Here is a 72,089-nt window from a genome sequence, read left to right on the forward strand (position 1 = left end):
AAACATTGTATGTATTTGTTTCCATAAATGGATCCATTTATGGAAACAAATACATACAATGTTTCAACCGCTGTATGGAAGGACAGTCCCAGAACTGTCATTAATAGTCTATTTCTGACAGTTCCATGACATTCCCTCCATACAGCGGTTGAAACAGCTGTATGGAGTGAATGTCCCAGAACTGTCAGAAATAGACTATTTCTGACAGTTCTGGGACATTCACTCCATACAGCTGTTTCAACCGCTGTATGGAGGGAATGTCATGGAACTGTCAGAAATAGACTATTAATGACAGTTCTGGGACTGTCCTTCCATACAGCGGTTGAAACATTGTATGTATTTGTTTCCATAAATGGATCCATTTATGGAAACAAATACATACAATGTTTCAACCGCTGTATGGAAGGACAGTCCCAGAACTGTCAGAAATAGTCTATTTCTGACAGTTCTGGGACATTCACTCCATACAGCTGTTTCAACCGCTGTATGGAGGGAATGTCATAGAACTGTCAGAAATAGACTATTAATGACAGTTCTGGGACTGTCCTTCCATACAGCGGTTGAAACATTGTATCTATTTGTTTCCATAAATGGATCCATTTATGGAAACAATGGATCCATTTATGGAAACAAATACATACAATGTTTCAACCGCTGTATGGAAGGACAGTCCCAGAACTGTCATTAATAGTCTATTTCTGACAGTTCCATGACATTCCCTCCATACAGCGGTTGAAACAGCTGTATGGAGTGAATGTCCCAGAACTGTCAGAAATAGACTATTTCTGACAGTTCTGGGACAATCACTCCATACAGCTGTTTCAACCGCTGTATGGAGGGAATGTCATGGAACTGTCAGAAATAGACTATTAATGACAGTTCTGGGACTGTCCTTCCATACAGCGGTTGAAACATTGTATGTATTTGTTTCCATAAATGGATCCATTTATGGAAACAAATACATACAATGTTGCAACCGCTGTATGGAAGGACAGTCCCAGAACTGTCATAAATAGTCTATTTCTGACAGTTCTGGGACATTCACTCCATACAGCTGTTTCAACCGCTGTATGGAGGGAATGTCATAGAACTGTCAGAAATAGACTATTAATGACAGTTCTGGGACTGTCCTTCCATACAGCGGTTGAAACATTGTATCTATTTGTTTCCATAAATGGATCCATTTATGGAAACAAATACATACAATGTTTCAACCGCTGCATGGAAGGACAGTCCCAGAACTGTCATTAATAGTCTATTTCTGACAGTTCCATGACATTCCCTCCATACAGCGGTTGAAACAGCTGTATGGAGTGAATGTCCCAGAACTGTCAGAAATAGACAGAAACTGTCACAGAACTGTCCTTCTTCTCATCCTTCTCCTTCTTCTCATCCTTCTTCTCATCCTTCTTCTCATCCTTCTCCTTCTTCTCATCCTTCTCCTTCTTCTCATCCTTCTCCTTCTCCTTCTTCTCATCCTTCTCCTTCTCCTTCTTCTCATCCTTCTTCTTCTCATCCTTCTCCTTCTCCTTCTTCTCATCCTTCTCCTTCTCCTTCTTTTCATCCTTCTCCTTCTTCTCATCCTTCTCCTTCTCCTTCTTCTCATCCTTCTCCTTCTTCTCATCCTTCTCCTTCTCCTTCTTCTCATCCTTCTCCTTCTCCATCTTCTCATCCTTCTCCTTCTTCTCATCCTTCTCCTTCTCCTTCTTCTCATCCTTCTCCTTCTCCATCTTCTCATCCTTCTCCTTTTCCTTCTTCTCATCCTTCTCCTTCTGCTTCTCCTTCTCCTTCTCCTTCTTCTCATCCTTCTCCTTCTTCTCATCCTTCTCCTTCTTCTCATCCTTCTCCTTCTCCTTCTTCTCATCCTTCTCCTTCTTCTCATCCTTCTCCTTCTTCTCATCCTTCTCCTTCTCCTCATCCTTCTCCTTCTTCTCATCCTTCTCCTTCTCCTTCTTCTCATCCTTCTCCTTCTCCTTCTTCTCATCCTTCTCCTTCTCCATCTTCTCATCCTTCTCCTTCTCCTTCTTCTCATCCTTCTCCTTCTTCTCATCCTTCTCCTTCTCCTTCTTCTCATCCTTCTCCTTCTTCTCATCCTTCTCCTTCTCCTCATCCTTCTCCTTCTTCTCATCCTTCTCCTTCTCCTTCTTCTCATCCTTCTCCTTCTCCTTCTTCTCATCCTTCTCCTTCTCCTTCTTCTCATCCTTCTCCTTCTTCTCATCCTTCTCCTTCTCCTTCTCCTTCTCTTTCCTCATCTCCAAGGGCATTTAAATTAAAGGTACAGTGTTCTGCACTAATTTAAAGGCTCTCTGAAGCCTAGAAACCCTTTTTATAAGTCATCTTCGTAGCGAAGAAATTCGCATCGAATCGAATTTCACACTGGAATTCGCCGAATCAGCCGAATCGAATTTTTGAGAAATTCGCTCATCTCTAATAATTATATTTTTCTCCTTTTTCCATATATTTAATAATTTTTTTCATTTTTCTCTTTACCTTATCTTCAAATTTTCTTATTATTTCTGTATTTCACCATTTAGTCTTCTCTTTGTTATTTGTTTCACATAGTTTTATCTTTATCATTTATTCTTTTCATTTTTCAAATTTCATTTTTATTTTACATTTTAATTTTTTGTCTTTATTCATTTTCTGTTCACTTTTTTTCTCTCATGTTGTTATTTTCATTATCATTAGTATAATTATTTTTTTCTCCTTTTTCCAAATATTTTACTCATCTTTTTCATTTTCTCCTTACCTTATCTTCAAATTTTCTTATTATTTCTGTATTTCACCATTTAGTCTTCTCTTTGTTATTTGTTTCACATAGTTTTATCTTTATCATTTATTCTCTTCATTTTTCAGATTTCATTTTTATTTTACATTTTAATTTTTATCTTTATTCATTTTCTTTTCACTTTTTTCTTTCATGTTATTATTTCCATTATCATTGGTATAATTTTTTTTCTCCTTTTTCCATATGTCTTACTCATTTTTCAGTTTTTCTCCTTATCTTCAATTTTTCTTTTTCTTACTGATTTTCACCATTTGGTCTTCTTATTTTATAATTTTTTTAGATATCTTAATCTTTATCTTTATCCATATATTTTACTTTTTTTTTCATTTTTCTCCTTACCATATCTTAAATGTTTCTTATTCTTTCTGATTTTCATCATTTAGTCGTCTCTTTTTTATTTTTTTTCCACATATTTTTAGCTTTTTATATATATTTTTCAGATTTCATTTTTATTTTACATTTTAATTTTTTATCTTTATTCATTTTCTTTTCACTTTTTTCTTTCATGTTATTATTTCCATTATCATTGGTATAATTTTTTTTCTCCTTTTTCCATATGTCTTACTCATTTTTCAGTTTTTCTCCTTATCTTCAATTTTTCTTTTTCTTACTGATTTTCACCATTTGGTCTTCTTATTTTATAATTTTTTTTAGATATCTTAATCTTTATCCATATATTTTACTTTTTTTTTTTCATTTTTCTCCTTACCATATCTTAAATGTTTCTTATTCTTTCTGATTTTCATCATTTAGTCGTCTCTTTTTAATTTTTTTTCCACATATTTTTAGCTTTTTATATATATTTTACTCATTTTTTTTTTTATTTTTCCCCTTACTTTATCTTCAAGTGTTATTATTCTTATTCTTTCTGATTTTCCCCATTTGGTCTTCTCTTTTTTATTCTTTCACATATTTTTATCTTTATTTATCATTTATGCTCTTCATTTTTTACATTTCATTTTTATTTTCCGTTTTCATTTTTTATCTTTATTAATTTTCTATCCACGTTCTTCTCTCATGTTGTTATTTCCATTATCATTAGTGTAATTTTTAGTCACTTCTCCATTGTTTTCCTCATCTTATCTTCAATTTTTCTTTTTCCTTCTGATGTTTCACCATTTAGTCTTCTCTTTTTTTTTTTTTTTTTTTCAGATATCTTTATCCATATATTTTGCCCCTTTTTTAATTTTTCTCCTTACCTTATCTTCAATTTTTCTAATTCTTTCTGATATTCTCCATTTAATCTTTTTTTACCATTAAGTCTTCTATTTTTATTTTTTTCCACATAGTTTTATCTTTATCCATATAATTTTAAAAATACATTTAAAAAATACTGTATGTTTTTAAAAAATACAAATCTACTTTTTTTGGAATGCATTTACAAATATATGTACAAATATAGGCTAAAATGACATATATATATATTGACAGTGTGGCAATCTGTCACCCTGGATTCTCAACAAGGCAGGTTGAGGGGCTCCAGGGTAAAGGTTTGATACGGAGGAAAGTGGCTTTTCACTTTCCTCCTTTGTTTGTAAGGTCTGTTTTAAGATCTGGAGCCTGGAGATTTCAAAGAGATCTGGGAGGGATGAAATCTCCAATCCTGGGACCAGGTTTTGGGAATGGCCAGGAGACTGATTGCACAGGTGTGTGCAGGCCTTTAGATAGAGTCAGGACCAGAGTTCTGGGCTCCACCCCGGCAGATAGGAGTCAGGAGGGCTCCACTTGGAAGACAGGAGGTCACTGCCTGGAAGTCAGGTGGGCTTCACCTAGGAGAGGTGGAAGCCAAAAGCAGCAAGGGGCTGCTAGAGGCCAGCTGTGTGCTAGAGGCCAGCGGTGTGCAAGTGCCATATTTTTGGGAAGAAGTCTGCAGGAGACAGACAGCAAGCTGAGTGTAAGCCAGGGGGCTGAACCGTTGTTTTGTGGATGATCAATACCCCTGTGTGGGAAACTTCTGTTTTGAACTTTCATTTAAATAAAAGTGGGCTAAAAAAGGCCTTAAGCAAGTGAGTTGCTGTGTGCGTTTAAAAGCTCTACCACTTTGAAGCGAGTTCCCACATATGGTGGCGGATGCAGTGGGCAGAATTGGAGATCCCGGCGATTGAAGTAAGTTCATCAGTTATATGGCCTGTTTGGTGCATAAGTCTGCACTATCTGTGTGTGCAGGTGAGGAGAACCTGCTAAAGAAAAGGACTTTGCCTTAAAGAGACAGTGTTCCATGGTGTTGCTGAACTGTGTAACACACTGCTGTGTGCATGACTGCAAAGATGGGGTGGTCAAAACAGAAAAAGGAGGCAATGTTTGCTGAAATGAGAGAGAGAGAGCCCTGTGGTTAGGGGGTTATATACCGCATGCCCCAGCCAAGCCGGGAAATTTAGATGTGGGTGAGTCTGCTGTGGACTGGTGCAAGCGGCACCTGGCAGCATTGAACCAACCTAAAGAGGAAAGCAAGCCAACCTTCAGTGCAAGGAGAGAGCTGCAGGATGTCTGTACCTGGGAGAGGGGTGTTGTCGTCCGTGGCAACGCTGCTGCAGTTAAACCAGTAGCTGTTGTGAAAAATGTGAATGTGTCACGGCTTGAGAGTTGGTCCAGCAGAGAGAAGCCTATGCTATGTGCAAGGAGAGGGGCTGACCAGAGGCCAGGACCAAGAGTGAAGGCCCATAGCAACATGGAGGGGGCCAGTCGGGCTGTCTGTGTACGGGGGGCTGTGTCATACAAGGATCACGGCAAGTGGCATCAAGAGGAGCCAATACAGCGTGTTGGAAAGAGCCAGCAAAGTTCTGCTTGGAGAGTGCAATCTCCCATGGCGACCAGAGAAAAAGTAGTGCCTGGAAGGAGGAGCTGCATTGGAGATGTGGCTCAGTGTCCCAAAAAAGATACCAGTGGAAATGTACCATGCCTGGAATGTGGTCAATGGGGGCATAGGATCTTTTCCTGTCCCAGACTCTGGAATACTGCTGATACTGGGCAAATGTCTACAACATCAAGCCCAGATTCTTGTTTTAAAATGTCGGCAACCACCTCTGGCAACAGGGAGGAAGTTCCTGTTGGGCCTGCAGGGGGTGCCAGAGAGTCCATGGAGCCTATGGGGGCATCTGTTACTTCACCTTTGGGCAAAGGAAAAGTTGCCAAGGAAAGTGCAGTTGAGGATGCGTTTATGAGACAACGCACTCAAATGAAGATGGTGACACCTACTACTGTGGTGGGTAAGACTGTGTGTGATAAAACCATGGCTGGGACTGTCATGTTGAGAAGGACTGGTTATGAGACTGTCCATTCTGATGTAGGAGTGACCCCAGTTAGTTGGGCCACTGAATGTGCTTTTGAGAGTGACTTTTCCCGGTGCAGTGCCTTGTACAGTGGGGAGTTAGGGGTTGAAGTGAAACCTGTGCATGGTTCTCAAAAAGAAAGTGATGTCACTAATATGTGCCAGTCACAGGTTGGTAGTAGGCTAGTACAGCCCACAAGAGCTACAAATGCTGATGATATTGTTGATGATGTGAAATGTACTGCTGTTGGGAAAACCCTGAGCTCTTGCAGTGCAAAAGCTGTAATTAAAGATGGGTCATTTCCCATAGCAACTGGTGGTAAGACAGCACAGGTGTCCTTGGACATCTCCAGGGGTCTCCGTGTATTGGAGCCAGAGGTTGCCCTGGACAACTGCGATGTCACTCTGGTGGAGCAGAGTGGAACTGCACCTTGTCATAGGAGTGTGTTGGTGCAGTCTAACAATACTGAAAGTGTTCAGGTGAACAGCGGGTTAATGCAGCCTGGCAAAAAATGCAAATGTGTGTGTAATTCAGGAAGCACCACTAGAGCAAAGTGGTGGATGTGAGGTATTGCAACCTGCAGTTGGAAAACAGGTGTTACCTAAGTCTGACGTGATCCAGAGTGATTTGTGCAATGGATCTGCAACTAAGCCCGTCTATTCTTATGTGTCTCCTTGGGCGGATGGATCAGTGCTGAGGAGCACTGGTGAATTGAGCACATATACAATGGATTGGGATAGTTGGGGTAAAAGGCTAATCTCATTGATAGATGAGGTTTTTATGCAAAAAAATAAGGTAGACACGGTTTCTGCTGTGCCAGCAGGAGGATCTATAGAACAGCCTATAGATAAGGGCGTGTATACAGCAGAGACTTTGTCTGTGACCCACAAAAGTGATGTTGGCATGGAGTATCAAAACTATGTTGTCACTGGGAATGATCAGGGGCAGCTTGTGGATGCTGAGTCTGAGATGTTGAGAGTGAGCCCAGCACATGGCAGCGCTCTGGTGGAGCACCAAGCTGTGGTTACCTCCAACTTGGAGGAGGTCCCTTTAAAAATTTCAACTTCTCAAGTCTCAGCAGGTGAGTCTCTCAGCGTTCCCAGTGCCCTAAATATGGCCAGGAAGCTCTTCGGTTTAGAGTCAAGTGGTTGGGTTGTAACCTAAGTATTAAAGGAGATGCTTGGACTTCGGAATGTACAACCACTGTATATTGGGGTGTCTCCTCCAGTCAGATGGTCTGGTACTGCGGAGTACCACTAGGTGGAGCACCGAATGGCTTGCTGTACAGATCAAAGGGAAACAAGAAAGTTGTTTGTTTCGGAATTTGTTGATGGTGTTAAAAGTTGTATCAGGGTATGCTGCTAGACTACCTGTAAATGTGATATGAGAAATGTCTTGGAGTATTGGAAAATGAGTCAAAAAAAGTTTTACCTCCTAACAGCCAGGTGGGAAGCATTTCTGCTGCTATGGTCCAGGATGGTGCTGATCAGTTGTCAGTGAAGGGCGTGTTGACTGCACCATTGGACAAAACACATGAGATGGAAGGGCCGAGCAGGGACCAGAGAACAGCAGAGATCCTGACCAGGGCTCAAATGGATGTGCATAAGGAAATCAGGGTCATTGGGCCAAAAAGAGGTTTATGTAGCAGGTCTGATAAGACACCTGAAATACAGGGACAAATGGTATGTGAAAACTGTCAAAATGGATCAGAAGCGAGCTCATCTGTTCAGGTTTTGGATACAGATCCAAGTGGTGTAGAAAAAGTTAAAATGGTGGGACAGCCGCCTGCAGATTGCATGACACCAGGTGACGTGGCATTTTGTGAGGTTCACGTGGGTGATGGCTGCCCTATGGTGTGTGTGCCCTCTGCAGACACTGTCCTAACAAATGCTGGAAAAGATATTGAAAGGTGTAATATTGACTGGAATATAACCGTTCATGGTAAACTGAATGCTGTGGTAATGAGTCATGCAGGTTTGATAGCTAAAGGTTCAAGAAATCAGGGGGGTGGTCCGGGTACAAATACAGTAGAAAGAGTTCCCCTACAGCCTTGGGACAGTAATACTGAGAGAGGTATTAGGAAACCTGAGCACCTGAAGCAAAGGGGCAGAAAGGTCGATAGAAAGGCCAGGGGGACCCCGTTAAGCTCTCAGGAGAGAGTGTTTATGGAAATGCACCCGGAAAAAGAATAGGGAAGGTCTGAGTAGAGCCCATAGCAGAGTGACAATTGGGCTTGGGGAGAGACACCAAAGGAATTGTTGGGTAGAGTTCCCCTTTAGGAAAGGTATAGTCAGACCAGATTGGACCCCTGTAAGTGAAAGCTGGCACAGAGCTGCCAGAAGCTGTAAGTCATGTGTTCTGCCCCCTACGGGATCAAAACAAAGGGGGGGGGGGATATGTGACAGTGTGGCGATCTGTCACCCAGGATTCTCAACAAGGCAGGTTGAGGGGCTCCAGGGTAAAGGTTTGATACGGAGGAAAGTGGCTTTTCACTTTCCTCCTTTTGTTTGTAAGGTCTGTTTTGGGATCTGGAGCCTGGAGATTTCAAAGAGATCTGGGAGGGATGAAATCTCCAATCCTGGGACCAGGTTTTGGGAATGGCCAGGAGACTGATTGCACAGGTGTGTGCAGGCCTTTAGATAGAGTCAGGACCAGAGTTCTGGGCTCCACCCCGGCAGATAGGAGTCAGGAGGGCTCCACTTGGAAGACAGGAGGTCACTGCCTGGAAGTCAGGTGGGCTTCACCTAGGAGAGGTGGAAGCCAAAAGCAGCAAGGGGCTGCTAGAGACTAGCTGTGTGCTAGAGACCAGCGGTGTGCAAGTGCCATATTTTTGGGAAGAAGTCTGCAGGAGACAGACAGCAAGCTGAGTGTAAGCCAGGGGGCTGAACCGTTGTTTTGTGGATGATCAATACCCCTGTGTGGGAAACTTCTGTTTTGAACTTTCATTTAAATAAAAGTGGGCTAAAAAAGGCCTTAAGCAAGTGAGTTGCTGTGTGCGTTTAAAAGCTCTACCACTTTGAAGCGAGTTCCCACTATATATATATATATATATATATATATATATATATATATACACAGTTGCAAGAAAAAGTATGTGAACCGCTTGGGATTACGTGGAGTTTTGCATGAATTGGGCATAAAATGTGCTCTGAACGTCATCTAAGTCACAACAATAAAAGAACACAGTCTGCTGAACATAATACTACACAAACATTAGATGTTGCCATGATTTAATTGCACATAACATGTAAACATTCACAGTGCAGGGAGGAAAAAGTATGTGAACCTTTGGACTTAATAACTGGTTGACCCTCCTTTGGCAGCAATAACCTCAACCAAACGTTTCCTGTAGTTGCAGATCAGACCTGCACAACGATCTGGAGTCATTTTGGACCACTCCTCTTCACAAAACTGTTTCAGTGTAGCAATATTCTTGGGATGTCTGGTGTGAATTGCTCTCTTAAGGTCATGCCACAGCATTTCAATTGGGTTGAGGTCAGGACTCTGACTGGGCCACTCCAGAAGGCGTATTCTGTGCTGTTGCAGCCATTGTTTTGTTGAATTACTTGTATGCTTTGGGTCATTGTCCTGTTGCATCACCCATCCTCTGCGGAGCTTCCCTTGGCGGACAGATGGTCGTACGTTTTCCTGCAAAATGTCTTGATAAACTCTGGAATTCATTTTCCCATCAATGACAACAATCCGTCCAGGCCCTGAGGCAGCAAAGCAGCCCCAAACCATGATGCTCCCTCCGCCATGTTTTACAGTGGGGATGAGGTTTTGATGTTGGTGTGCTGTGCCTTTTTTTCCTCCACACATAGTGTTGTGTGTTCTTCCCAAACAACTCAATCTTGGTTTCATCTGTCCACAGTATATTTTGCCAGTAGTGCTGTGGAACATCCAGGTGCTCTTTTGCAAACTTCAAACGTGCTGCAATATTCTTTTTGGACAGCAATGGCTTCCTCCGTGGTGTCCTCCCATGTACTCCATTCTTGTTTAATGTTTTCCTTATTGTAGATGTGTCAACAAAAATGTTAGCATGTGCCAGAGATTTCTGTAGGGCTTTAGCTGACACTCTGGGATTCTTCTATACCTCATGCAGCATTCTGCGCTGTGCTCTTGCAGTCCTTTTTACAGGACGACCACGCCTAGGGAGAGTAGCAACAGTGCTAAACTTTCTCCATTTGTAGACAGTCTGTCTTACCGTGGACACATGAACATCAAGGCTTTTGGAGATACTTTTGTAACCCTTTCCAGCTTCATGCAAGTCAACAATTCTTGATCGTAGGTCTTCTGAGAGCTCTTTTCTGCGAGGCATGGTTCACATCAGACAGTGCTTCTTGAAACCAGTAAACCCAAAACAGGTGTGTGTTTTTTAAGGGCAGGACAGCTGTCAGCAACACATCCAATATCATCACACTGATTGGAGTCAAGGTTGGCTCACTCCTGGCTCCAATTAGCTCTGGGAGAAGTCATTAAGCTAGAGCCTCACATACTTTTTCCTCCCTGCACTGTGAATGTTTACATGTTATGTGCAATTAAACCATGGCAACATCTAATGTTTGTGTAGTATTATGTTCAGCAGACTGTGTTCTTCTATTGTGACTTAGATGACGTTCAGAGCACATTTTATGCCCAATTCATGCAAAATTCCACATAATCCCAAGGGGTTCACATACTTTTTCTTGCAACTGTGTGTATATATATATATATATATATATATATATATATAATCTGCATGTTGAAATGTGTTTTCATTACAAAATATATGAAAAAATATTTTTAAAAATACATTTTTTAAATATATTCTTTAAATTTTATTAACATATAAAAAAAGTAATTTTAACCTATATTTTTTACATATATTTGTAAATGCGTTACAAAAATGTAGATATATTTTTAAAGACATACAGTATATTTGAAATGTACCGTATCTTTCGCTCCATAAGACGCACTTTTTTCCCCCCAAAAAAGGGGGGAAAATGTCAGTGCGTCTTATGGAGCGGCCGGTCCGGTATTTCCACTGCCGCCGTGTCAAAATACTGGGCCGGCCGCTCAGCTCTGCAGTGGGACCTTACCTGTTCCTCTATCCAGCGGCGCGCTGTCTTCCCGGCTTCTGTAGTGTGCGTTACAGCCGGGTCCCAAGTGCGCATGCGCAAGAAGCGGTGCTTTTTGTGAATGGTAAGACGGTACCTGGGACACATGACAGATCCCAGAAGCCGCCGGACCAATCACAAAGCGCAGCGCTTCTCGCTCATGCGCACTGGGCATCCGGCTGTCCACCGAGCGCCCACACTACAGAAGCCGGGTAGATAGAGGAACAGGTAAGATCAAAGAACAACTCCGCGGAAGTAAGAGCGGGTACCTGTCAAATTCAGGTCTCTGGTCATCTCCTGTACTGTCTGCAGTCCCTGGTCCTCCGCGGTCTCTGGTCATCTCCTCTACTGCGTCCGCGGTCTCTGGTCATCTCCTCTACTGCGTCCGCGGTCTCTGGTCATCTCCTCTACTGCGTCCGCGGTCTCTGGTCATCTCCTCTACTGTGTCTGCAGTCCATTAGTTCAGAATTTTTTTTTTCCTGTTTTCTGCCTCTAAAACCTAGGTGCGTCTTATGGAGCAAAAAATACAGTATTTTTAATACATACTACATCTATATCTGTCTATATACTGCATGTTGAAATGAGTTTGTATTACAAAATATATGAAAAATATTTTTAAAAATACAATTTGTAAATATATTCAGATTTTTTTAACATATAAAGAAGTAATTTTACCCTATATTTGTAAATGCATTACAAAAATGTAGATATGTATTTGTAAAGACATACAGTATATTTGAAATGTATTTATGAAAATATTTTTTCAGATATTTTGTAATAAAAATGCATTTCAAAATGCAGTGTGGTATGTGTGTGTGTGTGTGTATGTATATATATATATATATATATGTGTATATATATGTATGTATATATTAAAAATACATTTCAAATATACTTTGTCGTGTTTTTTTTTTTTTACAAAATATATGAAAACTATTTTTAAAAATAAATTATGTACGTCCTTAAAAATACAAATCTACATTTTTTTTTTTTTTTTTGGAATGCATTTACAAATATATGTAAAAAATATATGCTAAAATTACCTTTTTTATATGTTAAAAAAAAAAAATCTGAAGAATATATTTAAAAAAAAAATATTTAAAATATTTAAAAATATACTTCAGATTTTTTTTAACATAAAAAAATCTGAAGAACATATTTTAAAAAAAAATGTTTAAAAATATTTCTCATATACTTTGTAATATATAAAAAAAACGCATTTCAACATTGTGTGTGTGTGTATTGAAATATATTTTTCAATAAATTGAATGTGGCCAAAATTCTAGCATTTCAAATATATGTCAATATATTTGGGAAGAATGTTCTTAAAATATATTTTTCTTGCATGTGAGTTGCCTGACACCCGGACACATGATGCCAATCTGGACTTCCTGGATCTACATTGCCTGGAGAATTTGCTAAGGACATCACTTCCCCCAACTAAGGATGGTTCCTCACACCAAATAATGATGCCAGAAGTCAGTGTATGAAATGTGTTTATTATTTATAAGACATCTGTTGTGATTTTAGCTCGACGATAATCCTTGTCAGGTGATTTCCTTGTCAGGTGATTTCCAATTCAGGTTTCAACAAATCTTGATGAGTCCACATGCTATGTTTTTCCCCACTTTGAAGACAGTACCAAGCAAGCCTCTTTTTATCTCTTCTGTTTCAGCATTCATTTCATCGTCATCACCTCTTCTCTCTTCATTGGCTTCTCTCCTGGGAGGAGACACAATTATTATCGGTCAATAAAGCAACATCGATTATTACACAAAAATTTGTTTCCCCGGGACCACAAATGTGTATTTTGTATACCCACGTGGAAGAAAAATATATTTTAAATACTACAATTTTGGCCGTATTCAATAAATATATATATATATATATATATACACACTTCATGTTGAAATGCATTTTCATTACAAAATAAATGAACACTATTTTTAAAAATAAATTTCAAATATACTGTATGTTTTTAACCACCTTCCGCCTGCCCTATAGTACAATTACAGGCGCAAGGTGGTTCTCTCGTTCTGGGAGGACGTCATATGACGTCCTCCCATTCTCACTGCGCATGCGAAGCTCAGGGAGCGCGCAGCGCGTTGATCGCCGAGGAACACAGCGGATCACGGAAAGAGCCGAAGATGTCGGCTCAGTCAAGTGATCAGCTGTGTCCAATCACAGCTGATCACATGTAAACACGGAAATGACGGTTATCGGCATTTCTCTCCTCTCGAGCTGTCACGCTGACAGAGGAGAGCCGGTAATCGGCTTTCCGCGAAGGGGACATGTACACTGATCATCAGAGCACTGATTATCAGTGTGCCCTGATGATCAGTGTGGCTCCATCAGTGCCATGTGCCAGTGCCACATCAATGCCACATATCAGTGCCCATCTGAGCTGCCTTTCAATGTCACCCATCAGTGGTGCCAGTCAGTGCCGCCTATCAGTGGTGCCAGTCAGTGCCGCCTATCAGTGGTGCCAGTCAGTGCCGCCTATCAGTGGTGCCAGTCAGTGCCGCCTATCAGTGCCATATATCAGTGCCATGTATCAGTGCTGCCTTTCAGTGCCCATCAGTGATGCCTGTCAATGCCCATCAGAGCAACCTGCCAGTGCCTCCTCATCAGTGTCCATCAGTGCAGCCTATAAGTGCCCATCACTCCAGCCTCATTAGCGCACATCAGTGAAGGAGAAAAATCACTTATTTACAAAATTGTATAACAAAAACTAAACTTTTTTTTTCCAAAATTTTCAGTTTTTTTTGGGTTTGTTTAAGAAAAAATAAAAATTCCAGAGGTGATTAAATACCACCAAAAGAAAGCTCTATCTGTCTCAAAAAAATGATAAAAATTTCATATGGGTACAATGTTGCATGACTGCGCAATTGTTATTCAAAGTGTGACAGCGCTGAAAGCTGGAAATTGGCCTGGGCAGGAAGGGGTTATAAGTGCCCTGTAGGCAAGTGGTTAAAAATACAAATCTACATTTTTGGAATGCATTTACTAATATAGGTAAAAATATATGTTGAAATGATGTTTTTTATACGTTAAAAAATTCTGAAGACTATATTTACAAAATATATATTTTTAAAAATGTATTTTTTTTAAATATATTCTTGTATTTTTTTAAAATATATTCTTGTGATTACTTTTTAACATATAAAAAGTCATCTTTACACATATTTTAAAAACATATTTCAAATATACTTCAATATACTTTCAAATATATTTTTTTAAATATTTTTCATATAGTTAGTAAAAAAAATGGATTTCAACGTGTGTGTGTGTGTGTGTGTGTGTTAAAAATATATTTCAAATGTACTGAATGACTTTTTTATATATTGAAAAAAATCTGAAGAATATTTTTAGAAAATATATAAGGGCTCTCCCTTCTTCAGGGCTGTTGCTGCACGCTAATAAATGGGAATGATTCCCACTCTGGTATAGATGGCATTTCTGAAGTTTTGAAGGTAAAAGTAACAAAGTGACCGCTGAGGTTCCAGGGGGCAGCAATGGCTCATGTCTGTGGTCACTGCTGACCCTGGAACCTCAGCTGTCACATTGTCAGTTTTACCTCCAAAACTTTTTCCGGACACCATAGTGACACTGTACTTATTGTGGGGGGGTGACAAAGTTTCTTTGTTTTGCACTGATTGCTTTTATACCCATAAAGGCTGTAAAAGCAATAATTTCTCCTTCTCTCTGGCTGCATTCCTGCAGACATTGAGAAATACTGTGTGAGCTGTGATTGGTCACAGCTTGTCACATGGTACAAGTCTGTTGTGAATAGCCCTCTACCATGTGACCTCTATGATCATTCACAGATTTCACACGTAGTAAGCAATGATGTCAGGAAGTGACATCTTCCTTACTACTATTCATGTGATCACTGATTGGCCAATCAGTGATCACATGATCGGGACCTCACACAGAGGTCCTGTGCAGCGATCGGTGTTCATGGTGCTGGACGATCCCAGGGAGCGCTCACAGGCAATGGATGCGAGGGGACGTTTATGGACATGGGCCAGACGGGAAGAGGTTGATAGCATGCAGCAACACTCCTGAAGAAGGGAGAGCCCTTTTCCCCCGAAACGCGTTGGCTTGATATACTTGTCGCTATTAATTTACCATCGAACATGCGTTCTTTTAGACATCGGCCACGCCTTCTTTCCTATTATTCCAAGTCTACATGTGGGAACAACCTTACGGCCATACCAGAGTTAGCAGGCCATGCCCTAAGAGGGTTCATCGCCAGTATCCACCATTGAGCCCAACCTACTGGAGGGACATCTCTTTAGGCCGGCCATACATGGGTCAAAATTCGACCGATTTTTCGTCCAAAAATCGGACCTAAGAATAATTGGCCGATTTTTCTCTCTGTTAGCGGGTCAATGGCACCGGACAATTTTCGCGGTTCCTCCCCTTTTTGGTGATCAGGCATGCTGGGAAATTCGGGAAAAACGACCGATTTTCGACTCAACGATGTTCAAATCGTACGATCGTTTAGAATATGCGCGTGACCCAGAAGGAACAGAAGTTTCACCTGTTATACGGGGTGAACTTTATGACTTGGACGGCCAATTTTTGAAATCATTGGTGGTGCCATCGGATTACCAAGTGAACGACTGTTTCAATTTTTGGACGAAAAATCGTTCTGAATTTGAACCATGTATGGCCTGCATTGCTTGCCCCACACAATCGCTCACCCACAACCAGCGACTGGTCCAGTCAGTCAAACAATCACATGCAAGGAAAATTTCGAAAAGCATTTTCCTTTACATGTGATTGGCTGATGGAAGTCAGCAGAGTTTCTGCTCATTTATTAAGCTCTGGAGCAACTGTCCTTTTTATGGGGAAATTTGTTGTGATTGGCTGACAATATCTAAGAATGAGGTCTAAGCCCGGTTACCTTAGATGACTTCACACTATAGGAATGTCATTACAAACAAATCAGGATGGCCAAGGCCATGGCTGGATCTAGGTGGGCTGTGCTCCCTCAGATTTTAGTTGCGTCCCCCCAGGAAGGTTTTTGTAGGCAGGGAGGGAGTGTTGTATCACCTCCTCACTGCCTGCTTGAACCCCCACTAGTGCACCACAACCTCATGCATTGCACACAGTTGTGGGGTCCCTGCAGAGAAGCCTCTTTCACTTGAATGGGTCATGTTCAGCATGAGCTGTGCCCACAGAAAGCAACAGAGGATATCATTTCTGCCACAAAACACTGCCACTGTTCTTTACTCTGCTAACCCATCTTCTGCCCTGCTGACCCCCTGTATACTGCCCAGCTGACCCCCAGTCCTCTGCCCTACTTACCCCTGTACACTAACCTGCTGACCCCCCTTTATACTGCCCTTTTAAACTCTGTCCTCTGCCCTGCTGACCCCCTGTCATCTGCCCAGCTGACCCCTTGTCCTCTACCCTACTTACCCCTGTACACTCGCCTGCTGACCCCCTGTCCTCTGCCCTACTTACCCCTGTACACTCACCTGCTGACCCCCTGTCCTCTGCCCTACTTACCCCTGTACACTTGCCTGCTGACCCCCTGTTCTCTGCCCTACTTACCCCTGTACACTCGCCTGCTGACCCCCTGTCCTCTGCCCTGCTGATCTCCCTGTATATTGCCCTTTTAAACTCTGCCCGTCTGACCCCCTGTCCTCTGCTCTACATACCCCTGTACACTCACCTGCTGACCCCCTCTCCTCTGCCTTGCTGACCCCCCTGTATACTGCCCTTTTAAACTCTGCCCTGCTGACCCCCTGTCCTCTGCCCTGCTTACCCCTGTACACTCACCTGCTGACGCCCTGTCCTTTCCCCTGCTGACTCCCTGTCCTCTTCCCTGCTGACTCCTGTACACTCACCTGCTGACCTCCCATTGTTTGCCCTACTGACCCACTAAACACTGCCCTGATTCTCCCTGTCCTCTGCCCTGATTACCCCCATACACTGGCCTGCTGACTCCTGCACACTCATCTCCTCAACGCTAATCCTCTGCCCTACTGACCCAATACATAATACCCTGCTGCCCCTGTCCTCTGACTTACTGACCCCTATACACTGCCCTACAATATGCTGACCCCTATCCTCTGCCCTACTGACCCCCTGTACACTGCAGTACTGATTCCTGTTTCTGTATGATGTCCCCCTGACCAATTTTACTGCACCCCCACATCAGACCGGCCGAGCCCATGATATATCTCCTGTTATTCAGAGTTTGTGATTGGCCACATTCTACTTACTAGTCTGTATATACCACAGCCAAAACTTCTACTAAGCAGTCTCATCTCAGAGCTGCTATTATGCAAGCGCCTGATCTGATCATCTGTGCCACACTGCATAAGACGGGGGATCCGTGGTGAAAAAGTCATCTATAGCTAAGTATTCTAGTTACATTTTGTAATATTATTAAATTTGTTATCTGCATCTGCCATTTCTTAACTAAATTTTATACCTACAAGTGTTTCTGTGATCTCTCTTCGCACATGTCAAATAAAACCCCCAAAAAATAAATTATTACATAACCATGATAAAGCAACTTTTCAAAGTGCAGTCAATTTGCCTTTAGTAAATTCATCCCCATGGGATCAACTAGTTTTCTTCAAAAGACCCTAAAAGTGTATCCAGACCATCAATATAACCCCACTAAATCCAATTACGGTCAAAAACAATCATCGATATAACCCCAATAACCATTAGGAAATCAAACCAACCTTCTAAAATTGGAAATTGAATGGATTAAGGACGACCAGAGACACCTCTGGACAGCAGCATTGTCAGTCTAGGGGGGAGGGTAATCTTAGAATGACTAGCACATTTATAAATATATGTTAAAATGACTTTTTTATATGTTAAATTTATTTTTAAAAATATATATTTTTTTAAAACATTCTTCAGATTTGTTTAACATGTAAAAAAGTAATTTTAACATAATTTTTACATATATTTGTAAATGCATTCCAAAAATGTAGAGTTGTATTTTTAAAGACATACAGTATATTTGAAATGTATTTTTAAAAATATTTTTCAGATATTTTGTAATAAACGCATTTCAAATATATGGCAATATATTTGGGAAGAATATATTTCAAATATATTTTTCTTCCATATGGGACACTTTGCCTTTAGAACCTTTTAAAATTCTGTAGTATTATTGTAACAGTCTTCTACATACTTACTCTTGCTCACAGAGAGATAAGTTGATGGTTCCAAGAAAGAAGAGGAGTAACAGGCATTTCTTCAAGGTGAACATCTTTGAGCTCTCTGGATCATTTAGATTCATAGGAAGAAAAAGAAGACAAAATGTGAAACTATGACTCAAATAACACGAGGCCCTCTAATGTTAGACACACATAAAATGGTTCCAATACAATAAAAGGTCCAATGTGTGTTTGCTCTAAACCAGGGGTGGGCAACCTTACCCACATGGAAGAGAAATATATTTCCAATATGTCTCGGAAAAAATTATATAATTTACAATATATTGGCGTACAATAATATATTTTAACATGTATTCTAAAAAATGTAAATTTAAAATATATTTTCTAAAGGCATATATTTAAAAATATGTATATTTTTAAAATATATTCTTCAGATTTTTTAACATTAAAAAAGTAATTTTAACAGATTTTTACATATATTTGTAAATGCATTCCCAAAATGTAGATTAAATGTATTTTCAAAGACCTATATTTGAAAATTTGTATTTTAAAAAAACACATATCAACATATAGTGTGTGTGTGTGTGTATACAATTTATTATTTTTTTTAATATATTGAAAATGGCCAAAATTGTACTATTTGAAATATATGTCAATATATTTGGGAAGAATATTATTAAAATATATTTTTCTTATATGTGGGTAACCACTTGGCCTCCAGAGGATTCCCCCCCTTCCTGACCAGGCCATATTTTGCGATACGGCGCTGCATTACTTTAACTGACAATTGCACAGTCATGCAACGCTGTACCCAAATTAAAGTTACAGCTTTTTTTCCAAAAAATAGTTTTCTTTCGGTGGTACTTGACCGCCTGTGCGGTTTTAATTTTTGGTGCTAGAAAAAAAAAAATGGACTGACAACTCTGAGAAAAAAAACAATATTTTTGACTTTTTGCTATTAAAAATGTCCAGTAAAAAGATTTAAAAAATCAAATTCCGTCATAAATTTTGTCAAATTTATTCTGCTCCATGTCTTTGCTACAAAAAATCCCAACACGTGTAAATTAATTGGTTTACACAAAAATTATAGCGTTTACAAATGGCAGTATATATACTGGGATTTTTTTTTCTACTAGTAATGGCAGCGATCATCAACTTATAGCGAGACTGCGGCAGACATTCTGACACTGGGGGGAACTGACTAACTGCCACTGACATCCTCAGTGACACCAATACAGTGATCAGTGCTAAAAAAAAGCAATGACACTGTGTCAGGTACCGACTGGCGGTGACTCTAGAGATCCAGAGGCTGGGATTCCCCAGGGCACGGAGTCTAAGCCTCAGTCTGCTTATTCACCAGAGCCCCTGATGGTGGGGATGGACTTGGAGCAGGCTGAGACCCGGTCGTAGCCCCCGAGTACACCCAGCTGCGGTAGAGGTAAACGCCAGTGGCACGTAACAGATAAGAGCCTGCTGTGAAGGGATGGAGCAGATCTGGGCAGGATGGATGGACGGATGACACCGTGGAGAGATGGCAAAGTCAGGCAGGCCAGGTCGGTAACAGCGGAGGCGAAACGGTTTAGAGCAGTAGGCAGAGAGTAATCAGGTCACAGGCCAGGTTCAGCAGCAGGACGTCAGATAATCAGGAACATGCAGAAGAGAAGTCAAGATGAGCCAGGGGTCAGGGCAGGAGACGGTCAACAGCAATCAGGGTCAGGCTAGGTCGGCAACCAGGCAATCTCAGGAACAGAACGAGCAGGAACAACAGGAACAAGACCTTACGGCAATTTGAGCATTGCAAGGGGTCGATTTAAATAGTGCGCCCTGCACTGTCATTGGTGCCAGGCGTGCACGAGTGCGCATGCGCGGCCGGGATTGTTGCTGCGGTCGCCTATGTCCTAGCGCCTGCATGCTGGTGCACATTGATATTCTCCGCATGCGCAGACCCGTGCGCAGCGGCGGACCCTGAGATCCCTGACACACTGTACTAATCACACTGGGCAGGAAGGGGTTATCATGAGGGGTGATCAAAGGGTTAACTGTGTGCTGGGTGTGTTTTACTAGGGGGCAGGATCTGTGTGCTTCACTGTAATCACACTGCTCTGGGTTGCTGTTCTGTGCAGTGTGCCCGAGCTGACAGGGAGGATAACTGTTAGTGAACAAAACAGTTCTCCTCCCCATCGGAGATTCTCGGAAATCACCGGGCGCCGGCGAGTAATCACCGACCAGGACCCGGTAATTGACAGCCATGGTGGCGCAGGTAGGCGCTTCCTCTACCCGGAAATGCGCAATCGCATATATATACAGTCATGGCCGAAATTGTTGGCACCCTTGATATTTCTCCAGGAAATCATGTATTTCTCACGAAACGTATTGCATTAACACATGTTTTGCTATACACATGTTTATTCCCTTTGTGTGTATTGGGACAAAACAAAAAAAGGGAGGAAAGAAAGCAAATTCGACATAATGTCACACAAACCTCCAAAAATGGGCTGGACAAAAGTATTGGCACCCTTTCACAACTGCGGATAAATAAGAATGTTACAAGCATGTGATGCTCCTGTAAACTCACCTGGGGCAAGTAACAGGTGTGGGCAATATAGAAATCACACCTGAAAGCAGATAAAAAGGAGAGACGTTCACTTAACCTTTGCATTGTGTGTCTGTCTGTGCCACACTAAGCATGGACAACAGAAAGAGGAGACGAGAACTGTCTGAGGACCTGAGAACCAAAATTGTGGCAAAATATCAACAATCTCAAGGTTACAAGTCCATCTCCAGAGAACTAGATTTGCCTTTGTCCACAGTGCGCAACATTATCAAGAAGTTTGCAACCCATGGCACTGTAGCTAATCTCCCTGGTCGTGGACGGATGAGGAAAATTGATGAAAGATTGCAACGCAGAATAGTCCGGATGGTGGATAAGCAGCCCCAAACATGTTCCAAAGACATTCAAGCTGTCCTGCAGGCTCAGGGAGCATCAGTGTCAGCGCGAACTATCCGTCGACATTTAAATGAAATGAAACGCTATGGCAGGAGACCCAGGAGGACCCCACTGCTGACACAGAGACATAAAAAAGCAAGACTACAGTTTGCCAAAATGTACTTGAGTAAGCCAAAAGCCTTCTGGGAAAACGTCTTGTGGACAGATGAGACCAAGATAGAGCTTTTCGGTAAAGCACATCATTCTACTGTTTACCGAAAACGGAATGAGGCCTACAAAGAACAAAACACAGTACCTACGGTAAAATATGGTGGAGGTTCAATGATGTTTTGGGGTTGTTTTGCTGCCTCTGGCACTGGGTGCCTTGACTGTGTGCAAGGCATCATGAAATCTGAGGATTACCAAAGGATTTTGGGTCGCACTGTAGGGCCCAGTGTCAGAAAGCTGGGTTTGCGTCCAAGATCCTGGGTCTTCCAGCAGGACAATGACCCCAAACATACGTCAAAAAGCACTCAGAAATGGATGGCAAAGAAGCGCTGGAGAGTTCTGAAGTGGCCAGCAATGAGCCCAGATCTAAATCCCATTGAACACCTGTGGAGAGATCTTAAAATTGCTGTTGGGAAAAGGTGTCCTTCCAATAAGAGAGACCTGGAGCTGTTTGCAAAGGAAGAGTGGTCCAAAATTCCGGGTGAGAGGTGTCAGAAGCTTATTGATGGTTATAGGAAGCGACTGATTTCAGTTATGTTTTCCAAAGGGTGTGCAACCAAATATTAAGTTAAGGGTGCCAATACTTTTGTCCAGCCCATTTTTGGGGTTTTGTGTGACATTATGTCATATTTGCTTTTCTGCCTCTGTTTTATATTTGTTCCAATACATACAAAGGGAATAAACATGTGTATAGCAAAACATGTGTTAATGCAATACCTTTTTTGTGTGAAATACTTGATTTTCAGGAAAAATATCAAGGGTGCCAACAATTTCGGCCATGACTGTATATATATATATATATATATATATATATATATATATGTGATTTTGCTCACCCGTGCGTCCTGCAGCGGTATTTCTGCTATAGGGCGGTAGGGAAGCAGTTAACATATATTTTTACATATACTTGTAAATGCATTCCAAAAATGTAGATTAAATGTATTTTTAAAAATATTATTCACATTTTTGTAATATATGAAAAAAATTCCAACGTGTGTGTGTGTGTGTGTGTGTGTGTGTGTGTGTGTGTGTGTGTGTGTGTGTGTGTGTGTGTGTGAATTCACATCAGTCCCTAACCCTCAAGGGGTGTACAATATAGGATCCCTAACTCACATTCATGCATACCCACATGAGTCAAATTTATTTTAAATGTATTTTAAAAATACGTTCTTATTATATTCTTCCCAAATACATTGGCATATATTTCAAATACTACAATTTTGGCCGTATTCAATATATTTGTGAATAATATTATTAAAAAGATTTTCAGAACACATGTTGAAATATATTTCAAAGTGTAGTTTGGAATGCATTTACAAGTATATTTAAAAATCTATGATTAAATGCATTTTTTAGATGTTCAAAAATATCTGGAAAATATTTTAAATATATTTTTAAATATATGTCTTTAGAAAATATATTTTAATTTACATTTTTGGAATACATGTTAAAATATATTTGTGTAGGCCAATATATTGGAAATATATGTCTCATGTATAATGTTTTTTCTAAATATATTGGAAATATATTTCTCTTCCATATGGGTAGCACCCCACGTGGAAGAAAAATATATTTTAGATGGGCAGCACAGTGGCTAAATGGTTAGCACTTCCGCCTGACAGCACTAGGGTTGTTGGTTAGAATCCCAGCCACGGCACCACCTGCCTGGAGTTTGCATGTTCTCCCTGTGCCTGCGTGGGTTTCCTCTAGGTACTCCGGTTTCCTCCCACACTCTAAAGACATGCTGGTAGGCTAATTGGAGCCTGTCTAAATTGTCCCTAGTATGTGTATGTATGAATGTGAGCTAGGGACCTTAGATTGTACACCCCTTGAGGGTTAGGGACTGATGTGAATGTACAATATATGTAAATCGCTGCGTAAATTGACGGCACTATATAAGTACCTGAAATAAATAAATAATAAATATATTTTAAAAATATTCTTCTCAAATATAAATTATATTGACATATATTTGAAATACTACAATTTGGGCCATATTCAATATATTTCGAAAATATATATATATATATATATATATATATATATATATATCGTATGTTGAAATGCAATTTTTATATATTAAAATATATATGAAAAATATTTTTAAAAATACATTTTCAAATATATGTCTTAGAAAATACATTTAATCTACATTTTTTGGAATGCATTTACAAATCCATGTAAAAATATGTTAAAATGACTTTGTTATATGTTAAAAAAAATCTGAATAAAATATATTTTAAAAATATATTTTTAAATACACAGTTGTGCTCAAAAGTTTACATACCCTGGCAGAAATTGTGAAATTTTGGCATTGATATTGAAAATATGACTCATCATGCCAAAAATGCTTTTTTATTGAAGGATGATGATCATATGAAGCCATTTCTTATCAAATAGTTGTTTGACTCCTTTTTAAATCATAATGATAACATAAATCCACCAAATGGCCGGGATCAGAAGTCACCGCCCCCTGGAATGTTCGGCCTTGGTACAGACACACAAAGTGACACACACGGGTTACAATGCCAATTAGAGGTTAATGTCCAACATCTGTGTCTTTATAAATTGCAATTAGTGTCGGTGTAAATTACACTTTGATATATATTGCAGCATGTGTTCTAAATATTTAATAATTTAATATTTTTAATAATATATTCACAAATATATATATGTGTGTGTATATATATTTGTGAATATATTTCACAAATAGATATATTGTGAATATATTTCAAATACTACAATTTTGGCCATGTTCATTATATTTAATATATATATATATATATATATATATATATATATATATTATATTGGATATGGCCAAAATTGTAGTATTTGAAATATATGTCAATATATTTGGGAAGAATATATTAAGAAAATATATTTTTAAATATATATATGCCTTTAGAAAATATATTTAATTTAAAATTTTTAAGAATACATGTTAAAATATATGAGCGTAGGCAAATCTATTGTAAATATGTCACATATGTGCATTTAAATATACTTGTAAATGCATTCCAAATTACACTTTGATATATATTGCAGCATGTGTTCTGAATATATTTTTTGAAATATGTAGTATATGAAATATATGTCAATATATTGGAAGAATATATTAAGAATGTATTTTTAAAATATATTTTTCTTCCATGTGGGATTCATGGGGCAAAATAAGCCATTTTGGGAAGAATGACATAAGGGACCTTGCCAGCATTTAAAATCAAAACAGAGGAGTCATTTAAATTTTATCCTGAAAACAAAACCGAGATTTCTTTCCATATAAAAATGAAATTTGGAGTAATAATAAGGTAATGCTACTCCAGCGTATACTCACCGGGGGGTTCAGTTGGTGCTGAGAATGTAGACGGCTGGAAGACTTCAGTGAAGGTCTACCCAACAAAGAACGGGGTCGGCTTATATATTAGAAGACAAACAAGTTGAGTTAATAGAAGTTTTAATTAAAGTTTGATGTAAAAGTCACATCTTTCTTAGGTACAAATACTCAATGTCACAAGAATTCATCCAAATATTTACTTTACAGCCTGCAGTTGGGACAAATATCAGCACCCAGTCAGCAGTTTATTTTTCTCATGATCTGCTCTTTTGATTGTTTTGAAGCCAAATTCAATGTAAGTGCAAATCCAGCCCAAATGTCTGTGCCATATACAGCGGTGTGGTGACATTTTGGACAATTATTTTGTGTTCAGTCAGTTTCCATTAAAAGAAAGGGCTCCATCGTTGGTGTCGGTGGGAGGAAGAGTGCTCCATCGTTGGTGTCGGTGGGAGGAAGAGTGCCCCGTCGTTGGTGTCGGTGGGAGGAAGAGTGCCCCGTCGTTGGTGTCGGTGGGAGGAAGAGTGCCCCGTCGTTGGTGTCGGTGGGAGGAAGAGTGCCCTAAATGCCAGATAAATGCAAACAAGGGCCACATTCGGCCCATGGGCCGCAGTTTGGAGACCCCTGTTGTACAGCATTTCTCCAGTTAGGTGGTCTTGAAGGGAACGTCAGTGCGGGACATTTAGATGGTCAGCTGTGTAGACAGGGATCCTAAATCCTGGTTTGTACTTAATATACAGAAGCCGAGTTCTCCATCTTATCAATATTGGACATGAAGTGATGAGTCCTCCTGGACATGTGATCAGCAGCCTTTAGGAAGATCTGCAAAAACAACTGATTGCTTGGCTTGTGTCAAGTTATCAACTAGAAGTATTACAACATCCGATCCAGCACCCGATCCAGCATTCGGTCCAGCAGAATATGGTGGTCACTAGTAGCAGTCCCCGTATTTTTCTCAGTACAGTCCTCCTTTAATCACTTCCCGTCTGGCCCATGTATAAAAACGGCCGGATGGAGGCAGTGTAGAGGCGGGTTGCCGTTCAAAAATGGAGCCTGCCATTTTGGACTGTGCGTGCTCCCTGGGATCGCTGTACGGAACCTCTGTGCGAGGTCCCGATCATGTGATCACTGATTGGCCAATCAGTGATCACATGAATAGTAGTAAGCAAGATGTCACTTCCTGACATCATTGCTTACTATGTGTGAAATCTGTGAATGATCACAGAGATCACATGGTACAGGGCTATTCACAACAGCCTTGTACCATGTGACAAGTTGTGACCAATCACAGCTGACACAGTATTTCTCAATGGCTGCAGGAATGATTGCTTTTACAGCCTTTATGGGTGTAAAAGCAGTGTAAAAAAACCCATAAATAATAATATAAAAAAATGTAAAAACATTTTTTGAAAAATATAATTTTTGGTTATGAACTAATTTGGGTTTTTTTTTAACCAATAATGGAATAAATTTTGGCCAAAATTTATGAAGAAAGATTGTTTATTTGCAAAATTTTATAAGAAACTTTTTTTCCCAAATTTTTGGACTTTTTCATTTATATAGCAAAAAAAAGTAAATCCCAGTGGTGAATACATACCACCAAAATAAAGTTTTATCTCTCTCAAAAAAATGCTAAAAAATGCATATGGGTACAGTGTTGCATGACCGCGCAATTGTCATTCAAAGTGTGATAGAGCTGAAAGCTGAAAAAAGGCCTGGACAGGAAGGGGTTAACCTTCCTTTCTGTTTGTAATTCTCACCTTTCTGAAGATCACAGGTGGATGCATCTGACACATAATGAGTTGATTTTATTTCTTTAAATATTTGTTCCTTTCATCAGCAGAGCGCTCCGTGTGGCAGGTTATGGCGGCTTCAAGATCCGCGTTGTGCCGCCTCCATGCGGTCCTGATACATTGAGATTAATAATGGTAAATCATCTAAGATCTCTTTTATATTTGTATTTCGGTGATCAATTATTACCTCCTTGGTTCACATCTATGCAGATTGCGGCTGATGCATTTTCTGGGTACATTTTGCAATTTTTTTTTTCACACCGGTTGTCACGGAGCTGGCCCTTTCTCCCCCATCCTCTAGGCTTGCTGCCTGACACCCCCCCCCACCCCTCAGCAGTCCCTCACTCTTCTGTCACGTCCATGCTGGGACTTCTAATTCTCTGTGTCCCTGACACAAGCAGCCCGCAGCACCCCCTCACCCCCTGTCCCCCTGCTGAGGGAATCCACAAACAGGCCCCCACCCCCTCCCTGCCCCCTCTCCATATCTTTTTAGGCTCCATGCAGGACAGGGGCAAAGGCCTTGTCCCCTGGGCAGGTCCAGAGACCTGGGAGACAGGGCCTGTTGCCATGGTAACCCGACAAGAAGCCTCGGGTTACCACTGCAGCAGCAAGGCGCCCAGCTCTGTACTTAAGAGTGAGCAGGGCAACCCCTCTTCTGTTCTCCCAGCTATGTGTGTGAGAGAAGACTGTGCTGCAGTGTCGGTTTCTCTCAGACGACCCATCCCCCGTCCCCCTTCTCCTCCTCTCCCTGGCTGACCCGACTGTCCGTCTGCTGCTGGATCCCTCTCCGGTGTGGGGTGAACTCTCTGCTGCCTGGAATCCCTTTCCTGCCTGGACTTAACCTGTTGTTCCCTGTGAGCCTGCGGGCTGGACATCTTCCCTGCCTGGATTTAACTCTTTGTTGTCCGTGAGCCAAACGGACTTAACCCTTCCCTGCCTGGAGCTGCCTGTGTGAATTGACCCTGTGCTGCCAGTCTGGACTGTAGCCCTCTGTGTCTGGCTCCCCGCATCCAGTAAGTGGACTAACCCCGTGCTGCCAAAAAGACTGAGCCCAATTCTCCCCAGGAACCCGAAGTCCCACAAAACAATTCCGCCCTTGCCTTATTGAACCCTGTGGATTATCACACCCCTGTTGTTCCATATTGCCTTCCAGAGAACTTTACTGTGTTGCTGTGTCTGGTGTGGATCTGTGGACTAAAGGAACTGCTGTCTGTGCCCCAAAAACCTCCCCAATAAATGTCCGCACGTTGGGTTCCGTGCAATCTGTCTGTGTGCTCTCTGGTTCTCGTGACACCTGATTTGATGCATTTTTTTGGGGGGTGGGGGTTTTGCATTTTTTCTGCATTTATTGTTTTGTGCGTTGTGTGACTTTAGCTGGTTGTTGAGAAAATGGGCAGCCGCCAGAATCCTTAACAACCAGTAAACAATATGGCAATTTAGGAGCGGGCAGCAACAAGCATCCTAAACTCAGGACCCCGCATTCACTATATGCGCTCTCCTCGGACCCTGCATTCACTATATCTGCTCTCCTCGGACCCTGCATTCGCTATAGCCGCTCTCCCCGGACCCCGCATTCACTATATCCGGTCTCCCCAGAACCTGCATTCACTATATCTGCTCTCCACGGACCCTGCATTCACTATATCCGCTCTCCCCAGACCCCGCATTTACTAGATCCGCAATCCCCGGACTGCCCATTCACTATATCCGTTCTCCCAGGACCCCGCATTCACTATATCCGCTCTCCCCCCCCGGACCCTGCATTCACTATATCCGCTCTCCCCAGACCCTGCATTCACTATATCCGGTCTCCCCCCGGACCCTGCATTCACTATATCCGGTCTCCCCCCAGACCCTGCATTCACTATATCCGCTCTCCCCGGATCCCGCATTCATTATATCTGGTCTCCCCGTATCCTGTATTCACTATACTTGGTCTCCCCGGACCCTGCATTCACTATATCCGCTCTCCCCGACTCTGCATTCACTATTTCCGCTCTCCCCAGACCCCGCATTCACTATATCTGGTCTCCCCGTACCCCGCATTCACTATATCTGGTCTCCCCGTACCCCGCATTCACTATATCTGGTCTCCCCGTACCCCGCATTCACTATATCTGGTCTCCCCGTACCCCGCATTCACTATATCTGGTCTCCCCGTACCCCGCATTCACTATATCTGGTCTCCCCGTACCCCGCATTCACTATATCTGGTCTCCCCGGACCCCGTATTCACTATATTTGGTCTCCCCGGACCCTGTATTCACTATATCCGCTCTCCCCGACTCTGCATTCACTATATCTGGTCTCTCCAGACCCTGCATTCACTATATCTGGTCTCCCACAGTACACAGAACATGGAAATGCTATTATTTTATTAATATAAACTGCTAAATCCCTTTTCTCATCAGCAGTATAGAGCTGTCTTGTGACTTCTATCAGTGTCCAGCCGAGCACTAGTTAAAGCTTGTAGGAGGAGTTTTCATTCTCCCCTTATTGTCCTATGAGGCTGCATAACCCCTGACCAGGGGCGGACTGACAACTCATTGGGCCCCTGGGCAATAAGAGATCATGGGGCCCCTGTGTCCTTGCCCATAGTCCAAGAAAGGCTATAAAAAAGGTACCAGGGCATTTCATGGGGCCCCCTACTGACCCTGGGCCCTCGGACAGTGCCCGAGTCCTCGAATGGTCAGTCCGCCCCTGCCCCTGACACGTCTGGACAGTGCTGATCACCCACGCCAGCATGCCTTTGGAGTGTGGGAGGAAACCCACACAGGCACAGAGAGAATATGCAAACTCCAGGCAGGTGGTGCTGTGGCAGGGGTTTGAACCGATGACCCTAGTACTGCCAGGTGGAAGTGCTAACCACTGAGCCACTGTGCTGCCCAATGACAAAGGTTTCCCACCCCTATCTCTCTATAAATGTGGATCAGATTTCTGGGGAAGTCGCAGATGGGGAGTTTCTTTTTTTCACAAAATCTGGCCATAGACGGATCAAATCTCCACTGGTTCAGCAGGGAACGGCTAAGATTTGGGCAGGCTGATTGTACTGATGTCAACCAATCGATCGACTGCAGGACAACCAGCCTGTTGGGTTTTTGCCAACATCTATAGCCACCAGCAGTGATCATTGTGTTCTGCCAGTAGGGAATGATTGCTGTGGGAGGGATCCCGCCATCAACACTAGCCCGGGTTCACACTGATGCGGTGCGGAATTTGCAGTGTTTTCTGTGCGAATTCCGCATAGCATCAGAATCGCACCCCATTCGTGCGAACCGCTGTGGGTGTGTATGTTAAGTTAACCCCCTTCAAGTCCAGACACTTTCACCCCCTTCCAGTCCAGGCCAATATACAGCTTTCAGCGCTGTCACACTTTGAATGACAATTGCGCGGTCATGCAACACTGTACCCATATGAATTGTTTAGCATTTTTTTTGAGACAGATAAAACTTTATTTTGGTGGTATTTATTCACCACTGGGATTTTTATTTTTTTTACTATATAAATGAAAAAGTCCAAATATTTTTTAAAAATAGTGTTTTTCTTATACAATTTTGAAAATAAATAATCTTTCTTCATAAATCTTGGCCAAAGTGTATTCATCTATCTTTTTTGTAAAAAAAAAAAAAAACCCAAATTAGTTTATAACCAAAAATTATTTACATTTTTATTTTAATTTTTTATATTATTATTTATGTTTTGGGGGGGGGGGTTACATACTGTTATCCTAGCAGTACAGTGTCAACATTCAGTTATATTTTTAGCAAAAAAATAACCCAAATTAGTTTAAAATAAATTTTAATTTTTCAAAAAAATGTTTTTTGCATTATTATTTTATTTTTTATAATATTATTTATGGGGTTTTTTTACATACTGTCACCCTAGCAGTACAGTGTCACCATGGTAACACTGTACTACTTGTGGGGGGTGATGAAGATTTATTGATTTTTTTTTACACTGATTGCTTTTACACCCATAAAGGCTGTAAAGACAATCATTTCTCCTTCTCTCTGGCTGTATTCCTGCAGCCATTGAGAAATACTGTGTGAGCTGTGATTGGTCAGAGCTTGTCACATGGTACAAGGCTGTTGTGAATAGCCTTGTACCATATGATCTCTGTGATCATTCACAGATTTCACACGTAGTAAGCAATGATGTCAGCAGTGACATCTTGCTTAGTACTATTCATGTGATCACTGATTAGCCAATCAGTGACCACATGATCGGGATATCACACAGAGGTCCTGTACAGCGATCTTTGTTCGTGGTGCCGCACGATCCCAGGGAGTGCGCACAGGCAATGGATGCGAGGGGACGTTTATCCGTACAGCAGTGCCGCGTGCTCCCAGGTGGCATGCACAGTCAGGGAAGCGGGAGGACGTTTATAAACGGCCACCCGTTCCTGCACTGCTCCCGTCCGGCCCACGTACATTTTTATTTTAACCCCTCACCCTCCTGAGGATTCCCCCCCCCCCCCCCCTTCCTGACCAGGACATTTTTTGCGTTACGGTGGTGAGTTACTTTAACTGACAATTGTGCTGTCATTCAACGCTGCACCCAAATGAAATTTACGTCCATTTTTCCCCACTAATTGAGCTTTCTTTCAGTGGTATTTGATCTCCTCTGCATTTTTTATTTTTTGCGCTATAAACAAAACAAAAAACAACAATTTTGATATTTTTAGCTATTAAACATATCCAGTAAAAAAATTTTAAAAAATCGAATTTCATCATAAGTTTAGGCCAAAATGTAATCTGCTCTGTGTCTTTGCTAAAAAAATAAAATCCTGATAGGTGTAAATTAATTGGTTTACGTGAAAGTTATAGCATCTACAAATGGCAGTATAGATACTGGGATTTTTTTTTTCTACTAGTAATGGCGGCAATCAGTGACTTATAGCGGGACTGCGGCGGGTATTCTGAGCCTGAGGGGTAACTGACTTGGTGTCACTGACATGCCCAGTGACACCAATACAGTGATCAGTGCTAATAAAAAGCACTGACATTGTACTAATGACACTGGGCAGGAAGGGGTTAACATTTGGGGCGATCAAAGGGTTAACTGTGTAAGCACTTTGCTTTGTATGGATCTGCTATGCACAGCCATACAAAGCAATGTGCAGGAGCTGACAGATCTGTATAGTTTACATACAGGTCTCTCCCCTGACAGTTATTATTTCAGGTACTTATATAGCGCCATCAATACGCAGCGCTTTACATATATATTGTACATTCACATCAGTCCCCGCCCCTGAGGAGCGTACAGTCTATGGTCCCTAACTCACATTCATACGTACACATACTAGAGCCAATATAGACAGGAGCCAATTCACCTACCAGCATGTCTTTGGAGTGTGGAAGGAAACTGGAGTACCCAGAGGAAACCCACGCAGGCACACCCACACAGAAGAAAAATATATTTGAAATATATTTTAAAAATATTATTCCCAAATATATTGCCATATATTTGAAATGCTACAATTTTGCCAATATTCAATATATATATATATATATATATATATATTATTATTATACAGTATTTATATAGCGCCAAAGGCTGTGCTCAGCGCTGTACAGTAGCAAGGGGGACATAACACCTTTGACATTTTTATATAATTCTTGTATAAGTGTCTCTGCTGGGTTTCAGATCTACTCTCTATATTAAATCCATGTCCCATGGTTGTCTATGGCAAGCAGACCACTAGGCAGCTTCGTAGCGTTGCTCATCCATCCATCCATTTATTTAAAGGTGAGCAGTGCAGTGCATCACCAGGGAAGGATTTTTATTTTATATATATATGTGTAACTTTCCATTTATTTATTTTTCACTGTGCACACTTCTTATGGTTTATATGATTTTATGATTGTCACTAGTTTCAATGGTTTTATTTTTATATATATATATATATATATATATATATATATATATATATATATATATATATATATATATATATATATTAATTATTATTTGTTTTTTTTTGTTTTTTTTATAGACCTTTTGTGTTTACTTACACTATGTCAATTGCCCCTGTGACTCCTCCACCTGCACAGGGGAGTATCCAGGATGGCCCATGTGACCTTTGGTTTAACTAGTAGTGAGCATATAAAAGAGGGAGCAGACATTTGGTCAGTTGGCTCTGAGGAAGAGGCAAGTCCTCGAAACACGGCAGCCTTTTGGATGTCTATACTCCCTATTACGGACTGTTACTCAGCGCGGTGTTGACCCAGCTGTTCTTTATGATGTGCCTTGACTATATTGTCATTTGTGAGTACAACACCTACTTTATTTTTTATTAAACATTTTTTATGGTAATGCACTAGGCCTGTGCGCCCTCTGTTTCTTCTTTCCTCATTCAGGAACAATACAATACACGAGGGGTTCGAGGGCCCTGCTCTTTCAAGCTTACAATCTAGGAGGGAGGGGAAAGTGGTACAGGAGGAAGTGGCTGTGGGGGATGGAGTGGTGGGAGGAGTGGAGGAGATCGGTTGTTAGGTGAGGGTGGGGTAGGCTTCCCTAAAGAGATGGGTTTTCAGGGTGCGCCTGAAGGTGAGGAGGGTAGGAGACAGTCTGATGGATTGGGGCAGGGAGTTCCAGAGGATGGGGGAAGTCCTGAAGAAAACCTGCAATCGGGCATGGGAGGAGGAGACCAGGGAGCTAGAGAGTAAGAGGTCCTGTGAGGAGCTAGGGCACGGGTAGGGTAGTATTTGGGTATCAGGTCGGTTAGGTAGTTTGGGGCGGCACCAGGAACCAGTCCTCGGGGAAAATAAAAACCTAACCCCACCAGGACCCCACATCTCCCATACCAAACGACGGGAACCACTGAACCAATGACAACGGCAAAACTGGAGGGAAAGTTTCTTCTCCTCAGACCAAGCTCCCACTGACCCTCAAGGAGATCCTCCCTTCCACTAATCCACATCTGCTGCCCCCAACCGCACCCGGACCCACCCTCTCAACCACCAATTAGGTAAGTCTTTCCATCCCCTTTTAAATTCACCAATCAGTATGTCTGTCTCTAGCCTTCCCAGCAAACTCAGTCATGTGGGGCCCACACGTATGCTGCGCATACAGTTCCTGGACCTTTCTCTGCCTCTTCTATAGATCTTCATTTTTGTGGATTGGTCTTTTAACCACTTCAAGTCCGGACACTTTCACCCCCTTCCTGTCCAGACCAATTTTCAGCTTTCAGCGATATCACACTTTGAATGCCAATTGCACAGTCATGCAACTCTGTACCCATAAGAATTTTTTAGCATTTTTTTGAGACAGATAAAACTTTATTTTGGTGGTATTTATTCACCACTTGGATTTTTTTTTTTTGCTATATAAATGAAAAAGTTCAAAAATTTTGAAAAATGTGTTTTTTCTTATAAAATTTTGCAAATAAATAATCTTTTTTTCATAAATCTTGGCCAAAATGTATTCAGTTATCTTTTTAGTAAAAAAAATAAATAACCCAATTAGTTTATAACCAAAAAGTATAATTTTTCTAAATATTTTTTACATTTTTATTTTATTTTTTTATATTATTATTATTATTATTATTATTATTATTTTTTATTTTTTTTTTACATACTGTCACCCTAGCAGTACAGTGTCACCATAGTGACATTGTACTACTTGTGGGGATGACGAAGATTTTTTTTTTTTTTTGTACACTGATTGCTTTTACATCCTTTATTGGTGTAAAAGCAATCATTTCTCCTTCTCTCTGGCTGCATTCATGCAGCCATTGAGAAATACTGTGTGAGCTGTGATTGGTCACAGCTTGTCACATGGTACAAGGATGTTGTGAATAGCCCTGTACCATGTGATCTCTGTGATCATTCACAGATTTCACAAGTAGTAAGCAATGATGTCAGCAGTGACATCTTGATCACTACTATTCATGTAATCACTGACTTGCCAATCAGTAATCACATGATCGGGACCTCACACAGAGGTCCTGTACAGCGATCAGTGTTCCGCTGTGTCCAGAGGACACCAGACCGCAGTGCTGCACGCTCCCAGGGAGCACATACAATCTAAAATGTTGGGCGCCGTTTATGAATGCCAGCCCACCCCTGGACTGCCCCCGTCTGGCCATTTATATACATGGGCCGGAAGGGAAGTGGTTAAGTTCAAATTTTTTTTTTGAAGCGCCGCACTTCTGTATATTATTGTTACCTGCAGTATTGTGGTGGCTGTTCATGTAGATTGAATTATTTATTTCATCTTTTTATTTGAAATCCTTTTACATACCATAGCGCGGAATTGTAAAGATTTTTTGACAACTCAAAAGGAGACCTGAGCTAAGCAATCCGGGGGGCTGTTGATGACCAACTTCTGGAAATGCTGGTGGACTTGATGCCTCTGGTTACTTTGAGATTGGAACCTGAACAAAGCCAAGCAACTAGCCTGATGGGAGCCACTTTGGGTGGGGGGCCCATGGAACCCCGCTCACTTTGGAGAGGTGGGGAGAGCGGCTATAGCGAATGCAGGGTCCGAGGAGAGCAGATATAGTGAATGCAGGGTCCGGGGAGAGCGGATATAGTGAATGCGGGGTCCTGAGTTTAGGATGCTTGTTGCTGCCCGCTCCTAAATTGCCATATTGTTTACTGGTTGTTAAGGATGCTGGCGGCTGCCCATTTTCTCAACAACCAGCTAAAGTCACACAACGCACAAAACAATAAATGCAGAAAAAATGCAAAACCCCCACCCCCCAAAAAAATGTGAGTTCACCCCACACCGGAGAGGGATCCAGCAGCAGACGGACAGTCGGGTCAGCCAGGGAGAGGAGAAGGGGGACGGGGGATGGGTCGTCTGAGAGAAACCGACACTGCAGCACAGTCTTCTCTCACACACATAGCTGGGAGAACAGAAGAGGGGTTGCCCTGCTCACTCTTAAGTACAGAGCTGGGCGCCTTGCTGCTGCAGTGGTAACCCGAGGCTTCTTGTCGGGTTACCATGGCAACAGGCCCTGTCTCCCAGGTCTCTGGACCTGCCCAGGGGACAAGGCCTTTGCCCCTGTCCTGCATGGAGCCTAAAAAGATATGGAGAGGGGGCAGGGAGGGGGTGGGGGCCTGTTTGTGGATTCCCTCAGCAGGGGGACAGGGGGTGAGGGGGTGCTGCGGGCTGCTTGTGTCAGGGACACAGAGGATTAGAAGTCCCAGCATGGACGTGACAGAAGAGTGAGGGACTGCTGAGGGGTGGGTGGGGGGGGGTGTCAGGCAGCAAGCCTAGAGGATGGGGGAGGAAGGGCCAGCTCCGTGACAACCGGTGTGAAAAAAAAAATTGCAAAATGTACCCAGAAAATGCATCAGCCGCAATCTACATAGATGTGAACCAAGGAGGTAATAATTGATCACCGAAATACAAATATAAAAGAGATCTTAGATGATTTACCGTTATTAATCTCAATGTATCAGGACCGCATGGAGGCGGCACAACGCGGATCTTGAAGCCGCCATAACCTGCCACACGGAGCGCTCTGCTGATGAAAGGAACAAATATTTAAAGAAATAAAATCAACTCATTATGTGTCAGATGCATCCGCCTGTGATCTTCAGAAAGGTGAGAATTACAAACAGAAAGGAAGGTTAACCCCTTCCAGTCCAGACACTTTCACCCCCTTCCTGTCCAGGCCTTTTTTCAGCTTTCAGCTCTATCACACTTTGAATGACAATTGCGCGGTCATGCAACACTGTACCCATATGCATTTTTTTGAGAGCGATAAAACTTTATTTTGGTGGTATGTATTCACCACTGGGATTTACTTTTTTTTTGCTTTATAAATGAAAGTCCAAAAATTTTGGAAAAAAAGTTTTTCTTATAAAATTTTGCAAATAAACAATCTTTTTTTCATAAATCTTGGCCAAAATTTATTCCATTATTAGTAAAAAAAAAAAAAAACCCAAATTAGTTTATAACCAAAAATTATATTTTTTCAAAAACATTTTTTTACATTTTTTTATATTATTTATGGGTTTTTTTTACACTGCTTTTACACCCATAAAGGCTGTAAAAGCAATCATTCCTGCAGCCATTGAGAAATACTGTGTGAGCTGTGATTGGTCACAACTTGTCACATGGTACAAGGCTGTTGTGAATAGCCCTGTACCATGTGATCTCTGTGATCATTCACAGATTTCACACGTAGTAAGCAATGATGTCAGGAAGTGACATCTTGCTTACTACTATTCATGTGATCACTGATTGGCCAATCAGTGATCACATGATCGGGACCTCGCACAGAGGTTCCGTACAGCTATCCCAGGGAGCACGCACAGTCCAAAATGGCAGGCTCCATTTTTGAACGGCAACCCGCCTCTACACTGCCTCCATCCGGCCGTTTTTATACATGGGCCGGATGGGAAGTGATTAAAGGAGGACTGTACTGAGAAAAATACGGGGACTGCTACTAGTGACCACCATATTCTGCTGGACCGGATGCTGGATCGGATGCTGGACCGAATGCTGGATCGGGTGCTGGATCGGATGTTGTAATACTTCTAGTTGATAACTTGACACAAGCCAAGCAATCAGTTGTTTTTGCAGATCTTCCTGAAGGCTGCTGATCACATGTCCAGGAGGACTCATCACTTCATGTCCAATATTGATAAGATGGAGAACTCGGCTTCTGTATATTAAGTACAAACCAGGATTTAGGATCCCTGTCTACACAGCTGACCATCTAAAATGTCCCACACTGACGTTCCCTTCAAGACCACCTAACTGGAGAAATGCTGTACAACAGGGGTCTCCAAACTGCGGCCCATGGGCCGAATGTGGCCCTTGTTTGCATTTATCTGGCATTTAGGGCACTGTTCCTCCCACCGACACCAACGATGGGGCACTGTTCCTCCCACCGACACCAACGATGGGGCACTGTTCCTCCCACCGACACCAACGATGGGGCACTGTTCCTCCCACCGACACCAACGATGGGGCACTGTTCCTCCCACCGACACCAACGATGGGGCACTGTTCCTCCCACCGACACCAACGATGGGGCCCTTTCTTTTAATGGAAACTGACTGAACACAAAATAATTGTCCAAAATGTCACCACACCGCTGTATATGGCACAGACATTTCGGCTGGATTTGCACTTACATTGAATTTGGCTTCAAAACAATCAAAAGAGCAGATCATGAGAGAAATAAACTGCTGACTGGGTACTGATATTTGTCCCAACTGCAGGCTGTAAAGTAAATATTTGGATGAATTCTTGTGACATTGAGTATTTGTACCTAAGAAAGATGTGACTTTTACATCAAACTTTAATTAAAACTTCTATTAACTCAACTTGTTTGTCTTCTAATATATAAGCCGACCCCGTTCTTCGTTGGGTAGACCTTCACTGAAGTCTTCCAGCCGTCTACATTCTCAGCACCAACTGAACCCCCCGGTGAGTATACGCTGGAGTATTATTACCTTATTATTACTCCAAATTTCATTTTTATATGGAAAGAAATCTCGGTTTTGTTTTCAGGATAAATTTAAATGACTGCTCTGTTTTGATTTTAAATGCTGGCAAGGTCCCTTATGTCATTCTTCCCAAAATGGCTTATTTTGCCCCATGAATCCCACATGGAAGAAAAATATATTTTTTAAATATATTTTAAAAATACATTCTTAATATATTCTTCCCAAATATATTGACATATATTTCATATACTACATATTTCAAAAAATATATTCAGAACACATGCTGCAATATATATCAAAGTGTAATTTGGAATGCATTTACAAGTATATTTAAATGCACATATGTGACATATATTTACAATATATTTGCCTACGCTCATATATTTTAACATGTATTCTTAAAAATTTTAAATTAAATATATTTTCTAAAGGCATATATATATTTTCTTAATCTATTCTTCCCAAATATATTGACATATATTTCAAATACTACAATTTTGGCCATATCCAATATATTAATATATATATATATAATGTTAAATCTAATGAATATGGCCAAAATTGTAGTATTTGAAATATATTCACAATATATCTATTTGTGAAATATATTCACAAATATATACACACACACACACATATATATATATATATATATATATAATTTGTGAATATATTATTAAAAATATTAAATTATTAAATATTTAGAACACATGCTGCAATATATATCAAAGTGTAATTTACACTGACACTAATTGCAATTTAAAAAGACACAGATGTTGGACATTAACCTCTAATTGGCATTGTAACCCGTGTGTTTCACTTTGTGTGTCTGTACCAAGGCCGAACATTCCAGGGGGCGGAGACTTCTGATCCCGGCCATTTGGTGGATTTATGTTATCAAATAGTTGTTTGACTCCTTTTTAAATCATAATGATAAGAAATGGCTTCATATGATCATCATCCTTCAATAAAAGAGCATTTTTGGCATGATGAGTCATATTTTCAATATCAATGCCAAAATTTCACAATTTCTGCCAGGGTATGTAAACTTTTGAGCACAACTGTGTATTTAAAAATATATTTTTAAAATATATTTTATTCAGATTTTTTTTAACATATAACAGTCATTTTAACATATTATTTTTACATGGATTTGTAAATGCATTCCAAAAATGTAGATTAAATGTATTTTCTAAGACATATATTTGAAAATGTATTTTTAAAAATACATTTTCAAATATGTATTTTTAATATATAAAAATTGCATTTCAACATACGATATAGATAGAGAGAGAGATATATATATATATATATATATATATATATATATTTTTTTTTTTCGAAATATATTGAATATGGCCCAAATTGTAGTATTTCAAATATGTCAATATAATTTATATTTGAGAAGAATATTTTTAAAATATATTTATTATTTATTTATTTCAGGTACTTATATAGTGCCGTCAATTTACGCAGCGATTTACATATACTGTATATTGTACATTCACATTAGTCCCTAACCCTCAAGGGGTGTACAATCTAAGGTCCCTAACTCACATTCATACATACACATACTAGGGACAATTTAGACAGGATCCAATTAGCCTACCAGCATGTCTTTAGAGTGTGGGAGGAAACGGGAGTACCTGGAGGAAACCCACGCAGGCACAGGGAGAACATGCAAACTCCAGGCAGGTGGTGCCGTGGCTGGGATTCAAACCAACAACCCTAGTGCTGTCAGGCGGAAGTGCTAACCATTTAGCCACTGTGCTGCCCATCTAAAATATATTTTTATTCCACGTGGGGTGCTACCCATATGGAAGAGAAATATATTTCCAATATATTTAGAAAAAACATTATACATGAGACATATATTTCCAATATATTGGCCTACACAAATATATTTTAACATGTATTCCAAAAATGTAAATTAAAATATATTTTCTAAAGGCATATATTTAAAAATATATTTTTTAAAATATTTTCCAGATATTTTTGAACATCTAAAAAATGCATTTAATCATAGATTTTTAAATATACTTGTAAATGCATTCCAAACTACACTAGCATGTGTTCTGAAAATGTTTAATAATATATTCACAAATATATTGAAATATATTGAATATGGCCAAAATTGTAGTATTTGAAATATATGCCAATGTATTTGGGAAGAATATAATAAGAACGTATTTTTAAAATACATTTAAAATAAATTTTTGACTCGTGGGTATGTATGAATGTGAGTTAGGGATCCTATATTGTACACCCCTTGAGGGTTAGGGACTGATGTGAATTTACACACGCACGCACGCACGCACGCACGCACACACACACACACACGAATTTTTTTCATATATTACAAAAATGTGAACAATATTTTTAAAAATACATTTAATCTACATTTTTGGAATGCATTTACAAGTATATGTAAAAATATATGTTAACTGCTTCCCTACCGCCCTATAGCAGAAATACCGCTGCAGGACGCACGGGTGAGCAAAATCACATATATATACGTGATTGCGCATTTCCGGGTAGAGGAAGCGCCTACCTGTGCCGCCATGGCTGTCAATTACCGGGTCCTGGTCGGTGATTACTCGCCGGCGCCCGGTGATTTCCGAGAATCTCCGATGGGGAGGAGAACTGTTTTGTTCACTAACAGTTCTCCTCCCTGTCAGCTCGGGCACACTGCACAGAACAGCAACCCAGAGCAGTGTGATTACAGTGAAGCACACAGATCCTGCCCCCTAGTAAAACACACCCAGCACACAGTTAACCCTTTGATCACCCCTCATGATAACCCCTTCCTGCCCAGTGTGATTAGTACAGTGTGTCAGGGATCTCAGGGTCCGCCGCTGCGCACGGGTCTGCGCATGCGGAGAATATCAATGCGCACCAGCATGCAGGCGCTAGGACATAGGCGACCGCAGCAACAATCCCGGCCGCGCATGCGCACTCGTGCACGCGGTTGCGCGCCTGGCACCAATGACAGTGCAGGGCGCACTATTTAAATTGACCCCTTGCAATGCTCAAATTGCCGTAAGGTCTTGTTCCTGTTGTTCCTGCTCGTTCTGTTCCTGAGATTGCCTTGTTGCCGACCTAGCCTGACCCTGATTGCTGTTGACAGTCTCCTGCCCTGACCCCTGGCTCATCTTGACTTCTCTTCTGCATGTTCCTGATTATCTGACGTCCTGCTGCTGAACCTGGCCTGTGACCTGATTACTCTCTGCCTACTGCTCTAAACTGTTTTGCCTCCGCTGTTACCGACCTGGCCTGCCTGACTTTGCTATCTCTCCACGGTGTCATCCGTCCATCCATCCTGCCCAGATCTGCTCCATCCCTTCACAGCAGGCTCTTATCCATTACGTGCCACTGGCGTTTACCTCTACCGCAGCTGGGTGTACTCGGGGGCTGCGACCGGGTCTCAGCCTGCTCCAAGTCCATCCCCACCATCAGGGGCTCTGGTGAATAAGCAGACTGAGGCTTAGACTCCGCGCCCTGGGGAATCCCAGCCTCTGGATCTCTAGAGTCACCGGCAGTCGGTACCTGACACAGTGTCATTGCTTTTTTTTAGCACTGATCACTGTATTGGTGTCACTGAGGATGTCAGTGGCAGTTAGTCAGTTCCCCCCAGTGTCAGAATGTCCGCCGCAGTCCCGCTATAAGTTGATGATCGCTGCCATTACTAGTAGAAAAAAAAATCCCAGTATATATACTGCCATTTGTAAACGCTATAATTTTTGTGTAAACCAATTAATTTACACGTGTTGGGATTTTTTGTAGAATTTTGGCCATATTCAATATATTAAAAAAAATAATAAATTGTGTGAGTGTGTGTGTGTGTGTGTGTGTATGTATGTGTGTATGTGTGTATGTGTGTATATGTGTATATATATATATATATATATATACATACATACATACATACATACATACATACATACATACATACATACATACATACACTATATGTTGATATGTGTTTTTTTTAAAATACAAATTTTCAAATATAGGTCTTTGAAAATACATTTAATCTACATTTTGGGAATGCATTTACAAATATATGTAAAAATCTGTTAAAATTACTTTTTTAATGTTAAAAAATCTGAAGAATATATTTTAAAAATATACATATTTTTACATATATGCCTTTAGAAAATATATTTTAAATTTAAATTTTTTAGAATACATGTTAAAATATATTATTGTACGCCAATATATTGTAAATATATGTAAAATATATAATTTTTTTCGAAACATATTGGAAATATATTTCTCTTCCATGTGGGTAAGGTTGCCCACCCCTGGTTTAGAGCAAACACACATTGGACCTTTTTATTGTATTGGAACCATTTTATGTGTGTCTAACATTAGAGGGCCTCGTGTTATTTGAGTCATAGTTTCACATTTTGTCTTTTTCTTCCTATGAATCTAAATGATCCAGAGAGCTCAAAGATGTTCACCTTGAAGAAATGCCTGTTACTCCTCTTCTTTCTTGGAACCATCAACTTATCTCTCTGTGAGCAAGAGTAAGTATGTAGAAGACTGTTACAATAATACTACAGACATTTTAAAAGGTTCTAAAGTCAAAGTGTCCCATATGGAAGAAAAATATATTTGAAATATATTTTAAAAATATTCTTCCCAAATATATTGCCATATATTTGAAATGCGTTTTTTATTACAAAATATCTGAAAAATATTTTTAAAAAAATACATTTCAAATATACTTTATGTCTTTAAAAATACAACTCTACATTTTTGGAATGCATTTACAAATATATGTAAAAATTATGTTAAAATTACTTTTTTATATGTTAAAAAAATCTGAAGAATATGTTTTAAAAAAATATATTTTTAAAAATAAATTTAACATATAAAAAAGTCATTTTAACATATATTTATAAATGTGCTAGTCATTCTAAGATTACCCTCCCCCCTAGACTGACAATGCTGCTGTCCAGAGGTGTCTCTGGTCGTCCTTAATCCATTCAATTTCCAATTTTAGAAGGTTGGTTTGATTTCCTAATGGTTAGTGGGGTTATATCGATGATTGTTTGTTTTTGACCGCAATTGGATTTCCAGTTTCAGAAGTTTGGTTTGATTTCCTAAAGGTTAGTGGGGTTATAGCGATGATTGTTTTTGACCGTAATTGGATTTAGTGGGGTTATATCGATGGTCTGGATACACTTTTAGGGTCTTTTGAAGAAAACTAGTTGATCCCATGGGGATGATTTACTAAAGGCAAATTGACTGCACTTTGAAAAGTTGCTTTATCATGGTTATGTAATAATTTATTTTTTGGGGGTTTTATTTGACATGTGCGAAGAGAGATCACAGAAACACTTGTAGGTATAAAATTTAGTTAAGAAATGGCAGATGCAGATAACAAATTTAATAATATTACAAAATGTAACTAGAATACTTAGCTATAGATGACTTTTTCACCACGGATCCCCTGTCTTATGCGGTGTGGCACAGATGATCAGATCAGGCGCTTGCATAATAGCAGCTCTGAGATGAGACTGCTTAGTAGAAGTTTTGGCTGTGGTATATACAGACTAGTAAGTAGAATGTGGCCAATCACAAACTCTGAATAACAGGAGATATATCATGGGCTCGGCTGGTCTGATGTGGGGGTGCAGTAAAATTGGTCAGGGGGACATCATACAGAAACAGGAATCAGTAGCGCAGTGTACAGGGGGTCAGTAGGGCAGAGGATAGGGGTCAGCATATTGTAGGGCAGTGTATGGTGGATTAGCAGGGCAGTGTATAGGGGTCAGTAGGTCAGAGGACAGGGGCAGCAGGGCATTATGTATTGGGTCAGTAGGGCAGAGGATTAGCGTTGAGGAGGTGAGTGTGCAGGAGTCAGCAGGCCAGTGTATGGGGGTAATCAGGGCAGAGGACAGGGAGAATCAGGGCAGTGTTTAGTGGTCAGTAGGGCAAACAATGGGAGGTCAGCAGATGAGTGTACAGGAGTCAGCAGGGTAGAGGACGGGGGGTCAGCAGGGCAAAGGACAGGGGGTCAGCAGGGCAAAGGACAGGGGGTCAGCAGGGGAGTGTACAGGGGTCAGCAGGGAAGAGGACAGAGAGTCAGCAGGGGAAAGGACAGGGGGTCAGCAGGGCAGAGTTTAAAAGGGCAGTATACAGGGGGGTCAGCAAGGCAGAGGACAGGGGGTCAGCAGGTGAGTGTACAGGGGTAAGCAGAGCAGAGGACAGGGGGTCAGACGGGCAGAGTTTAAAAGGGCAATATACAGGGAGATCAGCAGGGCAGAGGACAGGGGGTCAGCAGGCAAGTGTACAGGGGTAAGTAGGGCAGAGGACAGGGGGTCAGCAGGCGAGTGTACAGGGGTAAGTAGGGTAGAGGACAAGGGGTCAGCTGGGCAGATGACAGGGGGTCAGCAGGGCAGAGGACAGAGTTTAAAGGGGCAGTATAAAGGGGGGTCAGCAGGTTAGTGTACAGGGGTAAGTAGGGCAGAGGACTGGGGGTCAGCTGGGCAGATGACAGAGTTTAAAAGGGCAGTATACAGGGGGTCAGCAGGCGAGTGTACAGGGGTAAGTAGGGCAGAGGACAGGGGGTCAGGAGGCTAGTGTACAGGGGTAAGTAGGGCAGAGGACTGGGGGTCAGCTGGGCAGTATACAGGGGGTCAGCAGGGCAGAAGATGGGTTAGCAGAGTAAAGAACAGTGGCAGTGTTTTGTGGCAGAAATGATATCCTCTGTTGCTTTCTGTGGGCACAGCTCATGCTGAACGTGACCCATTCAAGTGAAAGAGGCTTCTCTGCAGGGACCCCACAACTGTGTGCAATGCATGAGGTTGTGGTGCACTAGTGGGGGTTCCAGGGGTTCAAGCAGGCAGTGAGGAGGTGATACAACACTCCCTCACTGCCTACAAAAACCTTCCTGGGGGGACGCAACTAAAATCTGAGGGAGCACAGCCCACCTAGATCCAGCCATGGCCTTGGCCATCCTGATTCGTTTGTAATGACATTCCTATAGTGTGAAGTCATCTAAGGTAACCGGGCTTAGACCTCATTCTTAGATATTGTCAGCCAATCACAACAAATTTCCCCATAAAAAGGACAGTTGCTCCAGAGCTTAATAAATGAGCAGAAACTCTGCTGACTTCCATCAGCCAATCACATGCAAAGGAAAATGCTTTTCGAAATTTTCCTTGCATGTGATTGTTTGACTGACTGGACCAGTCGCTGGTTGTGGGTGAGCGATTGTGTGGGGCAAGCAATGCAGGCCATACATGGTTCAAATTCAGAACGATTTTTCGTCCAAAAATTGAAACCGTCCTTCACTCGGTAATCCGATGGCACCACCAATGATTTCAAAAATTGGCCGTCCAAGTCATAAAGTTCACCCCGTATAACAGGCGAAACTTCTGTTCCTTCTGGGTCACGGGTCATGCGCATATTCTAAACGATTGTACGATTTGAACATCGTTGAGTCGAAAATAGGTCGTTTTTCCCGAATTTTCCAGCATGCCTGATCACCAAAAAGGGGAGGAACCGCGAAAATTGTCCGGTGCCATTGACCCGCTAACAGAGAGAAAAATCGGCCAATTATTCTTAGGTCCGATTTTTGGACGAAAAATCGGTCGAATTTTGACCCATGTATGGCCGGCCTAAAGAGATGTCCCTCCAGTAGGTTGGGCTCAATGGTGGATACTGGCGATGAACCCTCTTAGGGCATGGCCTGCTAACTCTGGTATGGCCGTAAGGTTGTTCCCACGTGTAGACTTGGAATAAAAGGAAAGAAGGCGTGACCGATGTCCAAAAGAACGCATGTTCGATGGTAAATTAATAGCGACAAGTATATCAAGCCAACGCGTTTCGGGGAAAAAGGGCTCTCCCTTCTTCAGGAGTGTTGCTGCATGCTATCAACCTCTTCCCGTCTGGCCCATGTCGATAAACGTCCCCTCGCATCCATTGCCTGTGAGCGCTCCCTGGGATCGTCCAGCACCATGAACACCGATCGCTGCACAGGACCTCTGTGTGAGGTCCCGATCATGTGATCACTGATTGGCCAATCAGTGATCACATGAATAGTAGTAAGGAAGATGTCACTTCCTGACATCATTGCTTACTACGTGTGAAATCTGTGAATGATCATAGAGGTCACATGGTAGAGGGCTATTCACAACAGACTTGTACCATGTGACAAGCTGTGACCAATCACAGCTCACACAGTATTTCTCAATGTCTGCAGGAATGCAGCCAAAGAGAAGGAGAAATTATTGCTTTTACAGCCTTTATGGGTATAAAAGCAATCCGTGTAAAACAAAGAAACGTCGTCACCCCCCACAATAAGTACAGTGTCACTATGGTGTCCGGAAAAAGTTTTGGAGGTAAAACTGACAATGTGTCAGCTGAGGTTCCAGGGTCAGCAGTGACCACAGACATGAGCCATTGCTGCCCCCTGGAACCTCAGCGGTCACTTTGTTAGTTTTACCTTCAAAACTTCAGAAATGCCATCTATACCGGAGTGGGAATCATTCCCATTTATTAGCGTGCAGCAACAGCCCTGAAGAAGGGAGAGCCTTTATATGTTTTGTAAACATATTCTTCAGATTTTTTTTAATATATAAAAAAGTCATTTTAACATATATTTTTACCTATGTTTAAAAATTCATTCCAGAAATGTAGATTTGTATTTTTAAAGACATACAGTACATTTGAAATATATTTTTAATACACACATATATTTATATACACACACACACACACACACACACGTTGAAATCCATATTTTTTTTTTTACTAACTATATGCAAAATATTTTAAAAAATATATTTTAAAGTATATTGAAGTATATTTGAAATATGTTTTTAAAATACGTGTAAAGATTACTTTTTATATGTTAAAAAGTAATCACAAGAATATATTTTAAAAAAATAAATTTTTCAAAATATATATTTTGTAAATATAGTCTTCAGAATTTTTTAACGTATAAAAAACATCATTTCAACATATATTTTTACCTATATTAGTAAATGCATTCCAAAAATGTAGATTTGTATTTGTAAAGGCATACAGTAAATTTGAAATGTATTTTTAATACACACACACTAAAAAAAAAATATGTGTGTGTGTGTGTGCACTGCATGTTGAAATGCATTTTTTTTACTAAATATATGAAAGATCTTTTTGTGTTTTTTAAAATATGTGTAAAGATGACTTTTTTATATTTTAAAAATAAATCAAAAGAATATATATATAAAAAAAATTTTTAAAAATATATATTTTGTAAATACTGTATATTCTTCAGATTTTTTTAACGTATAAAAAAAGTAATTTCAACATATTTTTCATATATTTGCAAATGCATTCCAAAAATGTAGATTTGTATTTTTAACCACTTGCCTACAGGGCACTTATACCCCCTTCCTGCCCAGGCCAATTTCCAGCTTTCAGCGCTGTCACACTTTGAATGACAATTGCGCAGTCATGCAACATTGTACCCATATGAAATTTTTATCATTTTTTTGAGACAGAGCTTTAATCACCTCTGGAATTTTTATTTTTTCTTAAACAAACCCAAATAAAACTGAAAATTTTGGAAAAAAAAGTTCTTAGTTTTTGTTATACAATTTTGTAAATAAGTGATTTTTCTCCTTCACTGATGTGCGCTAATGAGGCTGGAGTGATGGGCACTTATAGGCTGCACTGATGGACACTGATAGGTGGCACTGATGGGCACTGATGAGGAGGCACTGGCAGGTTGCTCTGATGGGCATTGACAGGCATCACTGATGGGCACTGAAAGGCAGCATTGATACATGACACTGATAGGCGGCACTGACTGGCACCGATAGGCGGCACTAACTGGCAGCACTGATAGGCGGCACTAACTGGCATTGATAGGTGGCACTGACTGGCACTGATGGGTGACATTGAAAGGCAGCTCTGATGTGCACTGATATGTGGCATTGATGTGGCACTGATGGGCACTGGCACGTGGCACTGATGGGCACTGGCACGTGGCACTGATGGGCACTGGCACGTGGCACTGATGGAGCCACACTGATCATCAGGGCACACTGATAATCAGTGCTCTGATGATCAGTGTACATGTCCCCTTCGCAGAAAGCCGATTACCGGCTCTCCTCTGTCAGCGTGACAGCTCGAGAGGAGAGAAATGCCGATAACCGTCATTTCCGTGTTTACATGTGATCAGCTGTGATTGGACACAGCTGATCACATGACCGAGCCGACATCTTCGGCTCTTTCCGTGATCCGCTGTGTCCCTCGGCGATCAACGCGCTGCGCGCTCCCTGAGCTGCGCATGCGCAGTGTGAATGGGAGGACGTCATATGACGTCCTCCCAGAACGAGAGAACCACCTTGCGCCTGTAATTGTACTATAAGGCAGGCGGAAGGTGGTTAAAAACATACAGTATATTTGAAATTTATTTTTAAAAATAGTGTTCATTTATTTTGTAATGAAAATGCATTTCAACATGGAGAGGGAGAGGGAGAGAGAGATGAATACGGCCAAAATTGTAGTATTTAAAATATATTTTTCTTCCACGTGGGTATACAAAATACACATTTGTGGTCCCGGGGAAACAATTTTTGTGTAATAATCGATGTTGCTTTATTGGCCGATAATAATTGTATCTCCTCCCAGGAGAGAAGCCAATGAAGAGAGAAGAAGTGATGACGATGAAATGAATGCTGAAACAGAAGAGATAAAAAGAGGCTTGATCGGTACTGTCTTCAAAGTGGGGAAAAACATAGCATGTGGACTCATCAAGATTTGTTGAAACCTGAATTGGAAATCATCTGATGTGGAAATCATCTGATGTGGAAATCATCTGATGTGGAAATCATCTGACGAGGAAATCATCTGACGAGGAAATCATCTGACGTGGAAATCATCTGACGTGGATTATCATCGAGCTAAAATCACAACAGATGTCTTATAAATAATAAACACATTTCATACACTGACTTCTGGCATCATTATTTGGTGTGAGGAACCATCCTTAGTTGGGGGAAGTGATGTCCTTAGCAAATTCTCCAGGCAATGTAGATCCAGGAAGTCCGGATTGGCATCATGTGTCCGGGTGTCAGGCAACTCACATGCAAGAAAAATATATTTTAAGAACATTCTTCCCAAATATATTGACATATATTTGAAATGCTATAATTTTGGCCACATTCAATTTATTGAAAAATATATTTCAATACACACACACACACACACACACACACACGCGTTTTTTTATATATTACAAAGTATATGAAAAATATTTTTAAACATATATATTTTTTTTAAAATATGTTCTTCAGATTTTTTTTTATGTTAAAAAAAATCTGAAGTATATTTTTAAATATTTAAAATATTTTTTTTTAAATATGTTCAGATTTTTTTTTTTTAACATATAAAAAGGTAATTTTAGCATATATTTTTTACATATATTTGTAAATGCATTCCAAAAAAAATGTAGATTTGTATTTTTAAGGACGTACATAATTTATTTTTAAAAATAGTTTTCATATATTTTGTAAAAAAAAAAAAAAGACAAAGTATATTTGAAATGTATTTTTAATATAAAATAAATAAATATATATATAAATAATATATATATATATATATATATATACATACATACACACACACACACACACTGCATTTTAAAATGCATTTTTATTACAAAATATCTGAAAAAATATTTTTATAAATACATTTCAAATATACTGTATGTCTTTACAAATACATATCTACATTTTTGTAATGCATTTACAAATATAGGGTAAAATTACTTCTTTATATGTTAAAAAAATCTGAATATATTTACAAATTGTATTTTTAAAAATATTTTTCATATATTTTGTAATACAAACTCATTTCAACATGCAGTATATAGACAGACAGACAGACATAGATGTAGTATGTATTAAAAATACTGTATTTTTTGCTCCATAAGACGCACCTGACCATAAGACGCACCTAGGTTTTAGAGGCAGAAAACAGGAAAAAAAAAATTCTGAACTAATGGACTGCAGACATAGTACATGAGATGACCAGAGACTGCGGACACAGTAGAGGAGATGAACAGAGACTGCGGACACAGTAGAGGAGATGAACAGAGACTGCGGACACAGTAGAGGAGATGAACAGAGACTGCGGACACAGTAGAGGAGATGAACAGAGACTGCGGACACAGTAGAGGAGATGACCAGAGACTGCGGACACAGTAGAGGAGATGACCAGAGACTGCGGACACAGTAGAGGAGATGACCAGAGACTGCGGACACAGTAGAGGAGATGACCAGAGACTGCGGACACAGTAGAGGAGATGACCAGAGACTGCGGACACAGTAGAGGAGATGACCAGAGACTGCGGACACAGTAGAGGAGATGACCAGAGACTGCGGACACAGTACAGGAGATGACCAGAGACTGCGGACACAGTACAGGAGATGACCAGAGACTGCGGACACAGTACAGGAGATGACCAGAGACTGCGGACACAGTACAGGAGATGACCAGAGACCGCGGACACAGTACAGGAGATGACCAGAGACCGCGGACACAGTACAGGAGATGACCAGAGACCGCGGACACAGTACAGGAGATGACCAGAGACCGCGGACACAGTACAGGAGATGACCAGAGACCGCGGACATAGTACAGGAGATGACCAGAGACCGCGGTCACAGTACAGGAGATGACCAGGGACCGCGGACATAGTACAGGGGATGACCAGAGACTGCGGACACAGTACAGGAGATGACCAGAGACTGCGGACACAGTACAGGAGATGACCAGAGACTGCGGACACAGTACAGGAGATGACCAGAGACCGCGGACACAGTACAGGAGATGACCAGAGACCGCGGACACAGTACAGGAGATGACCAGAGACCGCGGACACAGTACAGGAGATGACCAGAGACCGCGGACACAGTACAGGAGATGACCAGAGACCGCGGACACAGTACAGGAGATGACCAGAGACCGCGGACACAGTACAGGAGATGACCAGAGACCGCGGACACAGTACAGGAGATGACCAGAGACCGCGGACACAGTACAGGAGATGACCAGAGACCGCGGACACAGTACAGGAGATGACCAGAGACTGCGGACAGTACAGGAGAAGACTGCTGACCTTTGGGGAGGGAGGGGGAGCGGGTACCTGAATTTGACAGGTACCCGCTCTTACTTCCGCGGAGTTGTTCTTTGATCTTACCTGTTCCTCTATCTACCCGGCTTCTGTAGTGTGGGCGCTCGGTGGACAGCCGGATGCCCAGTGCGCATGAGCGAGAAGCGCTGCACTTTGTGATTGGTCCGGCGGCTTCTGGGATCTGTCATGTGTCCCAGGTACCGTCTTACCATTCACAAAAAGCACCGCTTCTTGCGCATGCGCACTTGGGACCCAGCTGTAACGCACACTACAGAAGCCGGGAAGACAGCGCGCCGCTGGATAGAGGAACAGGTAAGGTCCCACTGCAGAGCTGAGCGGCCGGCCCAGTATTTTGACGCGGTGGAAATACCGGACCGGCCGCTCCATATTCGCTCTATAAGACGCACTGACATTTTCCCCCCTTTTTTGGGGGGAAAAAAGTGCGTCTTATGGAGCGAAAGATACGGTACATTTCAAATATACTGTATGTCTTTAAAAATATATCTACATTTTTGTAACGCATTTACAAATATATGTAAAAATATAGGTTAAAATTACTTTTTTTATGTTAATAAAATTTAAAGAATATATTTAAAAAATGTATTTTTAAAAATATTTTTTCATATATTTTGTAATGAAAACACATTTCAACATGCAGTATATATATATAGTGGGAACTTGCTTCAAAGTGGTAGAGCTTTTAAATGCACACAGCAACTCACTTGCTTAAGGCCTTTTTTAGCCCACTTTTATTTAAATGAAAGTTCAAAACAGAAGTTTCCCACACAGGGGTATTGATCATCCACAAAACAACGGTTCAGCCCCCTGGCTTACACTCCGCTTGCTGTCTGTCTCCTGCAGACTTCTTCCCAAAAATATGGCACTTGCACACCGCTGGTCTCTAGCACACAGCTGGCCTCTAGCAGCCCCTTGCTGCTTTTGGCTTCCATCTCTCCTAGGTGAAGCCCACCTGACTTCCAGGCAGTGACCTCCTGTCTTCCAAGTGGAGCCCTCCTGACTCCTATCTGCCGGGGTGGAGCCCAGAACTCTGGTCCTGACTCTATCTAAAGGCCTGCACACACCTGTGCAATCAGTCTCCTGGCCATTCCCAAAACCTGGTCCCAGGATTGGAGATTTCATCCCTCCCAGATCTCTTTGAAATCTCCAGGCTCCAGATCCCAAAACAGACCTTACAAACAAAGGAGGAAAGTGAAAAGCCACTTTCCTCCGTATCAAACCTTTACCCTGGAGCCCCTCAACCTGCCTTGTTGAGAATCCAGGGTGACAGATCGCCACACTGTCACAATATATATATGTCATTTTAGCCTATATTTGTACATACAGTCAGGTCCATAAATATTGGGACATGGACACAATTCTAACATTTTTGGCTCTATACACCACCACAATGGATTTGAAATGAAACAAACAAGATGTGCTTTAACTGCAGACTGTCTGCTTTAATTTGAGGGTATTTACATCCAAATCAGGTGAACGGTGTAGGAGTTACAACAGTTTGCATATGTAATATAAGATGTTATAGTGAGCGCAACTGCAAAAAACGTATAAATGCGTATACACAGAAAATGTTACTGAGCAGCTGATACACCGAAAAGGTAACCAAATAAAACCTCCAATCAAACATATATGTAAAGTAAAATGGTGCAGCGCTAAATACTAGAGTACAGTTAATGTATACAATACATATACATGCGTGATATCACTCTAATGGTGATCAAATGAAGGTTGCACGGACATTGGAGCAAGTATACAACGAATCTACTAGTGCAAGTTATAAACTCATCCATATCATAATGCCTACCCCTCGTTGTAGAAATAAAATCATTGCTCTTGTTGGTGTATTTACTTCACCCCTGTAGAAAATGTGTTATTTGTCGATGCAGTAAATACACCAACAAGAGCAATCATTTTATTTCTACAACGAGGGGTAGGCATTATGATATGGATGAGTTTATAACTTGCACTAGTAGATTCGTTGTATACTTGCTCCAATGTCCGTGCAACCTTCAGTATGTTGGGCGTACTACTAGACGCCTTAGAGACGGACTGAAGGAGCACGTTAATAACATTAAAAAGGGATACAAAGACCATTCCTTATCACAGCATTATAAGATCCATCACAATAGCGATCCCTCGTCACTCAAATTTATGGGCATAGGTATTGTAAATGCTCATTGGCGGGGAACAAATAGAAAACGGGCGGTGTCTCAGCTGGAATCGCGGTGGATCTATGAACTTGGGTCTCTATACCCTAAAGGATTGAATATAGATTTTGATTTAAATTGCTTTTTAGACAATAGATAACAGACGGATGAAGTTTACCAACCCTTTTGGGTCCATACGGAGATATATAGATTTTTATTTGAATTGTATAAATATTTTAAGATTAAACACCAAATCATTATGAATGTAAACATATACATGTTATTAACATACAACATCGGGTGTTTTTCTTCTTATTATTTTTAACGGGATGTTTCTTCACATTTCTCGTCATCGTTTTTTAAGGCATTTTTAAGGTATTTTTAATCTGATATAATATTGTGATATATGAATTTAGTATCACATCATATGTTTTTATTATGTATTTATGAGATTTTGCATTGTATTGAAGTTTATGACCATATGTTTCCATATAAATTATACACATATATCGTATTTTTATCTGACCATATATTACAGTGCTATTTATATTTGTATACCCATAGAGAATATCTATGCCGGTTTGATTCCCAATGATTTTGAGCAAAATAGTATGGATTTTACGTATATTATATAAGGTCTTTTTCCTTTTTATATATATATATATATATATATACACAATTATGAGTAATCTCCAGGTCTTCTATATTTATAATTAGTTCCAAATATAATATCTCTTAAGTATTGGATTAGATCCTAGGAGTGTGAGCAGTCTCTCTCCTTTTTTCACACAGAGGCGCTATGTGTAAAGGCTTTCTGGCTGAATAATGTTCTGAGCAGTTAATACTGCTCCTTTATCCCTTTACCCTGCCAACAAAATGGCGCCGCACTGTAGGAGACTTTTTACTGCTGATCGCATTTGCGATCCACGACAAAATGGCGTCGATCGTTCGCGCATGCGCAGTAGCGCGGGAAGACGACGCCGACGTTCTGCGCATGCGCGGATAGCCGGGAAAATGGCGGGCGCATTAGGCAGAATTGCCATTCACATTTATAAATAGCACAGATGAGGATGTCCTGGCTAGCCCTGGACCCTATGAATATGTGCATCGCACCAAACGCGTCAGGGGCAGCAGCAGCAGGACACCTAACCACCTTATGAATGCATATGGTCAGTAAACTCTTTGTTATATCCTTTTATGTACCCCACACCAACCAACCCTGAATAAAGGCATCTAAAGCAGTATCACGCTATGAGGTCTCTTATTGGGCACTCTGTGTGAGTGCTATCATTCGCAGTGCCCATCTGGAGGACTCAGGACCCTGGTGGTGATACCTGGTAGCGGTTTCGGATGACCTTACGTCCGTGGAGCCGGGATGGTGATCTGGGTACAATCTGATCTGGGATCTGATGATCGTTAGTTTGCATATGTGCCTCCCACTTGTTAAGAGACCAAAAGTAATGGGACAGAATAATAATCATAAATCAAACTTTCACTTTTTAATACTTGTTTGCAAATCCTTTGCAGTCAATTACAGCCTGAAGTCTGGAACGCATAGACATCACCAGACGCTGGGTTTCATCCCTGGTGATGCTCTGCCAGGCCTCTACTGCAACTGTCTTCAGTTCCTGCTTGTTCTTGGGGCATTTTCCCTTCAGTTTTGTCTTCAGCAAGTGAAATGCATGCTCAATCGGATTCAGGTCAGGTGATTGACTTGGCCATTGCATAACATTCCACTTCTTTCCCTTAAAAAACTCTTTGGTTGCTTTTGCAGTATGCTTTGGGTCATTGTCCATCTGCACTGTGAAGCAGCGTCCAATGAGTTCTGAAGCATTTGGCTGAATATGAGCAGATAATATTGCCCAAAACACTTCAGAATTCATCCTGCTGCTTTTGTCAGCAGTCACATCATCAATAAATACAAGAGAACCAGTTCCACTGGCAGCCATACATGCCCACGCCATGACACTACCACCACCATGCTTCACTGATGAGGTGGTATGCTTAGGATCATGAGCAGTTGCTTTCCTTCTCCATACTCTTCTCTTCCCATCACTCTGGTACAAGTTGATCTTTGTCTCATCTGTCCATAGGATGTTGTTCCAGAACTGTGAAGGCTTTTTTAGATGTCGTTTGGCAAACTCTAATCTGGCCTTCCTGTTTTTGAGGCTCACCAATGGTTTACATCTTGTGGTGAACCCTCTGTATTCACTCTGGTGAAGTCTTCTCTTGATTGTTGACTTTGACACTCATACACCTACCTCCTGGAGAGTGTTCTTGATCTGGCCAACTGTTGTGAAGGGTGTTTTCTTCACCAGGGAAAGAATTTTTCAGTCATCCACCACAGTTGTTTTCTGTGGTCTTCCGGGTCCTTTGGTGTTGCTGAGCTCACCAGTGCGTTCCTTCTTTTTAAGAATGTTCCAAACTGTTGTTTTGGCCACGCCAAATGTTTTTGCTATCTCTCTGATGGGTTTGTTTTGTTTTTTCAGCCTAATGATGGCTTGCTTCACTGATAGTGACAGCTCTTTGGATCTCATCTTGAGAGTTGACAGCAACAGATTCCAAATGCAAATAGCACACGTGAAATGAACTCTGGACCTTTTATCTGCTCATTGTAATTGGGATAATGAGGGAATAACACATACCTGGCCATGGAACAGCTGAGAAGCCAATTGTCCCATTACTTTTGGTCCCTTACCAAGTGGGACGCACATATGCAAACTGTTGTAATTTTTCACCGTTCACCTGATTTGGATGTAAATACCCTCAAATTAAAGCTGACAGTCTGCAGTTAAGGCACATCTTGTTTGTTTCATTTCAGATCCATTGTGGTGGTGTATAGAGCCAAAACTGTTAGAATTGTGTCGATGTCCCAATATTTATGGACCTGACTGTATATTTGTAAATGCATTCCAAAAAAAGTAGATTTGTATTTTTTAAAAACATACAGTATTTTTTAAATGTATTTTTAAAATTATATGGATAAAGATAAAACTACGTGGAAAAAAAATAAAAATAGAAGACTTAATGGTAAAAAAAAGATTAAATGGAGAATATCAGAAAGAATTAGAAAAATTGAAGATAAGGTAAGGAGAAAAATTAAAAAAGGGGCAAAATATATGGATAAAGATATCTGAAAAAAAAAATAAAAAAAGAGAAGACTAAATGGTGAAACATCAGAAGGAAAAAGAAAAATTTAAGATAAGATGAGGAAAACAATGGAGAAGTGACTAAAAATTACACTAATGATAATGGAAATAACAACATGAGAGAAGAACGTGGATAGAAAATTAATAAAGATAAAAAATGAAAACGGAAAATAAAAATGAAATGTAAAAAAGAGCATAAATGATAAATAAAGATAAAAATATGTGAAAGAATAAAAAAGAGAAGACCAAATGGGGAAAATCAGAAAGAATAATAACACTTGAAGATAAAGTAAGGGGAAAAATAAAAAAAAATGAGTAAAATATATATAAAAAGCTAAAAATATGTGGAAAAAAAATAAAAAAGAGACGACTAAATGATGAAAATCAGAAAGAATAAGAAACATTTAAGATATGGTAAGGAGCAAAATGAAAAAAAAAAAGTAAAATATATGGATAAAGATTAAGATATCTAAAAAAATTATAAAATAAGAAGACCAAATGGTGAAAATCAGTAAGAAAAAGAAAAATTGAAGATAAGGAGAAAAACTGAAAAATGAGTAAGACATATGGAAAAGGAGAAAAAAAATTATACCAATGATAATGGAAATAATAACATGAAAGAAAAAAGTGAAAAGAAAATGAATAAAGATAAAAAAATTTAAATGTAAAATAAAAATGAAATCTGAAAAATGAAGAGAATAAATGATAAAGATAAAAATATGTGAAAAAATAAAAAAGAGAAGACTAAATTGTGAAATACAGAAATAATAAGAAAAATAGAAGATAAGGTAAGGAGAAAATGAAAAAGATGAGTAAAATATTTGGAAAAAGGAGAAAAAAATAATTATACTAATGATAATGAAAATAACAACATGAGAGAAAAAAGTGAACAGAAAATGAATAAAGACAAAAAATTAAAATGTAAAATAAAAATGAAATTTGAAAAATGAAAAGAATAAATGATAAAGATAAAACTATGTGAAACAAATAACAAAGAGAAGACTAAATGGTGAAATACAGAAATAATAAGAAAATTTGAAGATAAGGTAAAGAGAAAAATGAAAAAAATTATTAAATATATGGAAAAAGGAGAAAAATATAATTATACTAATGATAATGGAAATAGCAACATGGGAGAAAAAAAGTGAATAGAAAATTAATTAAAATAAAACATGAAAATAGAAAAAAAATGTAAAAATTAAAAAAAGATAAATACAAATATGTGGGGAAAAAAACAACAAAATATATATCAACAGCCTAAATAATAAATACTGATTTGGGTTATTTTCACCAAACAAATAATGTAGCAGAATACATCTTGGCTTAAATTTTTGAAGAACATTTATTATTTGCAAAATGTTACAACAGAAACAAAGAAAAACTTTTTTCAAAATCTTTGGTATTTTGTTGTTAATTTAGGCAAGAAATAAAAACCCCAGTGGTGATTAAAAACCACCAAAAACAAAGCTCTAGTTGTGTGAGCAAAATGATTCAAATTTAATTTAGGTACACCGATGCATGACAGCGCAATTGTCATTCAAAGTGTGAGAGTGGGGGGGGGGGGAAGGATGCCCAGTATTGTAGTCGTTAAGGAGGTAAAAAATAAAATAAAGTATGGAAAAAAGGGGACAAATAAAATGAACAAAGTAAATGAAAAAAAAGTGACAAACGGTGAAAAATAAAAATAGAGGTGACAAACACAAGAACAAATAAAGAAAGAGTGAAAAAAAATTTAAAAAGGGATTTTATTGTGGAAAATCAAGAAATGATGTGAAATGTGTAAGGAAATAATGTACAAACATTGAAGAATATATAAAAATACAGATCATGCTAACTGGACTCCATATGTATAGAAGAATAAAAAAATAAATAAAAGAAGATGAACTCTATCACACTTTTCAACATGAATGATGGCAGAGGGTGTCTAGGAATAAAATGCTCGCTGTACAAAGAACAGTAACTTACTATATTTTCTGTAATACATGTACTTACTACATCATCAGTGCCATCCCACATGGAAGAAAAATATATTTGAAATATATTTTAAAAATATTATTCCCAAATATATTGACATATATTTGAAATGCTAATTTCAAAATATATTAACATATATATATATATATATATATATATATATATTTTTTTTTTTTTTTTAAATATATTTTGAAATTAGCATTTCAAATATATGTCAAGAACAATTGAGTACTGTCCGTGATACTTTTTTTATTTGCACTAACATACAATTTTGAGGACAAGCTTTCGGGGTATGTCCCCTTCTTCAAAGTCCAAACAGTACTATTACAAATCACAAAGTTTAAGCAGAATGTTAGAAGCCTTTTTTTTTTTTTCAATCCCTTCTAACATTCTGCTTAAACTTTGTGATTTGTGATAGTACTGTTTGGACTTTGAAGAAGGGGACAATTGTTTCTGTCGCAAATGCACTAATACGGCTACAATCACCTCAAGCAAATATATGTCAATAAATATCTATCTATCTATATGAAAAAATATTTTTAAAAATACATTTCAAATATACTGTGGCCCTGATTCACTATTGGGCGTGGGCGCATATTTATGGGCTTAAGCCCAATTTTCATGGGCGTCCGTCATTTTTTACCCTGCAACCTAACTCACTATTGACCAGCGCCCATAAGCAGATGCCCAATCTAATTCACAAAAAGACACACGCCCGAAATCAGACTCACAAAACAGACTTGCTAAGAAGCAAGTCTAAAACCATGAAAAATCACTGCAGAGACATGTTCACTTAGAAATTTGCTTTGCCAAATATCAGGACTTCACTTTAAACAATATCTGCTATTTCCAAAAAAATTAAGAATGTGTTAAAAATCGTTTTTTTCAAGGAAATCGACACAGTAAAAATCTAGAAGCCCGTGCAGTGTCTTTGGCAGATACAACTGAGCATGTGCAGAACACATTTTAGACCTCTGCCATGGGCGTTTGCTTTTTAGCCACTGACTAATAGTGAATCTTACTGTGGATTCCTCTGACAGCCGGCACTCGGTCGTGACTACTGTGTTTAATAAACAGCACTCGGCATATCTTCATGTAATCTAACTAGATTTCCTTAGTTCTAGTGATTCTATTTTTGTTTCTTATACTTTATAATTATTTCTGTAATGATTTTACTTATTTCAAAGGTCTAGATAATATTTATTTTGACAGCTGAATGTAAAAATAAAGGTCCACAATAAAAAAAAAAAAAAAAAAAAACAGCGTGGGTCCCCCCTCTCATCCTTACCAAGCCCTTCAGGTCTGGTATGGATATTAAGGGGGAACTCCACGCTGAAATTTAAAAAAAAAACAGCGTGGGTCCCCCTCAATATCCATACCAGACCCTTATCCGAGCATGCAGCCCGGCAGGTCAGGAAAGGGGGGGACGAGCGAACGCCCCCCCCCCTCCTGAACCATACCAGGCCAAATGCCCTCAACATGGGGGGGGTGCTTTGAGGCAGGGGGGGCTCTTCCCCCCCAAAGCACCTTGTCCCCATGTTGATGAGGACAAGGGCCTCTTCCCCACAACCCTGGCCGGTGGTTGTGGGGGTCTGCGGGCGGGGGGCTTATCAGAATCTGGAACCCCCCTTTAACAAGGGGGCCCCCAGATCCCGGCCCCCCCCCTACGTGAAGGAGTCTGCAGTACATGCTCCCGCAGACTCCTTCACAAAAAAAAAAGTGTGGTGTAAAAAAAACACAGTACAGGGTCTTTGACAAGTCCTTTATTAAAACAATGTCCCCCGAAGTAGATCCAACGTCAATCGCGGCGGCGGCGACGGCAGGGACCCGAAAAAAGAAAAAAAAAAAAGGTTCCGCTTCAGTCCCAGGCTTCCAGCCTTGTAAAGCAGGCTGATACAGCTGGGATCTGGGGGCCCCCTTGTTAAAGGGGGCTTCCAGATTCTGATAAGCCCCCCGCCCGCAGACCCCCACAACCACCGGCCAGGGTTGTGGGGAAGAGGCCCTTGTCCTCATCAACATGGGGATAAGGTGCTTTGGGGGGGAGCCCCCCCTGCCCCAAAGCACCCCCCCATGTTGAGGGCATGTGGCCTGGTATGGTTCAAGAGGGGGGGGGGCGCTCGCTCGCCCCCCCCCCTTTCCTGACCTGCCGGGCTGCATGCTCGGATAAGGGTCTGGTATGGATATTGAGGGGGACCCACGCTGTTTTTTTTTTTAATTTCAGTGTGGAGTTCCCCCTTAATATCCATACCAGACCTGAAGGGCTTGGTATGGATGGGAGGGAGGACCCACGCTGTTTTTTTTATTATTTATTTAATTCACGGAAATAATTTGAAATTCTGCTGTCAGTGGGAAACCCCGATGACAGCTGAAACATTCCTTCTGTCCCTGCAGAGAGCTCAGCTATTATATTTGACATTAAAAAGTATAGAGATTGCAACATTGTATCCATTTGTATCCATTCCGGATATAGATGTTTTTATTCAGATACAAATAGATACAATGTTGCAACCTTTATACTTTTTAATGTCAAATATAATAGCGCAGCTCTCTGCAGGGACAGAAGTAATTACTTTGCTATTATATTTGCAGGCCGTAGATGGGGCGAAAATCGAACAATTTTTTTACCATTGGTGGTAACGTCGGCCCATTGAACAACCAAATTTTTTTTTTTTTTTAAAACGGTCAGTTTTCGCCCCATCTATGGCCTGCATTTTTCTTTTTCTTATTCTTTTTTTTATTCTTCTTTTTCTTGCAGGTCATGGCTCATGTGCAGATTTTTTATCTGTTAAAAGATCAGCCAATTTGCCGATCATTGCAGCTAAAATCGGCCAATCTGCAAAATTGGCCAATTTTTATCCAAATTTACCAATTAAAAAAAGTTGCAAAATCCCCAAAAATGGCTGACCAATTAACCCACTAACGGGCCGAAAATCAGCCGATTTTTTTTGCGGACGATTTTAGACCAATATAAAGCAGGCCATAGATGGGTCTAAAATCGGCCGATTTTTCTGCCGAAAAAAAAATCGAACGATTTTCGGGCCGTTAGTGGGTTAATTGGTCAGCTGTTTTTCGGGATTTTGGCACTTTTTTTTATCAGTAAATTTGGAACAAAAAATTTTCAACTTTACTGGTAAACAAAATATGCTAAAATCCCAAAAAATGGCCGACCCATTATCCCAATAACGGAAGAGGCCCTTGTCCCCATTAACATGGGGACAAGGTGCTTTGGGGGGGAGCCCCCCTTCCCCAAAGCACCCCCCCATGTTGAGGGCATGTGGCCTGGTATAGTTCAGGAGGGGGGGCGCTCGCTCGTCCCCCCCCCTTTCCTGACCTGCCGGGCTGCATGCTCGGATAAGGGTCTGGTATGGATTTTGGGGGGATCACCAAGCTGTTTTTTTTTATTTCAGCGTGGAGTTCCCCCTTAATATCCATACCAGATCCGAAGGGCTTGGTACGGATGTGAGGGGGGACCCCGCGCTTTTTTTTTTTTTGTACATTCAGCTGTCAGTGGGGAACCCCGCTGACAGTTGAAACATTAACACATGGCTGTCGCTCCTACAATCCCGCATGAGTTATGTTATCAACTCATGCAGCATTTTAGTAGCGAAAACCAATGCAGCGCTCATGTTTCAGCTGTCGGCGGAGTTCCCCACTGACAGTTGATGTAAAAGTATTGCAGGGAATTATAAACAATTTGTAAAAAACCCGGCGTGGGGTCCCCCCTCTCATCCATAATAAGCCCTTCGGGTCTCGTATGGATGTTAAGGGGTAACTCCATGCTGAAATTAAATAAAAAACAGCATGGGGTACCCCCCAAAATCCATAACAGATACTTATCTGAGCATGCAGCCCAGCAGGTCAGGAAAGGGGGGAGGGACAAGCGAGCGCCTCCCCCCCTCCTGAACCATACCAGGCCACATGCCCATACCAAATTATTCAAACATTTGTAAACAGACCAATTAACTGAAATGGTTTGGCATTTGTACCCCAAATATGACGTTCCCTGAGGCATTGGTAAACCGAGGTACGCCTGTATTAGTATTGCAATCCTTTGTATTGGGATACATAGAACCATCATACATCTGAATTGGCAACATAGCACAACATTTGTGTCACATTGGAGATATCTGGTAGTTATACTGACCTTGCCCAGGGACCTAAGATTGATTCACAGCACAGAAATACAGGCTGGGTTAGCAATGTAGCTCCGTGGATTAGTGGTTAGCACTACTGCCTCACAACCCTAGGGTTGTCGGTTTGAATCCCAACCCCGGTGAGGAAGTAGCATGATCTCCGTGTGTAGCTGTCTTCAAATAGATGTTCTGGCAACATCTTTGCTTTCTGTCTAAATGATCCCTAAAATGTGAATTAGAATGAGGCCTTGTCTGTTGAAACACCTTCAAAGCTGCACCTTATGTGAATGTCATACAATGGAATGTCATACAATGGGATAAGAGCCTGGAGCACTGATAGATTTGATAATGATGGTTTACACTCCATCCACTTTTGTGAAGGATTTGGCAAGCAAAGAGCTGACAGAGAGAGATAAAGTCTGCAAAGTCGCACCCTATTGTATGCTATTAGAGCGACCACATGGGTGTGTTTCAAACATTGATTTCTATAGTATATGTATATAGTATGTAGTAGTACATGTACTACTTTAGTGACAATTTGCATAGAGATCTGTGTCAGATGTCTTGAAAATTGCATTGAAATGGTCAATTTTACTGTAAGTCGCAGGATTTGTAAATCAGCTTTGCCCAGAGTGTAATGTTTGGTGATGTTTGATTTCTGGAGTGTTTTGCCAATTGATGGGAAATTCACCATACTAGTCAAATCGATTTGTCATTTTCAGTATTGCATACAAGATGTGGTCATGTGACTGTCTTAACTCATGCGAGAATCTGGAGGGAATTGTGACCATAGTAGCAATAAAGGTTCCAATTGGGGTTCCCTTTCACATCCCTGCTCAATGTTCTGTTGTATGCTGCACACGTACATTTCACTGTATATATCTTTCTGATTTGTGGGGCCTGTATACCAAGGGTTAATGCAGGTAGGAAGCGGATTCATCAGGTGAAAACACTTTCACTGACCAAATTAAGGTCAGTGGTGGGTGAGGCTTCATTGGGTGTGGGGCCTTGTTTGGCACGCTCCAAATACAACCTAGCTTATATAAAGATGTGCAGTAGGGAGTGATTTGGCCTGTTACTAGGCCGGGTGGTTTGTGACTTATGCAGGCCATAGATGGGTCGAAAATCGGCCGATTTTTCGGCCGAAAATAAAATCGGCCGATTTTCGGATCGTTAGTGGGCGATTTGGTCGGCCATTTTTCGGTATTTTGGCCGTTTTTTTTTTTTTCGGTAAAGTTGGAAAAAAAATCGGCCGATTTTCGCGGCAATTAGTGGGCAAATCGGCCGATTTTTTACCGATAAAAAATCTGCGCATGAGCAGTGACCTGCAAGAGGAAGACAAAAAGAAGAAAAAGAAGAAGAGGAAGACGATGAAGAAGAGGATGAGGATGAAGAAGAAGAAGAGGATGAGGATGAAGAAGAAGAAGAAGAAGAAGAGGATGAGGATGAAGAAGAAGAGGATGAGGATGATGATGATGAAGAAGAAGAAGAGGATGAAGAAGAAGAAGAGGATGAGGAAGAAGAAGAGGATGAGGAAGAAGAAGAGGATGAGGATGAAGAAGAAGAAGATGAAGAAGAGGATGAGGATGATGAAGAAGAAGATGATGAGGATGAAGAAGAGGATGAGGATGAAGAAGAAGAAGAAGAGGATGAGGATGAAGAAGAAGAAGAGGATGAGGATGATGATGAAGAGGATGATGAAGAAGAGGATGAGGATGAGGAAGAAGAAGAAGAGGATGAGGATGAAGAAGATGAAGACGAGGATGAGGATGAGGATGAAGAAGAAGAAGATGAGGATGATGAAGAAGAAGAGGATGAGGATGAAGAAGAGGATGAGGATGAAGAAGAAGAAGAAGAGGAGGATGAAGAAGAAGAAGAGGATGAGGATGATGATGAAGAAGAAGAGGATGATGATGCAGAAGAAGAATAGGATGAGGATGCAGAAGAAGAAGAGGATGAGGATGATGAAGAAGAAGAGGATGAAGAAGAAGAAGAAGAAGAAGAAGAAGAGGATGAGGATGATGAAGAAGAAGAGGATGAGGATGAAGAAGAGTATGAGGATGAAGAAGAAGAAGAGGATGAGGATGAAGAAGAGGATGAGGATGAAGAAGAAGAAGAAGAAGAAGAAGAGGATGAGGATGAAGAAGAAGAAGAAGAAGAAGAAGAAGAAGAAGAGGATGAGGGTGAAGAAGAAGAAGAAGAGGATGAGGATGAAGAAGAAGAAGAAGAAGAAGTAGGATGAAAATAAGAAGAATTCCAGTCCAGCAAAAAGTGTCTCTGCAGAGAGCTCCACTATTTCTGACAGTTCTCTGACAGTTCCTTGACATTTACAGCGGTTGAAACATTGTATCTATTTGTTTCCGAATAAAAACATCTGTATCCTATATGGAAACAAATAGATACATTGTTGCAACTTCTATAAATGTCAAGGAACTGTCAGAGAAATAGCAGAGCTCTCTGCAGGGACACTTTTTGCCGGCTCTAGACGGGTAGAAAATCGGCCGATTTTTTTTTACCATTGATGGTAACGTCGGCCACTTAAACAACCAATTTTTCATTTTTTAAAAGAAAAATCTTCAGTTTTTCTCCCCATCTATGGCCTGCATAAGTCCTTGCATGGTGTGGTTTGGGGGAAGAAGAGATTTTGTGCTGAATTGCCCCAGACACCACTCAGGCTGTGTTTGGAAGTGGGCTGGAAATGTTTGCATATTTTTGGCCTTGTAAAGTGTGTTTGTGTGTTATTGCACAATGATTGTGTTTTTTCTCTTTGCATTGAAAGCCTCACACATGTCAATCGTTTTGTTTAAAATCTGCTCTTGTTTTAATTTTGCTTGCTTATTTAGACTCAAATGCATTTTTCTGACAAACCTGCTGACAAATGTATGTGTAGGGGATTTGTAGAGGTGGGAGGGGTTTTGTAGAGGTGGGAGGGGTTTTTTTTCACATGCTTTGTTTTCTTGATATTTTGATCTGTAGACTTTTTTTTGTGAATGGATCTTCATACTAAGTGATTGTGTAAGTAAATCTTATGTGCACGAAAATGTTACTTGATTCATCTTCCCCTTTGTTTCCTGCTATAACCTGAGCACACACAGTTCACTATAAGTATCTTTAGATTGTAAGCTCTTATGAGCAGGAGTGTTTTATTTTTGCCACGTGAATCCTATTTTTGTGACTCACCAAGATATTGACTGTACCTACTTGTTCCTGCTGACCAAATAAATGAAGATATATTTGATCAATAAATGTTTGACCGATGTTTTTGTGTTTATTTTATGTTCAATATATGAACAACCTTAATAGTTACTTTGTATACTTATATAATCTGCTCAAATGTAGCTTGTAAGAGCGTGAATATGCAAGTGGGTGCAAACTGGCTTTTTCAAAACCAAAAAAAAAAAAAACCCACTTGCACCACAATATTGTTATGTACTAATGAATGTCACATTTACTGTGCAGCCAGCTACAGGTTTTCTACAATTCGATTTACAGTAATAAAATAGTTCACACTTTGTTGATTTTTGGCCTTTGGCAACAAATATTAGCCAAGGTTAAAAAAAACAAATCAATAAGAAACACACATTTGCGAAAGCTATCATAGCCGTGCATAGAAATGTGCAATTGCAAACAAATAAGCACCAAACAGGTGTCCGCATGGCGCATGAACGGCTATCCTGGAAGTCCGTCATCACGTGCGCGCGCACCCGGAAGTGGTTGTGGGGAGTGTAAGTGGATGACAAGTGGTTGGAGGTTTTGTGTTGGTTGAAAATTTTGATAACTTTATTGGCATTTGGACATGGCGAGAGCACAGTTCTCAACTGAGGAGATGATCCTTATATGTAAAGTAAGTGTGGCCATTGCAAATATGTTTATAACATGTGAGGGACAGGTAATTGCAATTTTGTGGGTGGGGCCTAGCAGAATCTCACTTGGTGCACATGCTACTTATCTGTACATTAGCTCCTGGGTATTGATGGGTCAATGATATTAACCACTTGCCTACTGGGTACTCCTACCCCCTTCCTGTCCTGGCCAATTTTCATCTTTCTGCACTGTTACCCTTTGAATGACAATTGTGCGGTCATGCCACATTGTACCCATCTTAAATTTGTATCAGTTTTTTCAAATAGAGCTTTCTTTGGGTGGTATTGACTTGCTGCTGTGAGTTTTACTTTTTGCTTGATAAACCACAAAATAGCTCATAATGAATAAAAGTCTGTTTATATTATAACATTTGGTAAACTGGTAATTTAGCAACACTGATGTGCGTTGATGAGGCAGCACTGGTGGGTGGCACTGCTGGCCACAGGTGGGCGGAACTGTTGGGTGGCACTGGTGGGCACTGATCATCGGGGCCAACCCCTGCTCTGATAACTGCTGGTTCTCGGCAGTACTTTCCACACATTCTGACAGCGTGATGAAAGTGCAGCCAAGACCCGGCAAATGCATTTCCCGGTGATCAGCGTGTCATTGGACATGGCTGATCACATGGTAAAAAGCCGCTGTGATTGGCCTTTACCACATCACGTGATCAGCTGTGTCCTTAGGACACAGCAATCACGGAGAGCGCGTTCTGCCAGGATGTCATATGACACCCTCCCAGAGCTGCCTGGATGCAGTGTAGCGTTATTCGGCTATCTGCGGTCGCCAAATAGGTAACCAGCTAGGCCTTCATGGCTAATCTTTGAATATCTGGACATGTATACTGCGTATAATGCATTACATTCTACAATGTGTTGGTGTACATGGTATTACAGTGTGCAATGCGTTGCTGGATTCTGCATGACAGTGGACAGCGTATCACAGTGTGCAATGCGTAGCTCCAGCCTGCATGACAGTGTACAGTGCATTACAGTCTACAATGTGTGGGTGTACACGGTATCACGGTGTGCAATGCGTTGCTCCATCCTGCATGACAGTGTACAGTGCATTACAGTCTACAATGTGTGGGTGTACACGGTATCACAGTGTGCAATGCGTAGCTCCAGCCTGCATGACAGTGTACAGTGCATTACAGTCTACAATGTGTGGGTGTACACGGTATCACAGTGTGCAATGCGTAGCTCCATCCTACATGATAGTGTACAGTGCATTACAGTCTACAATGTGTGGGTGTACACGGTATCACAGTGTGCAATGCGTTGCTCCATCCTGCATGACAGTGTACAGTGCATTACAGTCTACAATGTGTGGGTGTACACGGTATCACAGTGTGCAATGCGTTGCTCCATCCTGCATGACAGTGTACAGTGCATTACAGTCTACAATGTGTGGGTGTACACGGTATCACAGTGTGCAATGCGTTGCTCCATCCTGCATGACAGTGTACAGTGCATTACAGTCTACAATGTGTGGGTGTACACGGTATTACATTGTACAGTGTATTACAGTGCGCAATGCGTTGTACACTGCAGTGTGCACTAAAGCATTTTACACTCATGCACTGTACACACTAACGCATTTGACATTTCTAGTGTGCAATGCGTTAGTGTGCAATGCCTTGGACAGTACAATGCATTTGCAGTATTGGTGTATGTTTATTAAGCACAGATAATTCATCTGATTTTAGTTATCAAGGAGAAGTCTTCTCTGTCCCCCTGTTTATGAGGTGGAGGACAATTGTTTTCCGAAGAAGAGAGGAGACATTTTTTCAAGGAGATCTGTATAGATTTCCAGAGATATGTGTAGATGGTTGAGGGGCTGCATGTGATCTCTGGAGATAATTGTGATTAATGATCACCTGAGTTAAACCAGTGAATGAAAAGTGTAAAAAAACATGGATTGAAAATAATCTGCACTGACCACTGTGCTTTGTCAAGCCACATATTGGCACATTCTGGTGTCACACAGATGCAATGTGAAATTTGCAGTGTTTTCTGTGCAAGCGCTGCACCGCATCACAACCGCAACCCCTTCATGCCACCTGCTGCGGCTTTCTAGGTGAAGTTACCAACACACCAATATTGGTACACAAAGCCTATTGCGATTTGCCAAATTGGATGGCATGCCTATTCACACCCATGTGCATACCCTGAAAAAGGGTCCTGCACATTTTTGGCCCGGATGCGGTGCAATTTGAGGTGTGCAAAATGTTTGTCTCTAATTGCAACGCACACAAATTGCATGTTATTTGCCCAGGAGTGCGGTGTTAGACCACAATGCATGTATGTGAAGCCAGAATAAAAGGATGTGGATTTTGTCTATTTTTACTTGCGCATGTTAACATTATGTAAGTGCATTTTTCTTCTGTTTAACATGCTATAGAAATGCAACATGCATTTGGATGGAGTGTTTTTGTATGTGCATTTTGGAAGTATTCTAAACACACATTGACCCTAGGACCACACCATATCTTATGCAGGCCATAGATGGGTCAAAAATCGGCCGATTTTTCGGCCGAAAATAAAATCGGCCGTTTTTCGGATCGTTAGTGGGCTATTTGTTCGGCCGTTTTTCGGTATTTTGGCAGATTTTTTTTTTCGGTAAAGTTGGAAAAAAAACGGCCGAATTTGCCGATCGGCCGATTTTCGCAGCAATGATGGGCAAATCGGCCGATTTTTTACTGATAAAAAATCTGCACATGAGCAGTGACCTGCAAGAGGAAGACAAAAAGAAGAAAAAGAAGAAGAGGATGATGAAGAAGAGGATGATGATGAAGAGGATGATGATGATGATGATGAAGATGATGATGATGAAGAAGAAGAAGAAGAAGAGGATGATGATGATGAAGATGATGAAGAAGAAGAGGATGATGAAGAAGAGGATGATGATGAAGAAGAAGAAGAAGAGGATGATGATGATGAAGAAGAAGAAGAAGAGGATGATGATGATGATGAAGAAGAAGAAGAGGATGATGATGAAGAAGAAGAGGATGATGATGATGAAGAAGAGGATGATGATGCAGAGGATGATGATGAAGAAGAAGAAGAAGACGATGAAGAAGAGGATGATGATGAAGAAGAGGATGATGATGATGATGATGATGATGAAGAAGAAGAGGATGATGAAGAAGAAGAAGAAGAAGAAGAAGAGGATGATGGTGAAGAAGAAGATGAGGATGAAGAAGAAGAAGAGGATGATGATGATGAAGAAGAAGGAGAAGCAGAAAAGGATGATGATGATGAAGAAGAAGAGGATGATGATGATGAAGAAGAAGAGGATGATGATGATGATGAAGAAGAAGTAGAAGAGGATGATGATGAAGAAGAAGAAGAAGAGGAAGAAGAAGGATGAAAAATGAGAGGAATTCCAGTATGGCAAAAAGTGTCCCTGCAGAGAGCTCCGCTATTTCTTTGACAGTTCCTTGACATTTACAGCGGTTGCAACATTGTATCTATTTGTTTCCGAATAAAAACATCTGTATCCGAAATGGATACAAATACATTGTTGCAACCGCTATAAATGTCAAAGAAATAGCGGAGCTCTCTGCAGGGACACTTTTTGCCGGCTGTAGACGGAATGAAAATCGGCCGATTTTTTTTTTACCATTGCTAGTAACATCGGCCGCTTGAACAACCGATTTTTCATTTTTTAAAAGAAAAATCGGCTGTTTTTCTCCCCGTCTATGGCCTGCATAAGCATTAGTGTGCCTGGGGGAGGGGGGGACCTTTGGCCTTTCCAAACACAGTAGATGCTCCAAGAATGTTTCCTTGAACTCTTGAAATGGTTAAAAAGGAAAGACACTTTAGATAGCCTGCACTGAGAATTGACTGTCATGATGACGTGTCAATGATTATTTGCTCTCATTTTTCAGGAGTGGTACTGCTTGCGGTTGAAGCTGGTAGAAATCCACCTTCACGTCCTCCACTCACCTTCACTTGTGGCCAGTGGATATTTTGTGGCCGCAGGCAAGAACTGGCATCGAGGACCTGCATAATGACCCTGGCATGCCAGAGGTGGTTTGGAAGCAGCACAGCAATTTGACCATCCCTTTCCTCTATGTTGGTTTTAGGGTGCAGAACTGCTTCTCGTTCGTGAACGGACTGTCGCCGGATATCAGAGTCCCCATATTTTCAAGATATGTTTTAGCCATGTTGGCTTATTTTTATGTTATTTTCCAAGTGTGTCGCACCTAACCGCACAGTAGTGTGGTGCCATGCGTATTTGTGGCTGTGAATGGGGCTGTTTTTAATAGACGTGTGTAGGTGCAACAACGTTTTCATCATGGTACCATGGCACATCTACATAGGGCATTGCATTTCTTTGCTGTGCTGGAAAATGTGTGTTCTTGCATGCGTTTCTGCACCACCAATGGTGTGAACAAGTCCTAAGGGCTGGTTCACACTATAGAAACAGTCTAGATGTGTTCCTGATGGGTTTTTTTCATGCCCTTTTGGTATGCATGTTTAGTGTGTTCCAGTACATTTTGGATGCGTTTTGGACATGTTTACATTGCATTTTTGTATCCCTTCCACTTATTTTTTTCTATTTTCTTTGTATTCAATGTAGTTAGGGACATGTGCGTTTTAGTACATTCAAGGACATTTCAATGTGTTCCAGTACAGTTCTGTGCAGAAACAATGCAGCGAGGTCAACTTTGTTTACAGCACCTGCAATGCATTGAAAATGCAAGCGCTGATGTGAACTATGACATTGACAACCATATAACCTTCTTTCTGTGCGTTTGTGATGCTGAAAAAGCAACTGAAACACATGTAGTGTGAACTGGCCCTAAAGGTTATTAGAGGTCAGGGAACAGGACTGACCAGGGATTGTGAATTCAATCAGACTAGTGGTGAAATACAATCAGCAATTGTATAATAATGTGAGATCTGAGCTGTAGCTGATAGAAAATGAGACACATTAACTTGATCAGTAAATAGATAGTTAAAGAGTGGGGCGGTGATCCATAGATTTGCATATGGGACAGGTGATGATGGGGTGGGGGAGGGGGTCAAGTTGTATAAGGAGACAGATTTAAAAGAGAAAAAAGTTACAATGAAATATATACGGCATGAAACTTGCACATTTCCTAATTGGCAGAAGAACAGTACGCAAGTAACATTCATCCACTTTCTAGTCATTAGGCAAAATCATAATTGATTGATCAATATTCCTGCCACAACCCAGAAATTTGATCTCCATTTTTTTGGGATGTTGCCAAGACTGGGATTAGAACCCATGACCCAAGTGCTGTAAATTCTGAGCTCTAACCACTAAACCACTGTGGGAGACACAGTTTGAGCTATAATGTAGAATAGTTACATTGTTTAAAACTGATAAAGCGAGCGCTGGTCAAATGATATAGACTAGTAAAATGGTATTACACAAGATAAATATAACCACGAACAGTAGTGCATGAACTCGTGAAAGGTCATCCACCCCTGTGACAGTGTACTACACTATTGAGCACCTTTCTGGCTCCTGTGGCTGAGCTAATTCCTCCCCAGGACCATTTGGGCACCCACCCTGATGGATGGATGGATGGAGCTGGATGACTAACCCATAACTGCCAGCATACCGCTGCACCCCCAGATGTGTGATGTGTATAACCCATACACATTAATACTTTTGTTCTGGTGAGTG

General features: G+C 40.7%; 2 long non-coding RNA genes across 4 annotated transcripts; one reads left to right on the forward strand and one right to left on the reverse strand.

Moving 5' to 3' along the window:
- Window positions 1–12,632: 12,632 nt before the first annotated feature.
- LOC149466213 (uncharacterized) lies at window positions 12,633–26,573 on the reverse strand. Of its 2 annotated transcripts, XR_016312112.1 has the most exons (4): window positions 26,559–26,573; window positions 24,802–24,880; window positions 18,329–18,413; window positions 12,633–12,875 (listed from the first exon to the last, which is right to left on the reverse strand). It is a non-coding gene; the product is annotated as an uncharacterized LOC149466213 (long non-coding RNA). The 2 variants fall into 2 exon arrangements; XR_016312111.1 differs by lacking the exon at window positions 26,559–26,573 and having other exon boundaries at window positions 24,802–24,893.
- Window positions 26,574–32,843: 6,270 nt separating this feature from the next.
- On the forward strand, window positions 32,844–48,960 carry LOC149466214 (uncharacterized). Of its 2 annotated transcripts, XR_016312114.1 has the most exons (5): window positions 32,844–32,858; window positions 36,002–36,146; window positions 37,904–37,982; window positions 42,447–42,531; window positions 48,638–48,960. It is a non-coding gene; the product is annotated as an uncharacterized LOC149466214 (long non-coding RNA). The 2 variants fall into 2 exon arrangements; XR_016312113.1 differs by lacking the exon at window positions 36,002–36,146.
- Window positions 48,961–72,089: the final 23,129 nt, after the last annotated feature.

This window comes from Staurois parvus, unplaced genomic scaffold (genome assembly GCF_062004578.1).
Source record: "Staurois parvus isolate SC_StPar_1 unplaced genomic scaffold, SC_StPar_1.0 ptg000132l, whole genome shotgun sequence".
NCBI classification, from domain to species: Eukaryota; Metazoa; Chordata; class Amphibia; order Anura; family Ranidae; genus Staurois; species Staurois parvus.